At 43.7% G+C, this 58962-nt stretch overlaps 1 protein-coding gene across 2 annotated transcripts; it reads right to left on the minus strand.

Moving 5' to 3' along the window:
- Window positions 1-14445: 14445 nt before the first annotated feature.
- On the minus strand, window positions 14446-30500 carry LOC147904672 (F-box/kelch-repeat protein At1g16250-like). Of its 2 annotated transcripts, none has more exons than XM_087395144.1 (4): window positions 30146-30500; window positions 27114-27342; window positions 19830-20173; window positions 14446-15112 (listed from the first exon to the last, which is right to left on the minus strand). In XM_087395144.1, exons 1-4 carry the CDS (start codon window positions 30464-30466, stop codon window positions 14753-14755), a joined length of 1254 nt encoding a protein of 417 aa, XP_087251270.1. In that variant the 5' UTR covers window positions 30467-30500; the 3' UTR covers window positions 14446-14752. The 2 variants fall into 2 exon arrangements, with proteins under 2 accessions (XP_087251270.1, XP_087251261.1); XM_087395135.1 differs by having other exon boundaries at window positions 14448-15112; window positions 19830-20215.
- Between the last annotated feature and the right edge of the window lie 28462 nt (window positions 30501-58962).

Here is a 58962-nt window from a genome sequence, read left to right on the forward strand (position 1 = left end):
TGCAGATGACACAGCCTTGTATATAGAGGGCACCACAGTGAGCTTGGAGAGATTTTGGGGAGCCTTGGCTATTTATTGTGAGGCCTCCGCTGCACGGATCAACTAGACAAAATCCATCGGTTTCTTCACAGGCTATGAGGAGACACAGGAGATTCGAGAGTGGGGGAGTTCCTTTGACTTCTGCTAGATCCCGCAGGGCAGATAGCGAGATACCTCGGATGCCAGGTGGGTATTGATATTACAGCAGAGCAACAGATCACCCCAGTTCTTGAGAGTGTTTGGCGCAAGCTTCTCTATTGGAGCTCGCCAAATTCTCCCTAGCGGACCGTGTCTTAGTAGCAAACTAGGTCCTTTCTTGCCATGGCCTAGTACATTGCCTCATACTGGTGCTTTCACAGAGGGTGCATTGGACAACCCCGACGCTTGGTTTGGAATCTCCTTTGGACAGGTTTAGACACGGCACAAGGAACGCCGAAGCCTTAGCCACTTGGCAGACGGTGATTATGCCGAAGGCATTGGGAGGCTTCGGTATCATTGATTCGGAGACACAGAGTAGAGCCCTCTTGGGCAAGTTGGTGGTGTGTGGCCTCACCCCTGGTATAGAGCCCTAGAAGCTCCTCTTACAACAACGAGGGCTTCTTAGGCACACCCCACGCACTGCGGGGCAATGGCAGCATTCACACAGATGGATCTTCTCAAAGGCCCCCCTTATGGGGAAGGGTTCCCCCATGACGAGGAGCCTCCATAGGGTATGGCAGAGATTAGTAGGGGGTCTCATCCGTGCTTAGCCCTGTTGCAAAGGAGTTGAACGTTAGCCTCTCATTTGGCACCTGAAGATCAGAGACTAGGATAGACATATGCTAGGATAGCGGACTCACATTGGATGGGCACAGTGGGATAGTGGTCCGTCTTGCTCCTTTAGTAGATGGAGCAGATTACCCATGGAGGTAGAGGTGATGCTTAGAGCCATAGTGCATATGCAAGGGGCAAGGCAACAGATGAAGGAGATTGATCGAGCCATCCTTGAGTCTTGGTGGGAGGGACTCATGTGGATCGACAGCAGTTGGTTGGATCAAATTTTATCAGACTGGGGTCCCTTTGAGGATGATGATTCAGCGAGGGGGCAAGCAACCTGGTTTCTTCTGTGTAGCACCCGGAGGCCTACTTCATGCACTTACTGAGATAGACCTAGAGATGGACGAGAGTTTGGATGGGATTCTTTGGCATATGATCAGAGTTGTGGGCCGCCGATTGGGAAAGGAGTGGCACATTGGTCCTCCCAGCATCCCAGAGCAGGATGCCCCCAGATGGTGCCTCTGGCTTTAGGAAGGAAGGCCTCTAGGGGAGGTACAATGGGATCTGGGAGAGTGCTTTGGGAAGGTAGTGTCTAAGGGAGGTACAGTGGGATCCAGAAGAGTGGCTTTGGCCTTCCAAGATTGGCCTTACTGAGCAGGTGGACAAGGTGCCCTTCTTTTCCTATACCACTCGGTGTTACGCTCAAGTTGAGGTAACATGACCTGAGAAGGGTCAATGGAAACTTTCCTTTAAAGGATCAATGTTTGTATTGTATTTGTTTGGGCTTCACGTAAATGATCAAGAAAGGAATCAAGGTCAAGTCCTTGGTGAGGGTGGCATGGCACAAGACTAGGTGGATCTAAGGCTAAGGGGTCTAAATGCATTAAATGTGGCAAGGGGAAAATGATTTCAATGTTATCCCAAGAGAGGGGTAAATGATGCATTGAGGAGATGCCCTCAAATGTAGACATGTGGCATACTAGATCCATCTAGGGAATTGGGGCTTGGTGGAATCTGCTGTTGGTGAAACTGAAAGGGAAGCAAAGAATGGACACAAAACTCAGAATACTTGCATTACTTGGTTGTAGACTGAAGAAGAGTGAGGTCCTTAAGTAGGCACCTCATACATGCTCAGTGACATCACTGATGACCTCAGAGCTCCACAATCATCTCCTCAATCTGCTCCTAGATTCTCTCAATCATCCTATGTGGCTCTCCACCACCTAACTGTGCTTGTGGGCACCTAACTGTGCCTCTAGCACTCACACATAGAAACATAAGGTGTGCCTGAGGCATACACCTTGAGATATCCCAACAAACCCCCCCTCAAGGAAATGCCTCAGGCTATGTCAAGGATACATCTAGTCTCATAGTTTCTCATGCCATCTCATGGTGGTCAAGGATAAATCTATGGCTAGGTTCTCATGCTAGCAAGGGTTCCCTTGGGTGTAAGGTAAACAAAAAGGGATACAGAAAGACCTTCTAATGGTTATCTCCCCTACATGTACATGCACACAATGTCTGCAGGAGGTACCATGGAGCAAAACATACACATGGCCTACATCATAAGGTGACCAGAGGTGTTTACAAAACACACAAAACACAATAGTTTATTTTCATTCATTTTGGAGGACTATCCAGGCTGAGTACCTTGACATAAAAAGAGAGATCTGGAGCATACATAGAGATGTTTTAAAATGCATAATCTTCAAAGGATGCCTCATCTTGTGGAGGCTCATTAACTGTAAGTGCATTTTTTGTCTTTGCTTTGTCTCTGCAAAACTTCTCATTATGGTTGTTCTTGCCACAGTGCTTGCATGGATTAATTTTGAAGCAGTCCTTTGAAAGGTGATTTGTCTTTCCACAGTGATTGCAAGGGGTATACTTGCCCTTCTGGAATTTTACAGCATAAGCAGAGTCATTGCCTTTCCTGAGCTCCATATGCCTTTCTTCTTCTTGGAGAGCAGAGATAATACCTTCAAGATTAGGATTAGGAAGATTTTTCAGAGTGCTCACTATGTGATCATAATGTTTAGGCATACTCTTAAGTAACACTGCCATAGCATCATCTGGAGTAATAGGAGAGTTGATAGAAGCTAATTGAGTCATAAGACTCCGCATATAGTTGACATGAGCTGCTAAAGTAGTACCACTAGCCATCTTCAATTCAAAGAAAGAGATTTTAAGTGATAGTTTAGAGATGTGAGAGCTAGCACCAAAAATCATGTCAAGCTTCTGCCAAGCTTCCGAAGGAGACTCCAAGTCAGAGATATGGTGAATAAAATCATCTCCTAAAGCAAGAGCAATGATATCGTATGCTTTTTCTTCTCTAGCTGGATCCCTTGCCGGTCGTGTCGGAGTTGAGGTTTCTCCAGCATTGGAGGCCGTAGAAGTAGCGGTAGGAGTAGGTTTGACAAGTCCCCATAAGTTCTCCCTCATCAATGCAAATTTCACCTTCATCTGCCATGTGTGGAAGCCCTTTCCATTGAACTTCTCGAGATTAAATAGGGTAGCCATGAGAGGGTCTAACCCAGATATTGGGCAGTGTCTATCTCTCTTACAAGGCAAAGAATAACTGAAAGACTTCCAAAATATGAGCACTTGATGTAGCAAAGACTAGTGACCAATATTCAATCAATGATGCTTCTTCTTACATGCTTCACAGAGGTGGCTTATAATGAGAACTTTCCAATCAAAACCAGGTCTAGTAATTCAAAGAGAAACTGAAGCCACATTGTACTGATGCTATTGAAAACTTCAAAAACTCAGAAATGCTAGAGTAGCATTTTATGTAGCATCATCTTCAAAAACTTGTCCAAAACTGTCAAAACTAAAAGACTGAACTTGGAGGGCTTGTAGCTCACTCTTCAAAGCAAAGAAAAGAGGGGTTTCTGAGGCAAAAGAGAGCTGGTATACCACAGAAGATCCTCTGGGAAGAAGAGGCGCAAAAACGCGTCAGGTCGCCCTATCTTGCCTCTTCAAAGTCGACTGGTTTTTCTCTGTTTTCTCCTTGAATATGCAGCCATTGCTGCTCAGATTTCAGCACAGGATAGCTCTAGGTATGGACCAGCTTCCCCTGAAAGGAATTAGAGAAGTATGGAGTGTTCTCAGAGAAAACGCAGGAAGAAGGGTCGACGATCTGCTTGAAATGGCGACGAGCAGAGGCGACAATTCGTTGATTCCTTTCAGCCAAGGGTTCGCCCCTTTGAGGTGGATCTCTAGCAGGAAGGGCGTGGAGAATGGCAGAGAAAGGGAGGAGAACAAGCTTAAGCAAATTTTGGGAAGAAGAGGGAGAGATGGTGAAGAAGAAGATGATGATGTGGCAGAAATGGGCTCAAGGGGGATCAAATGGCTCTGATACCATGTTGATGAAATTGAAAGGGAAGCAAAGAATGGACACAAAACTCAAAATACTTGCATTACTTGGTTGTAGAATGAAGAAGAGTGAGGTCCTTAAGTAGGCACCTCATACATGCTCACTGACATCACTGATGACCTCAGAGCTCCACAATCATCTCCTCAATCTGCTCCTAGATTCTCTCAATCATCCTATGTGGCTCTCCACCACCTAACTGTGCTTGTGGGCACCTAACTGTGCCTCTAGCACTCACACATAGAAACATAAGGTGTGCCTGAGGCATACACCTTGAGATATCCCAACATATGCAAGCTGGAGCCTTCACGTATGTGGGCTATTTGAAGAGTTTGCTACCACCGAGGTTGGCTGGGAGGAAATTTACATGTGCCTGATTGAAGGTGTGAGCATATGATTGGCGGAGCATCGAGCTATGCTAAATTCTAGCAAATTGTTTGCATCGTCTGGTTCATGCTATCTAGTAGTTCATCAACATTGGAGACGCGTTGGATATCAGAGTGGCGCACGTGCAGGTTTATGGTTTGTTTCCTTCAAGGCTTCTTGGCATCGTGGGGGCTAGCTATTGCACATGACGTGCACTCCACGAGATGAAGCACCCAGCCTATTTAGATGGTTCGTAACTAGCTGGCGGAACTTTGGTTAATACCAAAGGCTGGAGCGGAACATCATATGGTTGTTGGCGTTCGAATTGTGGGTCAATTATTTTGTAAAGTTCATGCGTTACAATAGTCAAATGGCTTTGCTAGTCGTGGGCTCGGCTATTAGGCCTAGTAGTCTGCGGAGCTATGTGCAATAGACTTAGCTTCAGCTCTTCGTCTCTTTGGAAGCTGACTTACTATTTGCCATACAAGATCGCTGTATGTGGGTTCTCCCCTCGCCTTTGCATAGTATCCATGACTGATGATCCTCATCCCATCATGTCAAGCGTTGTATCTATCAGCTACTCTGATCTTGAGGATAAGAACGCTGACATATCGAAGGAATTGGAGGCAAGATTTGGGCCTGATGGTCTAGGCATCGTTGATGTCTCTGGGGTGGTTGCAGGACAAATTATAAATACAGATTGGGAGTGGCTTACAGGGACTAGTTGATCTCTTCATGTAGCAAAAATATGACCAGGGAGCTTTCTATGTCTTTTAAGTTTTGTTGGGGTATATGCTAGTTTATTTGCCCTCGGTGTTTGAGTTATTTGAGATTGCATATATTTCCCTAGTATAGGGAAAAGAGATTCATCTTGGTTCTCAACTATTTTCAGTTGATGGTTACGCCTGTTTAGACACCTTTTGTGGTTATGAGATTGAAAAGCAGTTTCTAAATACGGTTTTAGGCGGTGTTTTATTTGTTTTAAACATTAAAAAAACACCCCCATCAACCTAAATGGAAGTAGAAGAAGAAGCTTCTAGGGTGGATCCTATAGACCCAGCTGACCCCGCAAGTGTCACGCCCAGCAGGCCATACACTATCTGGTAGAATTCCATTATTGGAGGATGCCTTGCAACAGATTTTAGCACAATAGTTACAAGCAAATGTAGGGCAATCTGAGCTCAGGAAAATGGTTCATAGTATGTCTACTAGACCATCTCGTAAAGAGAAAGGTAAAGTTCCAATGGAGCCTGAATCTAGTGTTCATACGGTCGAGCCTAGGAGGGCTAAGGTGCCTAATATTGCCAATTATAGGCTAGAAAAGTATTATGGTCGGATGTCTGACCGTAGTTCCGATATCATAGAGACCTAGTTACATAAATGGGACGAGGCCTTCGCCATTTGTGAAATCAGGAATGATATGAAGAAAATCCGCGAGGCCACCCATATGTTTAATGAGGCAACGGATCGATGGTGGATAAAACAACAAAAAGATGGAGTGGCATCCACTACTTGGGAGGGGTTTAAAAAAGAATTTAGAAAACACTTCTTACCTCCTAACGAAGCATCCCGAGCTTGGTATCAGTATTGAAATCTTCATCAGAGAAATTTATCAATGGCAGAATACACTGATAAGTTCAGAGAAAGTGTAATGAAAGTTTATGAACCTCTACCTCAATCAATCCAGGTACAAGACTGAATGATCGGATCAAGATGGAAGTTTGGGCTAAGTATGCGAACATGCTAGATGAAGCAATTGCCATAGCCCTAAACTATGAGGATGCAAAAGGGAACAGATAGGGAGTGCCTCACAGCCTAGTGGTCAAGCCAAGCAGGCGAAGCTAGTTGAGACTCCTAAACCAAGTACCACCATTGGAACGAAAAGAAAAGTAACACCAATGGCAGCCCGGGCTTGGTTGAAGTCTTCTTTGAACCCAAAGCAAAGAGAAAAAGCAAGGAGAGAAGGCTTGTGTTTTGGATGCCTTCAGCCTCATCAATGGAAAGATTGTCCACGAAACAAGGATTGTCGGATGGCTAAGATGGTGATCTTAGAATGCGACGTGAAAATGGAGGGAAGTCCCAGAGCAAAACAAATGCAGATTCAGCTAGCAGGATCTTCTCAAAGGTCAGTACCTGTTTTGTTATGTGTCTGTTGCTAAGCTAGTAACTACTGCACTTGATAATGTCCTATCAAAGCCCGCAACAACGGGGTATACAGCCTTTAACGATACGGAGTTAATTAAGATGAAGGGCAAGTAGCTAATCATGACGTCATTGTGTTGTTTGACTCAGCGTCAATGCACAATGTAAGTAACTCCAAGCTTGTAAAGAGGCTGAAATTAAAGACTAGCCCATCTGACTATGCATATACAGTTAGAATGGCAGATGGAAGTTCAACTGAAGTATGGGACCAAAGGGTTACCCAGTTGGAACTTCAAATTCAGGACTATACTGAGAAGCTTAATTTTGAAATGACAAAGCTTGCTCACGCTAACATAGCCCTGGGGAAGGCTTGGCATTCTAGGAAGAATCCAGCCATAGATTGGAAAAAGCACATTTATCAATTCAAGATGAATGATGTGCTGTATGTCTTACGAGGTGAAAAAGATATACCTCAAGGACCATTGGTTTCCGTAATGGAAGTTCGAAAAGCTCAAGAAGAGTTTTTGTTTCTTTGTACAGCATCAGTAGAGCCGATTGATGATCCTTCGGCTAGCACTGATGTTACCCAAAATGGAGAGATGGTCAAGTTGGCTGATCAAATAGCAAAGAAGTTCTCTGATGGTTTTAGGGATGAGTTACCTTATGGGTTACCTCTAGAGCAGAATGTTCAGCATAAGATTGAACTAATCCCAGGGGCAAAACCTGTAAATAGACCTCCCTATAGGTTAAGTTTTACCGAAGAAGCGGAGGTACGAAGACAATTGGAAGAATACCTTAAGCTGGGGCAGATTCAACCTAGTTTCTCACCTTTTGCTTCGCCAATGATATTTAAAAAAAAGAAAGATGATACTTTTCACCTTTGTATAGATTACAGAGCATTGAATAATATCACTATTAAGCATAGGTATCCAATGGCTCGGATCGATGATTTGCTAGATGTGTTACATGGGGCCGTAATTTTCAGTAAGATATATCTTAAATGTGGCTACCATCAGATCTGTATTAGAGCCGAGGATGTGCATAAAACCGCTTTAACCGATGCAAGTGGCATTACGATAAGAGTAGTTCTCCAAGAGGGAAGGCCAATAGCCTTTGAAAGCAAGAAGCTTTCTCCCTCTCAACGAAATTGGCCAACTCATGAATTAGAGTTGTATGCTATTATCCATGCTCTGAAAACATGGAGACATTATTTATATGGATCAGAGTTTTATGTTGATGTTGATCATGATACTCTGAAACATTTTTGTAAACAACCTGACTTGAGAGGCCGCCAAGCTAGATGGGCAGAACTCATGCAGAAGTTCAACTTAATGATTTGGTACCAAAGAGGAAAGGATAATAAAGTTGTTGATGCGTTGTCACGCATTATGCATAATATGAGTTTCACGGTATTAGAGAGTGCGCTAATGGCCGAGATTAGGAAAACTCAAAAGGTGGACGAGTTCGCCCAGAGCCTTTGGCCTAAGGCTCATATATTCAAACCCGGGGAAAAGGATGACCTGGCATCCAGAAAAAGCCAAACTTAAGCAAGATATACCATAAGAGATGGTATGCTGAAAAGAAATGGCAAGGTAGTAGTACCTAATCAGAATGATCTCAAGCAGAGAGTCATTCAACAATGCCATGATAGCCCATGTGCGGAACATCCAGGAGTCGAGAAAACATATGATCTCGTGAAGCAAGATTTCTTTTGGCCAAAAATGAAAAAACATATTCATGAACACGTGACGTTTTTTGTGTCAGGTAAGTAAGGCGGAGCGGGTGAAGCCACCCGGACTTTTATAGCCTTTGGAAATACCACTAGGTAGGTGGGAGAGCATTTCCATGGACTTTATTGTAGGTCTGCCTACGACACAAGGTGAATATGATTCTATCCTTGTGATAGTTGATCGTCTTACCAAGATGGCTCACTTCATTCCAACTAGAGAGTCTGTTAGTGCCCCGCAAGTGGTGGATTTGTTTATTAAACATATATTTCGTTTGCATGGATTACCCAAATCCATAGTGTCAGACAGGGATGTCATATTTACCAGTCATTTTTGGACTGCAATGTTTGAGACACTAAGGACTGAGTTGGGAATGAGTAGTGGGGATCATCTAGAAACGGATGGTCAGACGGAAAGAATCAACCAAAATTTGGAGGATATGCTTAGAGCATATGTGTCATCGAGGCAACATACATGGGACAAGTGGTTGCTATTGTTAGAATTTGCCTACAATGATAGAAAACATTCCTCTACAGGGTTCAATCCGTTTGAGCTGAACTATGGTTATAGACCAGCAAATCCAACTACAGTTGGAATACCTCAGAAAGTGCCTAGTGCTGCGAACTTTGTGGTTCAGATGCGGGAGATGCTAGCACTTGCAAGAGCTAACACCGCCAAGCTATGGATAGAGCTAAGGCGTATGCGGATGAAAACGGATCCATTACAGAATTTAAGGAAGGAGAAAAAGTTTTTCTCAAAGTTCCTTCGCACTCTAAGTCTTTGATTGTAGGAGAGTGTGCTAAGCTATCACCCCGATATTGTGGGTCGTAATTAATTCTAAAAAGAATAGGCAAGGTAGCCTATAAATTAGAACTACCACAGGGTTGTAAGGTACACCCAGTGTTTCATGTTTCTCGCTTAAAGAAATTTTTGCATACAAGTGACTCACTAATCGAGGGTGTTGTTTTGTTTCAGGAGACAGAGGATAATGCAGGACACAAACCAACAAGAATCCTAGACCAAGGAACAATGCAAGTATGCAGCCGGAAGATACCCACGGTGTTGGTTGCATGGCATCGTTTACCTCTATCAGAAGCTACCTGGAAATCCGTATACCAATTCCGGAGAGTATTCCCAAACTCTATCATCGAGGACGCTGATGCTTGAAGAGGGAAGGAATGTTACGCTCAAGTTAAGGTAACATGACCTCGGAAGGGTTAGTTGACATTTTCCTTTAAAGGATCAATGTTTGTATTATATTTGTTTGGGCTTCACGTAAATGATCAAGAAAGGAATCAAGGTCAAGGTCCTTGGTGAGGGTGACATGGCACAAGACTAGGTGGATCTAAGGCTAAGGGGTCTAAATGCATTAAATGTGCCAAGGGGCAAATGACTTCAATGTTATCCCAAGAGAGGGGTAAATGATGCATTGAGGAGATGCCCTCAAATGTAGACATGTGGCATACTAGATCCATCTAGGAAATTGGGGTTTGGTGGAATCTACAAGCTGGAGCCTTCACTTATGTGGGCTATTTGAAGAGTTTGCTACCACCGAGGTTGGCTGGGAGGAAATTTACGTGTACCTGCCCTGCGATTGACTGTTGAGCTGACAACTGAAGAGAGTGATCGTTATACTCGAATTGGCAGGAGGCTTCAGATGGACTCTTCAACATGAACCCCTTCGGAGGAGAGGCTTTGTGCTCATGGGGGTGGTCTATACCTTATTTAAGAGCATGACATGAATTTCCAAGGTTTCTTGTCAACAAGTTCATGGGATGCACTGTCTCTGTGAAATCATCACAAAAGCATTGATAATACTTGCTTTTTCCTGGCCCAGAGGGTGCCCCAAGAGGTCCATTCCAGGTTTTGGATGCGGCTATGGTCCAGTAGGAAGATCTCCTACTTTTTCTAGCTGGCCGCCCACGAAGGCTTGCCCATAGGCCCGTGGTTGGATTAGATCCGGGTGGAGGGGGGTGTCACTATTGCTCAGCTAGTGTTTTGGAGACAATCCCTCACTGTCTTTGGAGCTATTGTAGCACAAAGAGTATCTGGATGGGAGTCCTCAGGATTATGACACGCATGCAGTGGTGCCTTCAGAGGGACTACACCTGAGGGATGGTGACCTAGTTGACTAAGGGAGAGGGAGGTCACGCGTTCCAGATTGATGGGGTCTCTCCAACTTACCGGATACAGGATCAGAGCATTTAGAGGATATAGATCCAGGAGGCGGTCCCTCTTGATAGCCAGGATCCTCATTCCCCTTTGGAGGATAGCGTGTGGAAGGTAGTAGCCTATATCACGGCGTGGAACATTTGGGTTGCTCGCTGTAGTCTGGTGATAGGTGAGCATCCAGTTCCACCCTCGGCTACCTTGGTCGCCATCTAGTAGAATATCATCTACACCCTACGCTCCACCTGGGAGTATGGGAATCCCGAGCTCTAGGGCGACTATCTCGAGACGCGCACGTTTCTGCAAGGCTTGGCCTGCAAGAGTTTTCTACATATTCATTCCGCGAGGGAGTCACTGGTTGTAAAGTCCCCCCACTTGGCTGTTAGCCCCTATACCAAAGATTCCCTAGGCAGTGAGCTGGGTTTCTCTGGAACAGGCTGGTTTTCTTCTTTCAACCTTAATCAATTTTTTCCATACTTAGCACCTTCGGGGCTGCTCTTTTGTATGAAGTTTTTCAAGCATTAATAGAAGGTTTCTTTCTTTGCAAAAAAAAGTCCCTCAAAAGGTGTTGCAATTGGGGGTTGTTTGGATGGACACACGTAGCTCGTGCCCGACTCGTCCTTAGACTAGGGCTCATAAAGGGGTCACCGCATATGACAAAATAGCTTGGGTCAAACTATGTGTCACAATGCACCCAGTGTAGGGATGCATGTGACATTCCCTCTTGCTAAAATTCTAGATGATGGTAGCTGCTGAGGGGCTGAGTGAACCTGCGAAGGGAATGGCATCATGATTACCACCAACTGCTACTCAAAACCTGACCGTCCTCCCGAAGAAATAAGGAATAGCATTCTGGCACATGCACTGATCCGGCACTACTCCAAAAAGTGGAGGAACGAGTGCTCTGCTATAATAGCATGACGGCTCAATAAAAACTCATGAGAACTGGTACAACCGCGAAGATTGGAAGCCAAACTCTTGTGACCAATCATTCCACCACGCTACTACTACTACGAATTCCTGATTAACGGGTGGTATGGCACTCTAATAGGCTCCTAGAAATATGGACTACATGTCGTCTTTGTGAGTTGTTGAGGATTGGCTAGGCTGTTGATGTGGAAGCACAACACTCTGGACGGCTAATGAAACTGGCTATCAACTGTCGTCATGCACCTCCAATACAGAAGATCCACCCACATAGAAATGCTAGTGCTACTCCATGAACTCCTGGGGTGGTGACAAAGCCAATGAGGCTAGACAACCCAAACTGAAACCCCAAAATACTCACATGCACTACTAGAAACAGAGGTATTGTTGTCTACATGACTACGGTGAAGGAAAGCTAGTATACTCCTACCTCCTCTACTGGAGTGATAACTTAGCAGATAATGGACCGCTTGTGGATGAAGAACTATCTACCATTGCAGAAGGTAGTCCACTACAATGTCTCTAGGGTGGAAGACCTCGGAGCAGCTGATGGATTCACACTGGTAGCTGCTGATTGGGAGAGGAACTGTGAGCACGCCGTGAGAAACTGCTGATGTTGTAAAAGCATTTGCTCTCGGTCTCGCCTACGCTGGACCTCCAATGTTGCAAAGTCGGCACGATGTCTGGCCCGGTGCCTCAAGGCATTCGTGTTCCAACACAAGCTGTAAATGGTCCAATGTCGTTGCATTCTTCTTTTCCGCTGATTCTGCTCAAGGAGACGAACCTGCTCCTTGAACACTCACATGAGAGCTGCTATGCTAGATGAGTCCAGATGGAAGATGGTAGACCCATCAACTAATGCGACAAACTGCCATAGAAACAAAAAAAATCCCCCTAACCTTGCCACAAGGTGTAAACGAATAATTCGGGTGAAGACGGGAGCCATCCCAATACGTGATGAAGGAGGGAGGGAGAGGCTAATGTAGTATGGTACTACCACTAGTTCAGGGTAGGGACAGAAATATAGAAACACAAAATATCCCGGACATGCTCCCCCCTCTACTGACCAAGTCTCCATTACTGAGCTTTGCTGCCAAGACTACCTCCAAACTTCTGCAGATCAGAAGGAGCCATGCTACTCTGATACCAATGTGACATGCAGGGCTTGCTGTGCGGAAATAGATGAAATGCAAAAGGACAACTCAAGCATGAGAGACCACAGATCTTCCTATCTATAGTACACTGCTTTATTTATAATGCTGGCATAAATGCCGTAACTACCGTTGTACATGAGTGCCAAATCGGCATATAAAGCTAAGCACAGAAACTTCCCTTATTTGTGACTGCTGTGGAAGCACGAACTATGCTGATGAACAAAAATGCCTGAGCCTCAGTTGTTGTCCCACACACTGGTATACTACCTTCAACCGCGATCTGTAGAGGTGGTTTTACCGCTGCCTCTGGAGCTGGATTCGCACAACACATGGCTAGATCTATGGCTGGAGAAAGGTTGGTACCGAATCCTAAATGAGGGGCAGAGCAACCTCTTAAACAGGCTTGAAATGGCTGATTGGACTACCCAACTGGCAATCTTGGTTGACCGACTTGACTGGTCGGGTCAACCTACTTGACAGGCTAGGTCAACTGACCCAACCTGGTCAGCAACCCATGGTGACAAAGGGCGACCCAGTGCCTCTTAAGTGGGCTACTAGAAGTCCCTCAAAAGGTGCTGCAATTACTTCTGGATGCTGCGATTTGCTAACAAGGCAGTCAGTTGTCACAGCAACCTGGGCTTGACCCTGGTGCATGTGACATACACACAGATCCATCTGCCCCACTCCTTGAGGATATCAATCAGACAGTTCCATGTGCAATCACACCGACTTCACATTGAGAGTGGACACGCTGAGCGCATACCTAGAGAGGGTCACATCTGTACTTTATGTCATCAACAAGAGATCAAGTTGGAGGAGCAGTTCGCTTTTTGATGCCCTATATACCACGAGATCGGAGGTCACTACTGACTCTTCAAGGATGTTTTTGGATCCCTACCTAGATCAGAGATGCATGGCAACCTTCTTTCATAAGGTCACCTGACACAGGGAGCATTTGCTTAGGATACACAGGCGAAAGATCAGGGTGCACAGCCAGACTCCAATCAGAGGATGATCATTGAGTCTTTCCAATTAAGCATCATGGGCTAGTAGGCCCTAGGGAGATGGTGGATCCGACGTCTAGAGTGAGAGACATGGCAGACTCGCCAGCGAGTTGAGGCACAGACCAGACTTGCGAGATTTCCCTCCATGCTCACCAGATCAGAGGCACGGACGATGGGGGTGGCAGTGGCACTTGTCCGATGCAGAGCCATAGCTAGGAGACCACAGCAAACCACACATATTGACTGTCGCCAGCGGTCTATCACTAGCTTTATGCCGCTGCAGCCTCGTACACTGCCGGGCTCCCTCTCTGCTTGACCCCTCCGCCAGCTTCAGGATGATAGTCACAGTGTTGCCACATCACAGCTTCCATCCTCTCCATGGGCTCATAGATTTCTTTTTATGTATTGGCGTTTCTATGATTATGGCTATGTTGTGTTCATCTTGGGTGTTGATGCTGCTTAGAGGTTCCAACCTTCAGCTCATTGTATCAGGTACTTTCAGTCTCATAGACCCTTCGGTCTTTCGAAGACTTTTAATAAAAAACCTCTCTCTCTCTCTCTCTCTCTCTTCCCCCCCTGCGGCTTGTATGAGTTTCTTTCGATTTGTTGTACTCTGTCTTGTGAAACTAATCAGGACTACCAATAGTTCCTACATACTTCACACTCTCTTGTGACCTGTGGCTTCTCACCCTTAAATAAACATTAGTGAACTTACATGTTTTGAAATGTGAACATGGACACTTGTCACATCCTCCTTCATAGTTGAGGTTGACAGGTTTATTTATACTTCACAATATGAAGTAATTTACAAAATTACATTCAATAATGATGAGATCTGTACATCTTCAATATTGTTTTGAGGAATGTAGATTAACGCACATCCCACTAGCATAAACTTATGGCAATAAATCAGATACCCTGAGTACGGTTTTGTGTTTTAAATAAAAGGATCCTCCTTATTCACAGCCATGAAACTTGATGCAGGGACTGAATATGGTGACTTCACACTTTCAAGCCCAGTTGGCCTTTACAGATTAGAAAATGCAGTAGTATACACAATATATGAGCTCCAAATCCGTTCATCTTCCGGTAATATTACAGCCTCAGCACTGCTGAAGCCAACACAGTGCCTTCACTACTTCCCATAGTTGCCGCATATTGCCAAGGCGTAAACTGGTATGCCCCTTGCAGCGAAATTTTACAAAACTCTGTTGTATTAAGTGGCTGCATGAAATGCCGGTTGTACCTTGATATTCGTCTTCCACCAATGATGTAAAGATCACCATTCAGGCTCTCACAAGCAAACCCAACTCGAGAGAATGCACGGCTATATAAATCTCCACCTGAGAGATTACCCACATGGTGCCATCCATTGGAGTCCCTGTCATAGATCATTAGTTTGCTCTGGTAAACAAAAAGTAGCTTCCCACAATATATGGTGTTTGGCCCCGGTACCTGATCAGTGCTTTCAGTTAACAAGCTTGCAAACCACGAAGCCATGTGTGAATTTCCAATGTGCGTACATTTGTCAAATTGCATAAGCAGACCAGCAAAACAATGCAAAAAAGCATGTGGTTCACATGGACATCCAATGAGGCAATGCAACATACAAGTATATACCTTTGTAAGACTAGAATAAGTCCAATCATTTTTGTTGTTCTAAAGACCAAAAATCTACACAGAAAAAAAAAGAGAAAATGAAAGAGAAGAAAAAAAGAGGTAAACAAAAACTTTTATGAAAAACAAAAGGAAAACATACTTAGCAAGCAAAGCAACACTTATGTCGTCATCAGTGTGTTGGAAAGGTCACCTCCCCATCTGTAAGCCCCCAAATGAGGAGAGCGTGGGGGAGGGAAACCTAGGGCAGAAGATGCCCAGAGAAGAAAGAGAGAGGGGGCTGCCACATGGGCAGCACCTCACAAGAGAAGAAAGCTGCAAAGGACGGAACCTGTGGAAGGCGGGGACAGCATGCCCTAGATCTGAACTGGCAGGGCACGATGATGTCAGCAGCGTACAGCTCTGCACGGAACTGGGAGAGGGCCTGGCAGAGGCGCAGTTATGGCAGCATGTGCAGAAGGAAAAGTGGCTGTCAGTGGGCAGGAGGCAGGCCTTTTATAGGCTGGATACTTGCCTTGAATGGAGGGCCAAAGGACCCTGAAAGTGTGGGCCAAAAGCCCTGGGGGGGTGTGCCCTTTTAGGGCTGGACCAGCCACAGACTGGTCGGCCAGTCTGTAACAGGCTGGTCGGTTTTTTACCAGCCCCCTTGGGGCCTATATAAAGAGGCCATTGAGCCTCACTCAAACATCACTTGGAGCAGCAGAAAAGCCCCATCAGAAAGGAGCAGCAGGCAGCTTTTCTTGGGCCTCATCACTGGAGGAGAAGAGAGCATACAGTGGCTGCAGACTTAGCTGAGGGTGCTGCCCACCTAGGCTGGTGCAAAGACAGCAAGGTGGAAGGGATCTAGATGGAAGGTCTACAGAAGCTCGAGGTGGAGCACGCGGACTCGAGTCTAGAGATAGCCAGCAGATAGGAGAAGGACCTTGTGGTAAGATCAGAGGACCACATCATTGGTGGGACTCTGGATCTGTCTCTTTTGTATTGTGTCCATAGTTGTGGACGTAAAAATATATATTTTGGTGGTTTCTCTATCTGGTTGGTTCATTGTCTATTGATGAGTCTGCACATCCATTGAATGCACATAAGTAAAGAAGTTTGTGATTCCACACCCACACCGCACACTGTGTGAGCTCCTGGGCATTACTATAAGTCTTCCGCTGCGTGTACCCTCTGTTGGGTATTTTCTAACATGGTATCAGAGCCCAAGTAGGAGGCTCACAAGTGTGGGAGCCTGAAGGCAGGGGCCTTGCTGAAGGACGACCCTGATTCAGAAGCTCTAGGGAATCGACTTCCACAACTGGAGGATTGTGCCCTTGCGAGAAGGAGGGTGACTCAGGTTCAGTCAGGTGCGTTCAGAGTTCTGGTTTACTGAAATTGAGTTTGGTTGACTTTGCTGTGTGGTATATACAGCAGAGATGTCGACCTCTACAGCCTCTTCAGCCCCTGCTTTCCCTTCCTCCTCCCCCAGTTTTCTCTCTTTCACTATCCCTAATTTTAAAGAGTCTCGGAACCTGGACGGGACTAATTACCCGATCTGGAAAGTGAAGATCTGGAGTCATTTAGTGGCTCGGAAGTTGTGGAAGCTGACCACGGGAGAGGAGTCGAAGCCGGAGGACATGGTGGACAGTAAAGGGGAGGTACTCATGGCAGTAGACAGAGAGGAGCTTGAAGCTTGGGAAGAAAGAGATGCCCATGCCCTGGCAATAATCATAGGGACTACGGCGGACTCCGTTCTTCTGCATATCCAGCTAGCCGAGACGTCAGTAGAGGCGTGGGCCACCCTGAAGGATCTATACGAGACAGACAATACCTCCCCGATTGTGCTTCTTCAGCATCAACTCTACAATCTTGATATGGAAGAAGGAGATACGGTACATAGCCATTTGACGAAGGTCAAGGTGGTGAGGGATCAGCTGGCAACAATTGGTCAGAAGACAGACTCATGCCATCTGGCCTTGATGGTACTGAGGAGATTGCCTCAGAGTTTCAAGAGCTTTGTTACGGCTGTGACAACAGGACAGAGGACCAAACCTCTGACGTTTGAGGAGTTGTGTCCATTACTTCTACAGGAGGAAGCTCGAGAGAAGCTCTATAACGAGGATAAAGATGACAAGGCGATGCTGGTGAAGGATTCCGCTGGCAAAGAAAAGGGCAAGCCTAATGGTGGCAAGTCCAATAAAGACGACTCTAACGACGAGGGGACTTCGAAGAGAAAGCACAAGAAGAAGTGTTTTTATTATGATACGCCCGGACATTTTGCAAAGGACTGCAGAAAGAAAAAGGCGGATCTGAAAAACAAACAGGAGTCTGACTCAGATTCAGAGGGAAAGACCAAAGCAATGTGGTAATCGAAGAGTTGTTCCTGGTGACATCACCGAGTGTTACCAAGGTCACATATGTTGATCCAAAAGTCACAATAAGGATGTCTGACATAGAGATGTGGGTCGACGAGGAGTCAGATGCCTTTGTAAGGGTGAAGGACAGCATGAAGCGCTTGGTACCTTCCAGGTGTGTGGCTGTTGACACTAACACGAGGGTGGATTCCATGAAAGGCCCTGGGGTCTCATGGTCAGATGGATGCTGGAGTTCAGAAGGGGACAGTACAGGATTACACAAACGCTTGGTGGGTGCCTTAATGAGAGTTTGCTTTCAGAGCGAACATTCAAGCAGTACAACAGTCTGGTATGTATCTCATATTCCGCATTTGAGCCTTTATAGCATGCTGTGGAGAGACTCTGCTCTTCATTTGTCTCAGGTGATAAGAGATTGGAAGGAATTGGCCTTCTTCGAAGGCAGAAGGGGAAGTATTGGTGCTTCTTCAAATCTTGGACGAAGATTGCTAGAAGGTGATGGACAAAGAGTACTGAAGCCAGAAGAGTACCTGCTTGAGAACTTAGCGAGAGTTCATGGTCCAGGTTATCTGGAAATATTCATTGGTTGCAGACCTTGCCAAAGGAAGGACGGGTTGAAACAGATCCTCAGAGCATGGTGCCTGGAAGACTCCAGGTTGTTCACTCATTATGAGGGGGACGACTGGAAGATCGTGACAGCTGGATTGCTCGAGTTCAGAGGTGGAAACGTGACTAAAGGAGGTGGTACCAGGAGGTGCTACCAAAGATGGACCTGTGTACCAGGATGGTGTGCGGAAGCGGAACCGGACCTGGTGGAGCAGGAGCCACTGGATGAAAAGCCAGGAAAAGATTTCGATACCGAAAGGTTCCAGAGGACTACAACCAGGGAGTTACTGGAGCATTTTCATCGACGTGTTGGCATTGGGCCAAGATGTGTCGGTGAGAGGGGGTGTTGGAAAGGTCACCTCCCCATCTGTAAGCCCCCAAATGAGGAGAGCGTGGGGGAGGGAGACCTAGGGCAGAAGATGCCCAGAGAAGAAAGAGAGAGGGGGCTGCCACATGGGCAGCACCTCACAAGAGAAGAAAGCTGCAAAGGACGGAACCTGTGGAAGGCGGGGACAGCATGCCCTAGATCTGAACTGGCAGGGCGCGATGACATCAGCAGCATACGGCTCTGCACGGAACTGGGAGAGGGCCTGGCAGAGGCGCAGTTATGGCAGCATGTGCAGAAGGAAAAGTGGCTGTCAGTGGGCAGGAGGCAGGCCTTTTATAGGCTGGATACTTGCCTTGAATGGAGGGCCAAAGGACCCTGAAAGTGTGGGCCAAAAGCCCTGGGGGGTGTGCCCTTTTAGGGCTGGACCAGCCACAGACTGGTCGGCCAGTCTGTAACAGGCTGGTCGGTTTTTTACCAGCCCCCTTGGGGCCTATATAAGGAGGCCATTGAGCCTCACTCAAACATCACTTGGAGCAGCAGAAAAGCCCCATCAGAAAGGAGCAGCAGGTAGCTTTTCTTGGGCCTCATCACTCAAGGAGAAGAGAGCATACAGTGGCTGCAGACTTAGCTGAGGGTGCTGCCCACCTAGGCTGGTGCAAAGACAGCAAGGTGGAAGGGATCTAGACGGAAAGTCTACAGAAGCTCGAGGTGGAGCACGCAGACTCGAGTCTAGAGATAGCCAGCAGATAGGAGAAGGACCTTGTGGTAAGATCAGAGGACCACATCATTGGTGGGACTCTGGATCTGTCTCTTTTGTATTGTGTCCATAGTTGTGGACGGAAATATATATATTTTGGTGGTTTCTCTATCTGGTTGGTTCATTGTCTATTGATGAGTTTGCACACCTATTGTATGCACATAAGTAAAGAAGTCTGTGATTCCACACGCACACCTGGGCATTACTATAAGTCTTCCGCTGCGTGTACCCTCTGTTGGGTATTTTCTAACACAGTGCCCAAGCATAAGCAGCTATACTGGGTTTCTAAAGACCCGCGGAGTCTCTTGGGCAAACCCAGTGCTTACTAAAATACATCAAATAAACAAAAGAGAGAGAAAACAAGAAAGGAAGAAGGTGACTAAAAAAAAAAAAAGCAAGTATGTGCATTATCATAAGGTTTCAAACTTAGCATCATCTCAAGTGGTAAAAATATTCCTAAAAAAACATATGCAAGCTGATTATGAATTTACAAATAGAAAAAAAAAAACTTACCTTGTGTGAATCTAGCCACATCTCAGGGATCAGACTCCAAGTACCAGTTTCAGGATTATAGGCCTCAGCAGAACCCCTCTTTGGTTTGTCGCCATACTGATTCTGCATATTTTCACCTCCTATGACCCAAAACTTACCATCCAATGCCAAACCATAGCAGCTAGACCTCACACAGAGCATACTGGGAGCAGATAGCCACAAATTCTGTTTAGAATCATACATTTCTACAGAGTCCAGAAACTGACTCTTTCCTTGTCCACCTGCTACATACACAAAATCCCCTAGAACTGCTGCTGCAAACCAGCTGCGTGGAGTGTTCATGCTTGCAGCTGTTGACCATTGACCTGTGCATGCATTGTAGAGCTTCACATCTCCAGAGACCACTCCTGTAGTTTAATTGAATAATTAACATCTGCAATGGCCACAGAATTCAAAAAACAAAGCATGTGCTTCATAAGAAGCTTCAAATGTGTGCTTATCAGTTGCTATTTGAAATCAGATAAGAAGATAGACCCCAAGAAAATTTAAAATGCATCTTTTACTTCCACATTTCAGGTCCATATGCCATCCCCATCTCAGGGACACCCTGTAAAATTGGTTGTATACACCTTATGCACAATTGTAATATATATGCTTAAATTATCATAAAACCAGAACAAAAAAGAGAGAGTATACAAAATACTGCTGAATCATTGCAACTATATACTTGCAAGACAATTGCCTGAGACACTGAGAAGAGGAAAAGTGGACGTGCGGTAAGGTAGTAAACAGGTAATGGAGTTGTTCTCCTCACCCCAATCTCAATCCATCCCCCTTCTCTCAATGCGCCTCTCCTGCCTCTTTTCTTTTCAGGATGGGAGGAGCCCCCCTTTTTTCCTAGTTGAGTTGGAAATCTAGTGGTCCTTGTCCAGGTCCTGTAAATTGAAGTTTTGTCCAATCACAAAATAAACAAGGAAAGTCCAAATGGCCCCTCCCGTCCCTTGTGCCATTGATAGTTTAAGGGATTTCGAGAGCCCATCAAATGTTGATCAATCTGTCAGAGAGCATGAGGGCTAACACCGAGATCTTGGATTGGCACAAAGCAACCATGCCAGGCACCATGTCAAAATCATTCATTCTACTGCCTTTTTACATTTCAGCCCAAAACAAGGTGCAGATTCCATGGGTTCTTGCATGTGGCCCGTTGACCTTCAAGGATTCATTGGTTCACCTATAGCTCTTAGTCGGGGTTTTGCACGCTAGATCCTTGAAGGCCACTGCTCATCTCCTCTTGTCCATCTTGCTCAGCCTTCCAATTGAGCTCAACCACGTCAATAGGCACATCCTGAAGGGGGTTTTGAGAGCAATCATCCCAAGGCCCCCACCATCATATGCCCAAGCCAACCTTAGCTCATAGTTTGCCTCTTCCATGCTAGGTCCTTCAAGGCCATGACTCGTCTTCTTGTGGTCCATTTTTCTCAGCCTTCCAATTGTGCTCAACCACATCATTAAGCACATCCCAAGGGGGTCCCCAAGTGAGCTCAACCAGATAATTAAGCACATCCCAAGGGGCCTTTGGAGGGATCATCCCGAGACCCCCACAATCACATGCCCAAGCCATCACTAATCAGAAACCCACTTCATTAGGGTGAGGGTCAATACAGAGTATCATGTTAATTTACCCAAGGCAATCATCATCAGAAAGGCCAGCTGACAACCTATCAGTCAGCCTGTTGCTTGTGAGGGTCTACTAATCTGATGTATTATCTACACAAGGCTCAGTCGCTGGGAGGTAATTGGGGACGTAACGATCCTAAAGACAAAGGGATAATTGCGATGGTTTCCATTCACTCTCAAGGGTGTCAGCCGAGGAAAGCTATGAGATCTTGCTCTAGACCCTCATGAAGGTCAGGTTGGGCCACTATCCAAATTGTGTGCCCCCAGTGAAGTGCATCCTAAAGCTCCTGCATAGTAAAAGGAGTACCCAAGTCTGTTCTCATCTCTAATGTGACTAGGTTGGTCATATGCTTCCAAACTTTGCAATAAGCTTTTGTCTGGATGGGGTGGAAGCTCGTCTGAGAAGACTGCGGAGTAAAATTCTGCAGCAATTTGTCTGACTAAGAGGGGATTGGCCCGACGAACAATGTGGGGGATCCTGAAGCTGCCTGATGCCCTCTCTGCCATCTTTCTGTCCCATGATGGAGAAGAAGTGATTGTTGCATCTTCCTCCAATCTGGGTCCAAAAGGCTTCCCCAACATGTAGCTATACTTCAATCTCTGGTCAAGGAGGTGCTGCTGCTCTTGGTGTGCTACCATAAGCCTATCATGAATCCAAGGATCTGCAAGGTTCCTCTCTTCCTCTCCCTGAAAGAGTCTGCATCTCACTACCTTCTCCTAAAGGACAATTGCGTTTCTCTTCTCTGACGCTGGCTGGTGATAGAGATCGCTAGTGTGCTGAAGAGCCGAGACAAATCCAAGGGGTCCATTTCCAATAGTGAAGTCCTGGCTATGCCAAATATCCACAACCCACTCAGTGAGCTTGGCATCCAAGTACATTGAGTTCGGGATCCTGACTCCAGCAGAGATCCTGTCCATATCAAGTCTCTGATGAGAAGGACAACGGGAAGGTGATAAAAAATACTGGTGCCTACTGAAATGAAAGTACAACCTCGTCTGTCCAATGTCCAGTAATTGATATAGATGGCATAAATAGTCCATGTGAGTCTCCTGTTCGACCAAGAGTATCAAAAGACTCGCCTTGCTCATCAGGAACTTATCCTCAAACCAGCTCTCTCTGCCTCTGATCCTGATAATGAAATCCTCCCATGCTACTTTCTCCGAGAGGACACCGCCTTCCTTTTCCCCCCTTCTATCAACAGGCCAAAAGCCAACACGATCTCTTATGTGCATAGATGTTGAGCAGGCCAATCTGAGATCTAGCTGGAATCAAGACTCCATGTGCAATAACAACAATCTTGACAGTCTTTTCCTCTCACTCTCGATTGACCATGAACTCTGTGCTCAGATGCAAACAGTGTGTGGGTGGGTGGGTGGAAGATGCCCTCTCTTACGCTCCCTTGGGTTGCTTGGTACTCGGAACCTACTCGATGCTCAGGTGCAAAAAAATACGTCAAGAACAAACACGGGGGTTTGTGCTGCGCGGGCAAAACCGTATGAAGATGGGCTGTTGTCGAGCAATTGCAAAAAAAACAATCAACAAGCGAGATCAAACGAATATTGTATTAAAAGAGGCATCGGCCTGCTACAAACAGCCGTAGCTGCAGCAATGCTTGTGCAACAACTGGCGTGTGGCAGTCACACACTCTCTCGCCTCGGCTTTAGGCACCACACAAGCGCGGGAATAGCACGACTTGTTCATGTCTAGCCTACTGCACTCAGACTTAGACAATCTAACAAACAAGGGAGCGAGCTCATTCCAACTCAGACTCCAAACTTCAGTAGCCTAGGACTCTAGAATTACTCGGTTCTGCTGGTAACCACCTTCCGATCTAGGACCTGGTAACCAGCAAGCAAAATTGTTGCCGACGACTGGCTCCATGGCATGGCTGGTGTTGGCTTTTCTTGAGCGCTCGGGGTTGCACCGCTCGGTTTCTCTATGGTAGCTCACAATTACCCTTGCCCGGACTTGACTCGAGTTGGCTGAGTAACTCGAGGCCTACAAACAAGAAGTAAGGAGGCTGAAACAATGATGCATACCCTGCCTCCTAATCCAAGGGCACTGGACCAAAAAATATTCCCTCGTAAGAAATTACCCGTCTTGGCACACTATTTGGTGATGAGTTTGTGCTCCTAGAGGAGAAGGATGTCGATTGGTTCATGCATGACCAAGGTGTTTAAGTTGATCCTGTGATGTGACCTGCTTCTTGCCATGTGTTGGGATCCTACCCAATTCTTCGATGTCCAACTGACAACCTTCATAAAAGACAGAGAGATTGGTGCGAGGTCCTGCCCAATTTGGTATTGGAGGGGGTCGCACCTTGGGCGCAGAAAGTAGAGCCACCTTTGACATAGACCGACGAAAGAGGAAAAAATTCTATCGGAGAAGGGTGTGAGGGCCCACTAGCTGCAAAACATGGGGTGTATGCTCAACCATTTCTAAATATGCAAATTGGACGATTCAAAAATATCCTGATTGCCTCGATACTATATTGAAGCCCTGACCTAATTATGTAGGTCATCAAGAGGGTCTCAACAACCTTTCACGTGCATCTACCTTGCAAGAGCTACAGAATGGTTCGGGGAAGCAAGAATACGAGTAGTTAGGGAGGTTGTTCTGGGCATATCCAACTCCATGTCGTCCTCCTAGGCAATCTCGTGCTAGGTGCTTGAATTTCCTGCAAATGTAACACTACTTACAAAAGCCAATAATCCCACTGTTTACCAGCAAAGGCTCTTTGGAGAGATGTGGTGCAATATGTCACTGAGTACCTACCAAGCCACAAAATAAAGTGGACAGCAAACTTCGAGTGGAGTTTCCGCATCTATTATCCATCCCTGAAGGCAAATGGACACACATAGCTATGGACTTCATCAGTGGATAGAGAATGGCACAGCAACAAAGTGAAGGCCTACCAAGACACGGTATTCAGCATCTCAGGTTGCTTGGTAGTTCATACCGTGCCTCGTAAACCATGCGGATATCCGTGCATACCATGTGTCTGCTCCGCTCTCTACTAGTCGTCTGGATGACTCCAAGGCCAGTCTTGGTAGTCTCCATCGAGGCAAGTTCCAGACTCTGTGGATGAAAGTCACTATCTGAAAGATGGCATCGATCTGTAGGGGAGTCATGGCGAACTCTGCCTGTACTATCTCATGTGGAATTGAGGGCTTACTCCGAATCATCCTGGCCCCCATAGTCACCTATAGCCGCTCAAATTTCCTCCACTCGGTCTTCGGTAAGTCACATCCCCAAAAGGGTGCTGCATACATGGCCGTCGGTCGTACTAGTGTGTCAAAGCGCCAGCTCTTCGTTGGTGGGTCCTAAAAGTGTGCTTGGAAGCACTGTCTCTCTAATCAGGCCAAAGCACCCCGTCCTCATGTGAGTCGTGCCTCGGCTGCGTGTGTCATCATGAAAAGGGGTCCTATGAATACTGTTCCCAGATATGTGTAGGACTGCACTATCTCCACACTGGCTCATCATGATAGGTGAAGCTGAGTCGACAAGTCACTGCAAGTGAGGTATTGAAGACCATAACCTTGGTCTTCCTAAGGTTGACTGTCTCAGCCAGGTTTAAGGAGGAGCTGAAGAACTAGAGACCTTTGACCATGCTTAATACATGCTACAAATCCTTGCTAAGGCATTGGCACTCAGCCTCAGAGACAAGATGCAAGTATGGATCTATGAGGATCAAAGGGGTTTTATAAAAGGAAGGCACATTTTAGAAGCAATACTAAATATGGGAAGGGTTGGAATTGGTAGATGATCAAGGCCAAGACATGTCTTTTTTGAAGGTAAATTTTCAAGGCTTATGACAGAATGGAGTGGGGATCCATCATTGGCTCCTTGCAAGATATGGGAATAGGGCCCAGATTTCAGAAATTTGTGTAATGATTACTTGTAAAAGCAGTTGCAAAGGTAGAAGTAAATGCTTTCACCTCACATCCATTTGCACTGAACAGATTCATAAGGCAGGGTTGCCCCCTCTCCCCGATAGCAGCAGATGCTTTAGGTTGGCCCATTAATGACAAGGTGGATGAACAACTAATTGATAGCATACAAGTAGATAATGACATGTAAACTTCCTCCTCTGAGAACTCCTCCCCCCCATCTGATTCTTTCATTGATTCAAACACCGAGGATGAGAGAGTATCACTGTCTTGCACCTCTTCTTCTTCTGGTTTCGTGGCACCCGGTTGCACTGGGATCTTCTCCTTAGGAGCACAAAAAGACATGTGTCCTGTCTTCCAATAGCTGACTGCATCACTCTTTCTCAACCATGGTCTCTCGAGTATGGCTGGGTAACTCCTACCTGTATCTTCAATGTCCACTACATAAAAATTGACGGTGGTGGTCAACTCATTGACAGTGATGGGCAAATCCTCAATGACTTCTAGGGTGGCGAGGAGTCGACCATCTGCTACCTTGAGTCGAGTGGAGGAACATCTTGTACATTTCAAATTCAATTTCTTCATGATTCGGGGCACCATGATATTACATGCAGCTCCCCCATCAACACACATTTTTGACACGGCGATTATCTATGATGACATCTACTGTATGTGGGTGCCGATCAATTTCTTCAGAGATAGAAGATACCTCTCTTACCTTTCCCTTTTTCTTGTTCCTCCTTGTTGAGAGCCCTTGCTACAGCTCACATCTCACCTTAGGGCTTAATGCTATTAGTTGAGGGAGCGTGATGATCAAAGAACAATGAGCAAGGTTCGGAATGACCGAATAGTCTTCTTGCCCCAAGCCAATGGGAAAATCCAAGGGCGACCACTTACTCCTGTGAGATCTTTTAGTCTTCTCTATTGGTGGGTTTGCCATCTCAACAGCTGAGGGCTTTGTGTGCCACCATTTGCAGACGATACAAACCTCATGCCCCACAATAAACCAGTTTTAATTAGAAATACAATGCATTCCTTGGAAATGTTTTGTTCAGCGTCAGGCTCCAAAATGGATCTTTGGGACCATAAATAAACCACAGATTTTATGGAGGAAAAAGGATGCCAAATCCTCAAGGAAGGGGAGATTTTCAGACTGTAGAGCATTCCAATGGGCTTCTGATGCAGAATGGAAGACAGGTGGGAATGAGTATTGCAGAGGATCAAGGAAAAGATTTAAAAATGGCAAGGTTTCAACTCACAATCGCCAGCGATGGAGTGTGTTGCAGATGCCTTAGAGGTCAAGAAGATCTCCCCACGTGTTTAATGTGGTCAGATGCAATATATGTCCCATCCAATTTAACTATGCTTACCTTTTGTAAGGCGATTTGCCTCACAGAATGCAGGACAAATGCATTGTTCTCAGAGTATAGGAGAAATGGATTGTTCCCAGAAGTACAGTCATTTGGAACGTCTGACTATTTATTTCTGACTTCATTGACGTGGGAGATATCCACCCAGCTATTTTTTGATAGGCGTGACTGTAAACAGTTTTAAAACTTTGACTTTTACTGATATCATAATTTAAAACCCGCAGTCTTCCAGCTCAGCTGAGTTGAAGCTTAACAATACAGGAACGACACTATTTTGATAATCCTGCCAAATATTTTTATATTTAATGTTCACACTGGCATCTGATAATTTTAAATTCTTCGAGATGAAAGAAATGTATAAGCTTACCTGAATTGTACCAATTTGTATCTGCATCAAGTTTGTTATACATCCCTCCCATAAGGAGAAGTGTAGGCCCTACAGCAACACAAGCAAAGCCCTGCCAGCATACATCTTCTGAATATCCAGGGACCGGCGGTAATTCATACCATTTGTTTAATTGTGGATTGAAAGCTTTAAAAGGAGTCCCTCTTGGTATCTCTGCTAGAACATAGAGCCATGCTTCTGCAGATCCAACCTGCGAATATATAGAGAATTCAAGTCATGTTCAAGCCACCAAATCTGTTAGCCATTAAAAATATGTTCAAGCCACCAAATCTGTTGGCCTTCCTCCCCCAATGGAGGGGTCCCATTCCACACACACACACACCATTTGTGCACAGTTTCCTTGCTGTAACCAGAGCTTCTTGCCTCATTTCTAAGTCGCACTCTCTCTCTCTCTCTCTCTCTTGCTGTCTCAAGTTTTATGCTTCCACATGTGCAACGTCTGACAGAAATATCCCATAAATGGGTCTTGCATCCACTATTCAAATCCCTAGAGCTATTCATGAGTTCATCTCTATTGTCTAAGCGAGATCCCTATGTCACTTGCGTCTTCAGTGAGGAACTGCCAATGATGATAGACACAATTTTCCACCTATCAATTGACACGACGTAATCATGGACGTGGACGTGGATGTGGGCATGGGCATGGACATGGGCGTGGACAAGAATGTGAGCCTGGGTGTGGGCGTGGGCATGATCACCTCTCTGATCTCCTTCTTGGTCCAGTGACACAGGAAGATGTAGAGGTGGGGGCATTGGAGGCTCTTGAAAAGCTGGCAGAGCAAGAACTTGAGTATGATGATGAAGACAACACTGTTAGTGAGGGAGACTTTTGGCCTTTTTCATCGTCCAGTAGTCACTCTTCAGATGATGGTGATGATGATGAGGAGGAGGACGAGGAGGAGGATCAGTCCATGATGCGCGTTGACTAGTCGCTATCTACCACATAGTAGCAACGAGCACCATGCATGTATTCCAATTTCAAAGAACATCACATGCAGTTTATACTTTATTATTATGTCTTTACTATTTTGTATTTCACTATTGCATCTGACATTCCAGATTTGTTATTACTTATATGTATTGACTCTTGAGTGTTAAGTTTTAACTTGTTACTTCTCATACCTCAGGAATTGGCCCTCATAGCTCAGAGCACTCTTGAGTGTTAATTTTTAACTTGTTAATTCTCATGCCTTGGGAGTCAGCCCTCAGAGCTCGGGACATTTGAAATCTTGTTAATGCAAGAGGAAAATTTGATCAATGATGGTTGTTAATATGTTTCCCTTGAGTACATACTACATGTCTTGTGAATCTATGATAGTTTTAAGGTCTACTACCCCTTCCTTGAAAATATTTAAAAATCTAACGCCTCTAAAATTTTACAATCTTCAGTCTTTGGTACCTTACATGCCTCTTATGTCACACATCTTACCACTATGGAACGTTGGCTTAGCTCAATTGTTGCCATCTCAGCAGCAGGCTTGTCGACGATCGATGGTTGGCTAGGCATTCTTGTTTCAATGGGTTTCTTAAGCATTATCAACTCTATGCACTTGGCAGCCGTTCTCTTGCCTTTACCTTGAGATTCTACTCCTAGAGACCTCCAGGGCAAGGATTCTTGAAAATGTGCTTCCTATTCTTGACTGCACGGTGCGCCTTCAGTACTCTTCCTAGTGCTCACCGAGATTGAGCTTGTAGTGAGCAAGATTAAGAAATGTGCTGGCAATTCATTTGAGGAAGATAAAGCAATGGCCTTGGTTGCTTTTGCCTTTGCAAATCATGTTGTGATGTCGGTATTCTGAGGTAATTCACTGCTGCACTTATGAGTCTATTGTGCAACACACAAAGATGCAGTTAAAGGCCTTGCCAGCATCCCTTCAATTGCTTTGTAGAGCCAGATACAATGCCATGTAGGCAGAGAAATGGGCTGCCACGGGAGCAGATCTGAGGCAATGTGCAGGGCTCTGACATGGGCAGCATGCAGGCTGCCATGTGAGCTGGTAGACAGCCCAGAATAGAGGCTTGATAGAATATTGAATGCCCCCCCTTGGGGCCCTTTATGTAGGGCTGAAGCCTTGGAAAACCAACCGACCCAGTTTGTAGACTGGCCAACCAGGCTACAGATTGGCCCAACTTTGTTGCAATCTTTTACTGGCCCAAAATAGGCTCCTGACTGCCGCGTTGCCCCATGAGTGGGCCTTCTGCCCACAGTTGAGGGCTTGTACTGCCCTCCAACAACAGCTTGGTAATGCTGCCCACATGGCAGCGCTGCCAATGACTTCAGATTTGCCCCTGTGGCTGCCCATGTGGTATCTCTGAGTTCCTGTGGTGCACCTCCCCCAAGCTCTCTCATGCTCACAGGTTGGGAGACTCCAACAAGCTTGAGTTTTTGGGACATAGGTTTAGTCTATCCAACAAAATAGACCCTCAATGCACGGTGATTTTTCTGAATGGCGTCTTAGAGTCGCCAACAATTGGGTCTTTTAGAGGTTTGCCATCTATGCGTGAAGCTTATTTTCACACGTAGCATTGGAGTGAAGTACTGTAGCTGATGAATCGGCGACATTTCCATATGCGGTGGCACTTGCTTGGATTGCCCAAGTGACCTAACTCTCCGCTACGTGGTACGGTGGCATTTGGCAGTGACCTAGCGTACTTTCACTGGAATCGTGGGCAACAGATTTGACGAGTGAGGTGCGATGCACACATCGTAAAGAACAGCCATCTCCCAATGCATATGCACTTGTGCAAGCCTTGACAATGCTTTCCAAGGTATCTTGGAGGCCTGCATAACCTCTTTGCAACTCTGCATCGTGCATGCGTGTTTAGACACAAGAAGATAGGGGAGCAGGTGAGCACGTTTTTCGCGGGCACTGTTAACCGTTGACCCCTTACCTGGTACTTAGGTGGTTTTGATTAGATTCTTACGATGGTTGTGATTTTGTCTCGAGTGGTGTTTTTCACAAAATAAAAAGACAAAAGGACGGGGGTTCTACCTGTAGCCGTAATCCGTAAAACTCCTGGCTTTCAGATAGGTGTTTCCATGCTGCGCACACAGACCGTAACTTAGGTAGTGCGATTCTTGCCACCCTGGCCAGGCATAATACGGCTACATCGTTAGGCAGCCCAGGTATCAAATTAACCTCCTTCCAATGAGCCCTTTTGCCAAGCCGGTCCTCTGACTTCCGGGTGCTTCCGATCCTTTCATCTTCCTCACTAAACAATATGCTGGAATCCTTCGCTTCTATCGCGGAACACGAGCACCTGTTTCCATCCTGATGTTGTGCATTCCCACTGAGCTCTTCTCTCCGATTCATTGTACTGGATTCTAAAAGAAGTAGACTTGTCGTGTTAGAGACACTCTTTCTCTATTCTTTCCCCGCTTCCTCCTCTCGATCGTGTAGTCATTCAGAAACGAAGATGAGGTTTGACAACATAAGAGCTGGCTTGAAGAGATTGGATAAGTCGACAAGGAAGATGTCTGTTGTGTGCTTGGTCTCTCCTCAAAGAAAATTTGCTGGGCTAAAAGCTTGAGTAGCTCATGAGCGTCCCCTGTTGCTCGCCATTGCGGATTGTCCAAGAGGGCTACGATTCTCCTGAGTGTCTGTCAATCATCTCCTGATTGAGCTAAATCATAGCTTCTGCCACTATGGACTCCTTTCCCACATTCCAATACAAATAAGGATAACTGTTGACATATCTCATAACATAATCTTGTCACATTATGAAAATCTTGATGTTGTTGGAGCTTCAAGATTAAAATGCATAGATGTTTTTGGCCTGCCCTTTGGGGTAGGCTATAGTGAGGACGGTTTGTGGTAGAAAAGAAAAATACTTTTTTTAATTTTTTTAAAAACTAATTTTGTGGTTGGGCCTTCGGATTTGGACATCCACTTATGAAGCGCCAGATGGTGCACGCCTTTGCACATGCAGTTTCGTTGTTTGCTGATGCGATTGGGTGGGTTCCCGTGATGCATGGAATCCAAAGTTCCCCATCCACGTGACACCTCTCCATAGGTTGACCTCTAGCCTCGCTTTGAAGGCATCCACGTGTGAAGCATTTGTTGGCCGACTTGCAGACCTGTATTTGCATGTTCTTCCACGTGTCCCATCTACAGATTTCTGGCCTCGCCTTTTCTTTCACCGACTTCGCTCTCCATTGTTGTTGTGATGTCTGTTGGAGTCTCAGCGATGGAGAAGGGCATGTCCGAAGGCGTGACACTATGTGTTCATGCAGAGATTTGCCTCTCCGTTAACGTCGGAGGTCTTCTGCAAGGTGCGTACTGCGTGATTGGATGATGCATGATCAAGTCATTGTGTCGAGGCCCAAGGACGTCTCCTCCTCTACCGCTTTGCCTCTTGCCAGTTGTTGGAACCTCTTGTGGACGTTCCAACTGTGTGCATGTGTTGTTGTTCTATTGGTGGTGTGTGCTGGAGTGCGGGACAAGCTGAGGGCAACTAGGCCGTCTCCTCATCCATTGCTTTGCCTCTTCGATATTCTTGGAGGTTGTTTTGGACGCTTCATCGTGCGTGTTCCCCGTTGTCTGAAGAGAGAAGTTTTCCTACTGGTTTAGTGTTGCAACCATTTGCATGTGTCGGTCTCCTTGGGTGTTTGTGTGCTGGAGCGCGGGAGAAGCTGCGGGTAGCTGCGAACCATTGGAGGGGCCACGAGGATATGCAACTATTGGCACTCTTGCACCATTGGGTGCTCTCTCGCTCTGGTTCGGGCCCATCTTACACTACTTATATAAACGCATAACTTTTGCTGGTGCACTTTACCTCTTGCCTCCGCTCTGAAATACTGTCTTAAACATTTAATTGCTATCTACTCATGGCTTCCAAAACTGACTTTTGTGGTGAATCGATGGAGACCAGCAGCGAGAATTTTGCTGCTACCCTTCGCATTCCTTCTAGTATTCCTTCTTGAAAAATCTTCTACTTCATTCGTATATCTTCTACTTCCTTCTCGTACTTCTAACTTTGAGGCTTTGGGTCTTCTCATACTTCCTTCTCGTATCAGGAGGCCTTCTATGCACGTCGTCTAGTTTGGGCGATACCTCACAGAGCAAGTCAGACATCCAATACAGTAATGCATTCGTCAACTCTATCCTACTATTAGATAGTTCCTTGTAGTTCCTACAGTGAAAGACGAGGTAGATTCCTCAAATAGTACTGCATGCAGGACGTGTGTATTTCCCCAGGACTTCAAATAAAGACGAAGCCGAACAACTATGAGTGAGTAGCTAAAGGTATGCATGCTACGTTTGCATGTTGATGTTGCACAGAGTGGAAACTTTGGTCATGTATTCGCCTTCTTGTGGTTAGTCTTCGTCGCTTGAAGAGACTTGTATACATTTGTGACTATCTTAAGTGTTGCTATAATAGGGAAGCCTATTGTTGCGAATATGGTCATTGTGAGGGACCCTTGCCGTGGAAAAGCGATCATGAAGGACCAACCCATGGAATTAGGCGAGACATCTTTTGCTGTTGGAGTTTATATGCACGTAGTTGTACTTTCATTAGTTCCATCACTACCGCAGTTGTTTTTTGATCTGTGGAATTGTAATTCACAGCACATGGAGGACAGCCTGCTTATCGTGTACTAGATAGTCACAGTGACAACCCAAATCCAGGCTACGCTACAATACAGCAGTGTGGGATGGGGAAGGCGCCCAAAAAATCATTGAAACGGGTGCTTCAGATTGCTGCAAAGGAAGCATATGAGGACGGTGCATAAGGATTGCAGTCTCTTCCTTTGCTCAGTTTAGAACTTTGTACCTATGAATGCCCAACGATTTCACGTTTGCTTGCTTTGACAACGTTGATGATTTGTAGGTTATTATTTTAAGAACCCACGTCTTTATAGCTACTGTTGTAGCTATCTTAGTTGCTCCTACACTGTTAACATCTGAGTGAATACCTTTGGTGGTTCGGATAAGCAGAATAGAAAAATCAGCACTCTCCCATTTTATAGGATCACGATTTCCCTGTTCTCTTGATAGGATCACGATTTCCCTAGTCTCTGTCATTGTAGTGATTTGCTTAGTGATAATTGATGCCACACTTGGAAGTGACTTAGAGAGAGTTGTGAAATTCAGCATGTTTGCAAAACCATTTTAATGATACTTGCTTTGCACATTCAGCAACCTTTTATGTCAAAGTCTTTTTTTTTTGTTGAAATGTGATGGTTTTCCCAATTTGCATGCATAAATGCACTTGTGCTACACCTTCCTATTAACTTATGTGTGCATTTTGTGAGATAATTTTTGTTGTGACAAAAGTGCGCACATTCCTTATGTATGTTTTTTGTTTTTTATCCAGCAAGCAACCACTCATTCCCAAAGAAAGAAATTGAAGACAATGCTACATCAGATACATTAGTAAAAAAGAGATGCATTGATGCACCACCTTTCAATAGCAAGCACTACAATTTGCATGCAATTGTGCCCTTAGGTCAACCTTCTACTAGCACAACCACTATAAAGGCTGGACTAGGGAACATTTTTGGTGTTGCTGGGACAATCGCGTTTGTGGTAATAAGGTTGACTCCAAAGGCGCAAAGAACGATCTCTTAATCATTACCGATGGCCCCCGCAATGAGGATCGCGCTACAGTAAGTGTTTTGTCATAGTGTCAAATTATGAACATTATGTGACCGTAGAGATTCGCTAAACTCAGCTTTTATGGTAGTTGACCTTTGTCAATGAGCGAAGGAGTGTGCACACACAATTGGTTCAAGAATTCCATGAGAATGGAATTGTTATGCATACGTTGAGAAATGTGTCATACATGCATGCACGTGATTGCCTATGTGTATATGACTTCACTATCCTTGGTGATGTTCCTGAGGGCAATCAAAGGGAGGAGTTGAAACAAGTCTTTATTACTCAAGTATCAGACCTCGGATATGGGAGAAAGATATTACTGGAAACCTTGAGCATCTTTGTATGAATTCATTATAACATAAGCTAACATTTCTTAACTTGTATGCTCGCATGTACATGGCATTCTCCACTTTACTTGCCTCAATGGTGATCTAGTTGAACACCAATGCTACACCTGTGCCGGCACACGAGTTAGTAGGGATCCAACTCGGCCCTATTGTTTCACTTGTGATGCAGGACATAGTGCTATTGTAGTACCATCTCTTAAGGGATGCATCCTTGTGCAGGACGGTTCTAATATAGTTGTGCAAGTTGTTGGAGTAGATGTATACTATTCTTTCACTACAGACTCCTTTCTTGGTCCTATATGCGGACAATGCCACACGTGTTCGCTCTATGCTACTAGAGCTAAAGCCCACTGGATACTTTACCATTAATAGCCCTGGTCATGTCATCTCTTTTGATGTAGAGTGATTAGAGACACACCTTTATTGTGGACTGAATTTTGGTTGGATTGTAATAAAGAGGGAGTGATAACCTCATTTTGGTAGAAAACATAGTGGCAATTTGATATTGACTGTGATCTAACTAGGCTGACACATTTAGTGTGTAGCCACTTTATTTTGGATTATAATAAAGAGGGAATGAAAACCTCATTTTGGTAGTTTCGCATACATTGCTATACTCAATAAATGGTTCATCTACTTGCCTTCCATGCACTTTTCTTGATTACCTTGCATTACAATGCTTTAAGAAGTCCTTCAACTTTCTACTGAAATTTGTTCATATGTTAAACCATTGCCATCATTAAATGGAGGATAGCGAACAAGTCAATGTATATGATTTTCATCGAATACTGCAATTTAAGATGGTGATGAGGATAAACTAATACAACTCATGAAAAAGTTTCCACAACACACCATGATACCCTCACCCATCTATTGGACCGCTTTAAAATGGAATATAAAGTACTTCCAAGGACATTGCAATAATGTATCTAGACATGGACACACTGTCAAAATATACATTGAAAGGAACAATGCAAAAAATCTACATCTAATACAAGCAACCCAAACTAAAAATATCCATTTACATCATGCTCATAAACATGCAAGAACTGAAGAAAGAAAGAGGGATAGCGAATCTAATGAAGAAGCACACATCAAGAAAATAAATGATTCGCCTAGGCATGTGCATGTTTATGTTGTGGTACATTGACATTTTTAAGGAAGTTGAAGACAATGTCGAAGAGCAGCAAATTATTTTTGCAAAAACATAACGTGATATCACTGAGTGAAGATGCAACCAGACCTTGCTTATGCTCTATGTGTATTAATCAAGTATGAAGAGAAAAGGTGCCAACATTTTGTAAGACAAACATGGTCTTATCATCACCAATAAGTTGCGTTGCAACATTGAACCAAATCGAAAGCAAGCTTAGGATTCCATTCTCACAAATAAGAGAGCTATCTTATGAGGGTCTGTTCAACATGAGAGGTAGCATGGTAAATGTGTTTGCAAACACTGATAGAGCTCAACGTGTACTTCTATGATTCACTGGTGATTCGGCAACAGTCATGGTGGCCTTAAAGAGAAAGGTAGAGTATACTCATAGTTACATGAGTAGTGTAGTGCGGCCAATGTTGACAATGTGTGCTCTAAAAGAACTACTAGTCACCATTATACAAAGAAAACAATGTCCAATTAAACCCAGTGTGGATAGAACACATACTACAATTACAACAAAAGCTAACGCAGTAGCACAAAAACAATTCAAACATCCATTGACAGTGAAGATGATGAAGATATAAACATGGACACACTAGCCCACGGAGTCTACACTAGTCAACGAGTTGTCGACTATAAAGACAAAACAATAGTGATTGCATCCTCTGAAGGATTTTCACCACTCAGTATCTTTAAAGATAAATATTGTGAGGAACTAGCATTTCCTTCTATTTTTTATGGGCATTCAAGAAAGTACATGATCCCTAAATGCACTTCATACCAAAGCATAGCCCAATGGGAGCTCACTAACAGTGACAAGAGGTTTGCATTATCAATTGAAAATCTATTTTATAAGATGATGAAAACCATGGTTTGGCAAATACTTTCGTCAACATGGGTACGAATGTGAAAAGCTCAATTGAAAGGACATAGGCTATGTGCAAAAGATGTTGTAGCTGACACAAACATTGAGAATTTGTTGCAATCAAATATTGGATATAAAGATTTTGTGTGTTTAAGAACATTCATGGACTACAAGAATAAGCTTAAGAAAAACGTGTTCGGCATGTTACGACAACTTGGTTCACCAATATTCTTCATAACTTTATTTGCAGCTGAAAGACTATGGACACCTTTAGGAGATTGCTTACAATACTTGAGACACTCACATAATGTTACCCAGCAAGATCAACCAGCTACACAAATCAGAGACCTAATTAGATCTGACCCAGCACAATACTATGTTCACAGATTCCAAGCATTAAAAACACTTTTACTTGAAGATAAAGAATTACTTGGGCACGTAATCGACTACTTCTTTGTGACTCAGTTCCAAAACAGAGGAAGCCAACATGACCACGGATTGTTATGGATTAATAATGCACCATCGCTTCACATTTCAACGCCTGAAGATATTACCAAATTCATTGACACATATATTACAACTGATAATAGCTAACTCAATGTGCAAAATGCTGACATGTAGAAGCACAACCATTGAAAAACATGCTTAAAGAATAGAAAAAGGTCGTGAAGCAGCTATCGGAGATGAGGATGCACTCAACACCCTGCATCCATCCAACGAAACTCGTACCTATAATCCTAAGCGCAGACGAGGCAGTGAATGTGAATGTGAAGGCATTCCTTGATGATGGTCAACTCTGCTCGGGGGACCTTGAGACTCCTCCTTTTTTGTAACCATGTTGTTGGTGTCAAAGGATCAAGAGGACCCTACGAACATGTTCACATGCATGCCTACTGTGAAGATAGCAAGTGCAAAATGAGCTCCCAAGATCACCGATTGAGGTTCTTCATGGGGATTTCCGCACTTGCCTGACCGTAAGTAGGGGGTTGTGGGTCTGTCAGCATCCGATGGAGCTCATTTTGGAAATTGTTATACCTCACCGCTGTGCAATCTCCTCTTGTACCTCTACCACCTGAGTGCATGCCGATGCATGCAACGTGCCTCCGCAGTTCCAGTAGGGAGAGGACGACATGAGCTCGTGAACACCCTACCAGAAGCAAGTTAATCATTGCCACATCACGAATTCCTTTCGTGCATAGTAAGAATGTGCATTGTGATCGCCAATGTGTAGCATCATAATATAGTGTAGATGCTACGAGCAAATATGAATGAACAAATAGCGCAACATCTACTGGAAGAATACTGAGAACATGATAAGATGATCACAAGACTGCGCAACTCTGTATTACTCAAAGCAAGAGCTCATACAACATATGGAAAGAACAGAGAAAGAATGCTAGTAATAGCATGCGTACAAGAACTGACTATCAGTTAGAGACCGTTGAAGACCCGAACCACTTGGAGGACTGAACCGCCAAGTGTTGCGGCTAACCTACCCGCACACACCCCTCGCAATCTCACTGTTGCTAACCCGCATGGTTATGATGTTAGTGAATCAGAAGTTGTTGCTTGATCAGAAGTTCTTGCTCACACTGTTGCAAGTCTGAATTGTATTATTCCTTAGCTACTTGGCTTATTAGGCTAATGAAATCTATGCCCCATTTTGCAAATGTTTGGTCTACTAAGATACCAGTGAGGGGAATCATGTTTGCCTTGTTGGGGATTTTGGCTCTCTGGCAGGGATCACAATGTTTGAAGAACTGGGCCGAATCTTCGAAGAGTGTAGGCCACCAAAGACTAGCTTGCAACACTTTTTGTGCTATGAATTTTGCAGTGAAGTGGCCACCTGCTATGCCTAATGTGCCTCTTCTAGCACATCCATGTACTCATCCTCCCTCACACACCTACTCATAATGCCATCCTTCCCCACATGGTAAAGTTGGCTTGCGATGATCAATTGGTAGGGTGCGGCATCCTTGATGTGCTTACCAGCCCTTTCTTTGTTGAGGGGCCTCTCATCTCGGAGCCCATTTGCAAGAAAGTGGCCTATCTCCATTGCCCTTTGTGGAGTTATATCAATTAGGAACAAAGGGGTAATAGGGAGGTCATCTTCCACTCCAATTGGGGGTTCACCTTTAGGTATTCTCGAGTGGTGCCAAGACATGGGTCTTTCCTTTATGAACCATGACGGTAAAGTTAATTCAAAGAGAATTAGCGTCCATCTGGCTATGTGCCCAATCATACATGGCTTGTTGAGACCAAATATAGTAGGGCTTGGTGTTCCACAAAAAACACAAACTTGTTTACCAAAACAAGAAGTGTCTAAAATTTTTAACTGCATACACCATGGCAAGGCCTTATCGCTGACCTTGGCATCATTTAGTTGCTGGCTAGAAAAGTACACTCCATTCCACTAATTCTCTTTTTTCCTACCTTCCCACAATCATGCCCCTTTTTTTAAATTTCAAATTTTACAATGGGGATGCTTGACCTGAGGGGATGCTACCTTGCCGAAGACTACCTTTTTTTGTTTTGAATAGCTGTGAAGGCCTTACCTTGTATAGTGATATCCTTATTGCCAGCATTAATCTTTGCCTGCTCATCCTCTGATTCCTCATCACTCGCCCCATCTCCTTCCATTGCATCTTCTTTATTGACATATTCCTCAAATTCCTTAGACCATTTTCGAGCCATTTTCCTTCAACCACAACAAGTACTCAATCGATGAGCATAAGCCATCTAGAGCCATTAATAAGGCTAGACATTTCAAATACTAACTTAGTAAAAGCATGTAAATTAACTTTAATTATACTTAAACCCATTGAAGCCTCAAAGATGGTAGCATGGCTAAGATTCACCCAATGACCTACACTTCCATAACATTATAGGAAAAAGATTCGCTCACACATGATAGTTGAGCAAGCTCTTTGGATACCAATCGTCTCTCCTCACAGTTAGATTATTCCTACACCCATAATTATGTTCCCCTGTTAGAGATTACCCTGGTGCCCTCTCTCTCTCTCTCTCTCTCTCTCTCTCTCTCTCTCTCTCTCTGTGCACAATTGTTTGCTATGTATGTATGTATGTAATACATATCACTGTGTGCACAGATGTATGTATGGATGGCCGAATGGATCAAAATAATAAATTTCTCTTGGATCCCATTGATTATGAAGCATCTCGTATGAAGTCTGATGTAAATAACAACATGCAATCAAGAGGCTGGATAAGTGTTGAATCAATTGATGGAAAGGAAATTGACATAGTGACAACAATCTTTACTTTTTAATTTTTTCCTAAATAGTTTTCTAAAATTTTCTTAATCTTTGCCTTTTTCTTTCCCTACTCTCTCTCTCTCTCTCTACTTTTCTAAATTCTTCAAATAAAATTTTAATTATTTACCCCCCTTCTTTTACCTGAGTTTTCCTTATTTTTCTCAAATTTCCTAAAAAATTGTATATTATATTTTCCTTATTTTTTCCCTTCTTTGTTTTCTTTCCTATAACTATTTTTTCCTAACTTAATTTTTTCCTAATAAATCCTCCCCCCCCTCTCTTACTTAATACCTCTTTTTCTAATTTTATCTTCCCTAATTACCCTCTCCCATTTTCCCCTTCCCCTTAATTTTTCCTATTATCCTCTTTTAAATTAAAAAAATTCCCTATTTTTTTCTTTATTCTCGTCCTAATTCCTAAGCTTTTTTCAAAATTCTCCCTTTAATTCCTCCCTATTTTAGCCTCATATTTCGTTTCCAAATTGGTGTGACTATCAACCGACTACCTAACCAATCGTCTCCTGACCCCCTCAACTACTTTCTCTTTCAACTATTTAAACCTTCCCTCCTTGCTTCTCTCCCACACACCGCCTATAGCTACTACTCTTTGCTACTGTGGCTTCTACATAGACTAGGCTTTGTTGATCCCCTCACATCCTCAACTATCGTTCCATATAGTCCCTATTGCAGCTTAGCTTTGGCCAATTGCCTTCCTTCCTTGGCTGTCCCACATCTCATTTCGCCACAATCTACCATGCAAACTGCCCAGTACCTTCCCCCCATGTCCTATACTTTTGCCTCCCACAACTGAGGCTAAGTCCCACTGTCTGCTCCCTAATCGACGACGTCTACTTGGTCAAAACACTACCGATTCGACTCACCTATACCTCATTCCAAACTGTGCTTCTCTGACTGTGCATGACAATCTTAAAAGTTGTCTACAGCACTACTGCACTCCACGACTCTCTCATGCGGTCCTATTATCGATACTAGGCATGCGGTCCTATTATCGATACTAGGCCGCCGTCAACTCTCGCCCCAAGTTCTAACTTCTAAGATGGACCCTCAGGTCCTACACCTCTTCTTTCATTACTCCCTCAATTTTTATTTTATTAAAACACTCTCTCATCTCTCTCTCTCCCCCCCTCTTTTTGTCCCCTCCCTACGTATTCACAGTCTCCTCTCTTTTCCCTTCTTAGTTTTAAACCCCCTTTTTTCTCTTACCCTCCTCTTATATCCTTTCATTATACATCCTCTTGTTTTCACATTTCATTGCTCTATTTCAATCAATTTTTTCACTTTCTCCCTTTTTATTTTTTCATTACTTTTTTCTAGTAAGCTTCATTAAATTTATATTTCCCTTTTTTTTTCTTCTCATTTTATTATCTTTTCATTGTATACGTTTTGCTTATAATTTTTTTCAATTTCCCTTGAAATATAAATAATTGAACCCTAATCTCCCCCTCTTAATATCTCCCTTTATTTCTCCCTCTTTACATTAATTCCCCCTTATCCTCTATTTAGTTCTTTTACCTCATACTCGTTTTTCCCTTCTTAACCACTCGTACATTTTCTTCTTAGACTCTAAAGTTTAACCACCAATCCAATATCTCCCTCTTTTCCAACCACATCTTCTGTGATTTGATGTAAGCGCTCAGCAGTTTAGATGAACTGCCCACCGAGCTCTGAACATCTGTAACACTTATGCTTGTGGCAACGTCACTCATTGGCAATAGGCTATTTAAATCTAGCATGATGGTCACGCTTGTCCACCATGCTGGTTCTTAGAGATCTCAAGAGCTATTATAGCATTGTTTGAGCACTTTTTTGGCACTTTTAGTGCATCCTCAAGATCGCATAAAGGCACTCATATTTAGGATTTAAGAGCTTTCTTTAGATCTATTACTATACCAAAAATCTAGACTATCATGTGTTCAAGGGGTATATTAGAAATCCCTTAGCACCTCAACCACCACTGCGGTGGTTTTAACATGTTTTTAATACTGTGTTAGCATTTTTGTGCACTTTTAAGTACTTTTTGGTCATTTTTAAGCTTTTTTAGAGCATGAACAGAGGCACTCATATTAAGCATTTAGATCTATTTCATCCAAGGGGTATATTAGAAATCCCTTAGCACCCCAACATTCTAATCCCTTAGCACCCTAATAATGGCCCAAGTCAGCCATCTACTCTTGACTATAAAATTTATTGCCCCATACTCTACTTCTCCTACAAAATTTTTATTACAAGAATCCAAGTAGATTCATTATTTGGCAAAAAACTATGAGAAAAGAGTTATGTGTGCACATTATCACAAAATTTGGGAAGAGAATGTTGAGATATTTTTATCAACTTTGGGCTCTACAATTGGCCATTTGCATCCTAAGGTGTAGCCTTGGGACCTTCAATTGGCCATTTGCATCCTAAGATGCATCTGAAATGAGTTCAAACATAAATAGGGCCACCGGTTGAGCTCCACTTTGAAAAGAATACCTCCCTACCATGCAAGCCTTTGAAAGAGGTCGAACATAAACAAAATAGGGCCATCATGCATTGGTGGAGGTCATGATATTCAAGGGGCAAAACAAGCAAACTCTTCCATAAAAATTCTAATTCCTTCATTGATGTCTATATGCTATCTATAGGAAACAACTATATACAAGCCATCTTCATGCATATGGAATAAGTCGGTGATCTTGAGACCTCTAGAGAACTGCTCGAGAAAACAAAGCCTGAACACAATACATGGCATTACAATATATGTGCAATGCAACATTACCACCTTGTAGGAAGAAGAAGATAAAAGAGGGCTGAGGGATGATTTTGGTAATAGCAGGCATGGCAAATACGGGACCAGTGGAGAAATAGGGGATGAGTAGTGGTGAAATAGAGTTCTGTATGGAGATGAGGGTGCTCTTTGATGCCTATGTCTATGTATTACCAACCCCATAATTCCTAGTTGTGAATACTTGCTATTTGACCAATTGGCATGTCCAAATAATCATGATTGGTCTTCAATCAATGAAATTCAATACGGCCTTTGAGGGATCCCCGAAGAGGAAAGCTCCATATTGACAAGCCATATATGTCCTAGTGGCATCATTCACCTATAAAAGCATCATAGTGATAGGTAATTCCATATAAACCACCATGGTGGGTGGAATTAGATCTCAATTTCTCTTTTATGCATGCATCCAAATGATCATGATCTTCCTTCAATCAATCATAATTTGAGCCAAATTAATCATACATGCCTTCACACAAAGGCATCGTTTTCAAATTAATCATGCATGACTTTGCATCATTTCCATGGTTGGGCCATAATTTTGAGCCAAATTTATCACGCATGCCAGCCTGGTGCCATTTTCAAAGAATCACAAGTTGCCTTCAATCAATCAAAATTCAAGCTATAAACTTGCATCCAATGCATGCCAACTAAGTGGATTCATTCCCAATGGTTGGGCCCCCAAATTAGGTCTCAATGACTGGTAATTAATTGCTCATTCTACTTACTCTACATGCAAGTCTGGTGGTGCATGATGCAAGCCTAGTGGTTGTCATCGTGGCTGTAGTTCAAATCATCATTACATTCTTAAATTGATTCTAGCCTAGCACACTCCCTTGCATTCAACCAATCAATCAAAATTTGAGTGTATATTTTCATTTAATGCAGGCTAACCAGGTGATTTTGTAAGTATCTTTATCACTTGTTATCTTGTCAATTGGTGCTTTTTTTTAATGTTTGTTCTTTTTTATAGGAAACCAGTCTTACAAAATCAAATTTGTACTTTTTCTCCTTCCCAAAGTTGAGGTATAGCCTCATTGTTGTGCTCTTACTTGGAGAATTGGTGCTCCATAAAGGTGGATCCAACATATTTTGTAAGTATCTTTATTACTTTTTATCTTCTCAGTTGGTGCATTTTGTTTTATGTATGTTCTTTTTCATAGGTAATTTATCCAAGATAAGACATGATCTCTTTTGTAATGGAGACCCTCAGGGGTTAGCCAAAAAAATACGGAGGAGCACAGGTCAAATCAGGAGATGGATCAAGCCACTACTGGTAATCATCAATTTGAGGTGTAGAGGGATATGCTATCTAAGACAGTTGAGTTGAGTGCTAAACTTTGCATTCTTCTGCACCAACTAGGCCAAGGCTATTATGGAGTGATATTAGTGATTATGAAGACTCAAAGGTAGGTCCTGACGAAGACATTTTGGATGACAATGATAAAAAGAGACTACTTGAAGGGAACACCAAGGAACATTTTTTTAATAGAGAAAGAACACCAAGGAAGGAGACAGTCAATAGAGCGAGCGAGAAAAAGCGAGCAAGCCCAAAAAAGCGAGCGACAATTACTTGAAGTGATTGAAAAATCAAGCAAGCAAAGAAAGAATCAAAGTTTTTTATAAAATAATTGCTTGAAGTATAAAGTATTCAAAAGAGTAGTCTAAAGTTAAGGACTATTGTAACATGACCCCATTTGGGTTTGGCAATTATCTTGGGGGGTCACTCATAAACATGTAACATACCACTTTTGTGCATTGAGGGGTATTTTTTAGTGGGGGGACTTACATGTTGTTTGTGATGAGGGGATTTATAAAATAGCAACTTAATGTAATTTACATATGTAGATATTTTAAAATATAAACACATACATGGGTTCAACCATTTACAAGACAAAATGTAAATTGCAAGAATAGGGGTAATTTTTTATACATGCTTGCTTGCACATGCTTAATGGGTTTATGAAGAGTGATCCCCAGAGTGTAATTAAAAGCTAGAGGATGTTAAATATTGGTTTTTTTTTTGCCAAAATAGAGTGTCTTCTCGCTCCCCATTATGGGAAACCTTGCTTTAAACTTGGTGCAAAAAATTGCACAGAATCTCACAAAATTCATATTTTGATGCACACAAGTTTTTTAGATTGTGCAAAAAGGCATGATATTGATCTAAATCATGCCTTGTCATTTGATTTGATATGTAACATTATGCCATTTATATTTGACAATAAAAAGATGTAGGGATGCTAAAAACTCATCTTTTGGGCCAAAAAAATCATATGTTGACATCTTGCAAAAATACAGGGATGTGAAAATGCCCTATTTTGGGCCAAAACAGGGAGTGCGACATTTTCACATCCTTGTATCTTTTGATTTACAAGTCCAAACAGGGTCATGTTACATATCAAATCAAATGGCAAGGCATACTTTAGATGATTATCATGTCTTTGTGCACCATCTAGTAAATTTAATGCACCAAAATATGAATTTGTGGTTAATTTGTTGCATTGGTTAGATTAGTGGGAGCTAAGAATAAATCATTAGGGAAGAATATTTTTCCAGTAACAAAGAAACATGGGTTTCATTCCAAGAGTGAATAGAGTTAAAAAAGCTAAGCATTTACATATGCATGGAATCTAGACTAATCCATGCAAGGAGTCCTTGGAAACACCCCACCTGTGTGGAAGGTTGCATTGATGGTCTCAATTACTCTAGTGGAAAGAGAGAACTTGATTGCAGTTACTGTAGGGTTTATCTTCAATACAAACAATGAATTGGAAATTGAACATACAAACTATCTCATGGATGATGTGAAATTAGTGTTAGTGGCTCAGAAAGTTATATGCATATTTAACCTTCTAGCATTGAGGAAACATATGGACTTTTGAATAAGTTATTATTTTTTGCTCCTGAAATGGGGGATTTATAAATCTTTTATTGTTTTTTATTGCTTGCTTTTTTTGGATCGCTCGCTTTTTATCGCTCGCCTTTTGGTAATCCTCCCAAGGAACATGTTCCACTATAGGAGACTTTGTTAAAGGGGAATATCAAGATCCCGAAGGGAATTTCTAAGAAGATCAAATATATGGCTAGAGGAGGTGGGCGAGCTAAAAAAAACAAATTCAATTTCTTTAAAGATGTCGACCTTGCCTTATCGCAACAAGACACATATTGGACGTGCTTGTGGTGAAGCAGTCAAGGTAGTGAATATAATTTCTTGGAATCTCAAAGGGTGTTGTGACCAGTTGTGTTGGTGCTATTTGGAGAAGGAACCCATATATTATTCTACTTTAGGAACTAAAGTGTGGAGGTTATGACTCCTTATGGTTTTCCTTTGGTAAGTATGGCTACTCTGTTTTTGCTAATTCTCCCTCTAGGTGGAGGGGTGGGTCTATTGTCTTGTAAAGGAGCCCCCTGAGTGCAAAAGAAGTTTGTAGGGATGCTAAGGGTTGGTACATAGGGGTGGAGATTAGCTACAAAACTCTTAGGCTTAATGTTGCTAGTGTTTATGCTCCAAATTCAGTGTCTAGGATAATGAGGGTTTGGTCGTGTTTGAAGAGTGCTTTGACATGCTGCAACAACTAGACTTTAGGAGGGGACTAGAATGTGAAAAAGAGAGTCAAGGATAGATCTCATGGGGGTTATTTCATGTTAGGGAGTAAAAAGAACGAATGGGATGACTTGGTGCTAACTTGGGCATTGCTAGATCATGTTGAGCTGTGGTCGATTCAAGTATAGAGGGGTATTCTTAGAATAATAGGAGAGTTAATAAATGAGTTTAGAATGGGTCATTAGTGATAGTAGATATTCTGTGTTGGATGAAGGTTAGTGGTTGAGACCCCCTTTTGGGGGTTTATATCTCACCTCTTCGTCTCTATCAAATTATTTGCCAGTGGAGTCATTCTTCTCTATTCCTTATGTAATCAACAGGTCCTATGACATTTCCTTCAAGTTTGATAACCGTCTGGTCAAGAACAAAGAATATTGCAGGTTAATCCAAAAAATGTGGAAAGCTACGGTGGGCAATGAAGAGGATCCTTGCAGATGGTGGGATAGGTCAATCAACCAGAGTGTGATGTGCAATTGACATTATTAAAAAAAGAAAGTATGAGGATGCATAAGATACATTCATACTACTTTGAAGCAGGCTACAAAGGCTTCCCCTGTGATCCAATTGTTGGTATGTTGTTGGACTGAGACATAAGGTGCAATCCAAGCAATAGAACTTCAAAAGGCAGCAATGGCATGGGTCAAGAGCATACAAACCTAGCTATTAGTAAGAGACTGTCCCTCAAGATTATTCTTTCAATCTATCAAAAGGAAACACACTTGAGAAACTGTTGACAAAGTGATAGATAAAGAAGTCAATACTACTATCGAATTCTAGCACATTGATGACATTTTTCGAGAAGGGCTTAGCAACATTGTTGGTGCATTGGGAATCAGTGATGAACTGTGGCATGATAAGATGTAGGGCATGCTTTGTTGGGTGTGGCAACAAGATCTTTGATGGTCAAAGACAATTGCTTTGTGTAGCCCACAGTGGTGACTCCATGCATCGTGGGGATCTTGAAGGGATGCTAAAGGAGACTCCTCTCCTAAACAACTCCTCATCGTTAGAGCTTTGCAAAGCAAGAACCTATCAATTGTGTCATGCAAGTGCCTCCCGAATTGTGACAATGTGATTCCGCAAGAGAGGGGAAGGAGGAGGGACAGATGAAGTGGAGAGAAGGGAGGGAACAAAGTATGGAAGAGAGGGGGAAAGTGAATGGCCTCACCTCATGAACAATGGAGACAAGGAGAGAGCTTGTATTCTCAAAAGGTTGCATTACACAATGAAGACCAAAGTTAAAAGTTTGGTCTTATATATAGTCCACCTTTTTAAGGGAGGTCTCAAAAGGTGTCCCAACCCTATCTCTTGAACCTCTCTCTCTCTTTTTATAAAAGCTTGCTCTTGGGCCCATTCGGTGCCAAGGCATGTTTTCACCTATCCTCTCCCATCCTCTTCTACTAGCAGGTAGGGTACCGAGACGTGGCACCCATGGGTTTAACATAACCCCCTTCTTATTTTGCTAATTCGTCAACCTCTTTGCAGCAATATGGAGGTGATGATTGATTGGATCACTGAATAGCGGTCCAGCTGCCTACTGCCAGCAGGTCGTGATTCGAATGAAGTAAGAGTGGTACTTCGAGAAGTGTGTAGCATGCTTGTCTTCATACATCTAGATATGATGATTGTAGAGGTTGTGGACTCAGAGGTACATGCAGATATCTTTAAACTATGAGGGGCTGATATCAAGATCGAAGACAACGTTGGTAAGGTTGTGGAGCTTGTCATCGATGGAGCGGTTGTGATTTGATAGATCACAAAGTAGAAGAATTATCAGCCATTTGAAGTGGATGGCTGCCATGGTAGCTGGGTCGAGGACGGAGGTGTACATGCCGTTGACAGGTAACAGAGCACTTGATGAGTAGGATCCTTGGGAAAGTTGAACTTTAGAAAGTTATAACATTATGATTTTTTGCGTGTAGCTTATGGAATTGGGACCAATCCCATCGCCTTTCCATTTGCATGTATAGGGGTTGGATGTGGTGTTCTAGTGGGGCACTATAGTAGAACCTCCAAAATTGGTCTTTCTTCAGTAGAAATTTTTGGACCCTTGCCTCTTCCCACTGCTTCTTAGCCTTTTCTTCCAATCTTGTTCTCTCCTCTAGGGATGTAGAGGATTCTCCCTGGTGGGCGAGCTTGAGCTTCTTCTTGGGGGTGGGGAAAAATGTAATATCTTTTGTGGTCTCAACTTCCATCGTTGCATCTTTGTCAACAGCTGGTGGTGATCAGTGTGTTTAACCTGTGTAAGCAACTGCACCACCTTGGCGAGCTTGACCAAATGGGGGTCCAAGATGTGTGTAAAGTTGATGTGACCCTTGTTTTTCTTCCTGTCATACTTGCAGATGGGGGTGAGCACACCATCCATCTTCTTCTTCATGATTAACTTCTCGCTGATCCCACCAAAAGGTTGAAGGCCACGTGTACTAAATCAACATTGAGGTGGTGCACATGGGGGGCACCTTTGTTATCACGAAGAGCACAACCCTTGGTGTTGGTGTCATATATCAAGAAATTTTTTTCAAACTGTTGCATGTTGATGTGGCACAGGAGTTTGTCGGCCATGAAATCTGTCGAGAGAAGATGGGGTTGGACCTCTGGGTGCTGTAAGGCATGGTAGGCCACCGTATTATGGTAGTACAAACTGTACCCCTTGCCCTCATAGTAGTAGCGAAAGTGGATGGCACATCCTCCGATATCCTGGAGCCATTGCTCTCCGAGGGGTGAGTGGGCTAGTGATTTGACAACCTTGAGCTCCCCATGCTCTTTTGCGAGATGGTTAGGCGGAGGGGTTTATGGATGTTTTTGCATCCCCTTGCAGTTACTCATCTTGGATATTAGAGGGAATTCTGATGGACATGTAGGGAGTGGCCTGAGCTTGAGATTGAGGAGTGGGGGTGAGGCCAAGTGCAGTTTCTAGCTCGTGGAAGTCGTTGCCTTCTGAAAAGATAAGGGGTAATCTAGTGATCAGGAAGTCCGTGGAAGAGGATGAATCTGAGCTCATAGAGTTATTTTGAAAGTGAAGTATTTTGGAGGCTACGAAGGCAGTTGGGGGTTAGGGGGCAGGTGTAAATTTTGACAGAGTTTGCTATTGCACCGGTTGGGGGGGTAGGCCTTGGCTTTATAGAAAATGGCTATCCCTCTGACCGGCGGGTTGGCTCATGCCTCTAGGTCAGGGGGATAGGGGTCCATGCCGCTTGGTTGGTGGGATAGTCATCAGGGGGATAGCTTTGTATGTACACGTGGCCGAGGGGATAGATGAGTATGGCGTCAGGTTAGAGGGATACCATCTAGGGCGATGCAAGGATTCTATAGGTCGGTGGGATAGGAGGCTATTCCTTTGGGTTGGGGGATATAGAGCCAAGCCGTTGGCTCGAGGGTTACCTAGGTGTTGATGGGATAACACACTATCCCTCTGACCTAGTTGTTGGACCTGTTTTTGGCATTTTTTGGACCCCCTTTGAATTTTTCAGACTATTAATGGGTCCTACTTGGGCAAAGGAAGGACAACCTATAGTGGGGATGCCCGTTTGATAGGTCCGAGTGAAATGAATTAATGTGAGTTCACCGTGCTCTAATGCAATTAGTCCTAGCCCTATTCAGCTGATGCTGACCTTGATTTGAGTGCAAGCCTGATGATACCCTAGGACTAGTGTGTGGATGGAAATTGTGAGTGGCATGCCTACTATATGGACTCACCTAGACCTGGACTTGAATGCTTTTGCACTTTGCTCTTTGTGCATCAGGGTGATCGTTGGGGAGATTGGTATTGGGAAGTTGCATATTTCATTGACAACTAGGTGAAGCATGCATTGAGCTTGCTAACCGCTTAGTATAGTGTCATAATATAGCGCAGACACTACAGGGAAATACGAATGAACAAGCAACGTAACATCTATAGGAAGAATTCAAAGAACACGATAAAATAATCACAATGGTGCACAACTTTGTATTACTCGGAGCAAGAGCTCATACAACATATGGAAAGAACAGAGAAGGAATGCTAGTAATAGCATGCATACAAGAACTGACTATCAGTTAGAGACCATTGAAGACCTGAGCCACTTGGAGGACTGAATTGCCAACCGTTGCGGCTAACCTACTTGCCACGCACACCCCTCGCAGTCATTGCTGTAACCCGCATGGTTATCCAATAACACATGGCACTCACGGTGGACTATGCGAATCCACAATAGATACCCATCCCCTATGACAGACATCAATATATGCATGTATATCAGTGCAACAATCACTTTGGGAATAGCCTCAGCAAAGGACCAAGTACAATAAAGTCATCACAATCATTCACTAAGTACACATGAAAAGAAGCATCTCTTTCTAAATCTATCCGAAATTGAAGAGGTAAACATCAAACTGTCATCGCTTGCTTATGCCTGTCTGAATGTCCTAGGTTGTCATCGCCTGCTTGTGCAATAGCACACCGCACTCCGAGTGCTCTTCGAATTGCAAGGCCACCCAAAAGCCACCGCTGTGAACTCTACCCTTCATTGGAACTTGAAATGCATTGTATAGGTGCACGAGTTACCCCAATTTTGCTTGGTTTCACATCATTGCATTCATTCAACTCTGTTTGCAACAACTGCTTTGTAGACTTAGCTCCACTCGAACTTGCATCAATAGCCTCCTGCTACCTCTTCCGCAGCCAGAGCTTCAACTAACGATCCTGCTCCATATTCATTAACCACTGCAGAGGATGCAGCTTTGACCAATCCACCAACTGATGCTCAGGCCATTGCTTAGTAGGAAGAATCTCCTACACCCTATGGCAATTACTATATCCAACATTCTTCTTGTGTGGCTGGCCATTGGATTACCATAGCCTCATATGAAGGGGGATTAGGCAACCCAAGAAAAGAAGTGTGCTTATTGTAAAATTTCTCCAAAAACTAATCTGCTTCATTCCACCAAGGAGGGTGAGAAGGCAAAGACATACTAAAGGAATGGGCACACAGATCTAACAAAAAACAAAGAGAATGCCTTTGTCGCTTCAAAATTTGAACTCTTCTACGTGAGCAAGCAATAGCTTCTACAATGTCGAGCCAACTCCTCATATTTTGCATGCCAATCTTCCCCAGCAGGTGCTAACTCCGCAACCACTCCTTTACCCTTATCTGCACTACCACTCCCATTTGCAGAAGTACTAGACCCCATCGGCCCAGAAACCGTTTGTGCCTGAGGACCACATTGCCTCCCTGACCCCGCACTAGCACCCGCATCACCATCAACCTCAGGTCAGCGTTGATGCGGAACTACAACCCGACATGTTTGCGGAACCATTGCATTGTGCTAGAGTGCGAACTACTTATCCCACTCCGCATGGACATCCCCTTGGAGAGCATCAAGGAGTGAACCCATCTGCTCCATATTGACACTGACCGTGCTAGGAAAAGCTCTGCAAGTACTCAGCCAGCACATCAGTAGTACATCAGCATAACAATTCCTCTTGAATACCGGAAACATACTCTGAATGGTAGCCTCTGAATGTGCTTCAGCCACCTGAACTTGTGCTTCTAGGATCGCAACCCGCTCTTCTAGTTGTTGCATCCGTCCATTATGATTCTGTATAGCTTCATTCTCACTTTGCAACTAAAGAACTTCAGACTCCAAGCCCGCAACTCCGGAGAAACGATCCCCGTTGAACATTGTGTTGCAAGTCGAGCTAGCAGTTGCGGACATAACTCCAGCTAAACATGTGTTGGTTTCAATTGCAATGAAAATCAAGCCGAGGGGGTCGGAGAGACCACCCCAGGCTCAAAGACCACTGCAAGAACTTATGCTATCAACACCTGAACTGCCTCCATCACTGCTACCACCACAGTGGAGGTTGTCGTTGTGGTGGCTGATGTGTGTTGAAGCTGCTCCAGCCATCTTTGAGTAAGTGACCCGCTCTTCTAGTTACTGCATCCATGCATTATGATTCCGTAGAGCTTCATTCTCACTTTGCAACTGAAGAACTTCAGACTCCAAGCCCGCAACTCTGGAGGAATCGATTCCCGCTAAACACTGTGTCACAAGTCGAGCTAGCAGCTGCGCACAGAACTATAGCTGAACATGCGTTGGTTTCAATCGCAATGAAAATCTAGCTGAGGGGGTCGAAGAGACCACCCCAGGCTCAAAGACCACTACAAGAACTTCTGCTACTGACACCCGAACTGCCTCCATCACTGCTACCACCATAATGGAGGTTGCCGCTATGGTGGTTGATGTGTGTTGAAGCTGCTCCAGCCATCTCTGAGTAAGGGACCCAACAACCAACAGACTTCCTCCGGAACCACCCATCTTAGTTGTTGACATAGGTGCTACCGACATAGCCACTCGCTCTGCAATTACCGATGGGAGAGGTGGGTGCACCACACTGAGCTATGTTGAGGACACCCCACTACAAAACAAGCTCTCCATCACTCCTGCATGGGAAGGAGTTAGGGGAGCAAGAGAAGAAACTGGTCACTCCTTGTGTGATACGAGGCCTTGTCGTCTCAGCTTCTTAGGCTCTCGACCAAAGGAGCCTTCAGCCTCATCTTGCAGAGGTCCTTCGGGCTCAAGAGTGAGAATCAATGTTGTATTCAGTCGAGGAGCAGTAGAATCAAGTTGCAAAGGAAATAGAACCTCCAAAATCTAACCAATCTTTGAATTAACAGCTTGCTTCTTATCCACCACTGTTGCCACCCTCTATGCCTCTACATGGATGCGCTCCTTCAAAACACCTGCCCAAGGCACTGGTCATTGTTATGCTACCACAATCATCCCTTGAGACCCTGGAGTGATTGTGTAGGTCTTTGCTTGCAAATAAACAGACTCCACAATCTAGCGATAAAGATCCCGAATTTGAACATCTTTACATGCACTGAGCTTGTACTCACCTCGAGTAGGATTGCCAAACTCGGCCATCATCCAGTGGCAAATACAATCGCTGATAAATCAATTGGATGGTAAGCTCCCGATGCTCGCCCAAAAACTCCACAGCCAATCCAAGTGCAAGCTATTGGGTGAATGTTCACCCTCTGCCAATCTATACTACTGAAACTCTGGATTCACAACCTTTGGAGATGTGCGTTGATGGACTAAGAATCAATGTAGACCAATGGAATGAAAGGGTGGAACTGTGCGTGTGCCATCACCATAGCTATGCGAAGTATGGGGAAGCAAAGAGAGCTGAATACAAGAAAATGCAGAAAGATGGAGGAGACCAAGAGAACTGAGAGTGTGATAAGGAATACTAAGCACATAACAGGTACATGCAAAATGACCAAAGATTGCAGTCTAGATTGCCAATACCCCTCCTTGACGATTGGTTGTTGCATGGCGGCTCTGATAGGACCTCTCAAAAGACTGTTGTCATCATGCATCTTACCATCTTGCCACATGTCCTACTGTGATTGCTCAGTCGCCTCCACCTCGACCCAGGAAATCTGCGCCTCATTAGATATCAAAAAGGGGCACTGAAGACTCCCGTCATGATGATGTGGATGCAACCGAAAACCATTAACTAGATGTGGAAGAACATGCCCTTGCAAGTCCACAAGGTAGAATGATGTAGAGCCATAGTTAGGATATATCCAGAATGGTCCCAACCATCGCAGCTTTAGCTTCCTCGGCATCCTCCCTAGAGGAGTGTTGAACCACAGCACCAATTGCCCGTGTTCAAATGATTTTTTTTTCAAATCCAAATCCACCCGTCTCTTCTACCTTGCTTGAACCTCCAAAGTCAAATAGTAGCTCTCCAGCTGCATATCATCCAACTAATCAAGGGAGCTATGTCTAGTCATAGGTCATTTAGATCGACGTGTAGCCAGATATCTGTGTATTCACAAATCTCGTAGATGAGTCCAGCCTAGCTAAATGAGTTTGTAGACAACATGAGTCCAGATCAGGCAGATGTACTCCAACGAGGCATCTAGTCTCACTAGTAGTCAGTCCTCTCCGATGAGTCCCTATATGGTATGCCATCTCATAATGGACAGGAGTCAATAGCTCATAGTCAAGTATCATCATCTAGTGGAGGCCAACGTCATCATCGCCACCATAGATCAACATCATGTTGCGGAGGTGGTGGGACCCTATCTTGATAGCTTGCCTCCATGCCATCTACTACCTGTAACACAAGACAAGCCATTGCCACACCATTAGATATAGAAGTATCCAAACTATTTTGACATTCCTCAAACATTCCATTAAAATATGATATGGATGAGGTACGTGATCTCATCATGGATGATAGAGCTGACAAAGTCATGACTCACATGAGGCAAATAATGAGCATGGTCTTTGACTAAGATATCATGGATCCCTAGCCAAAGTAGCATTCCTAGAAGAAAGATTACATCATAGCCAAACTTATTGAGAAAATCTCTCGAAAGGGCATGAATGCCTATCTCACTGGGGTGGATTTCAAGGAAGGTCATGCTGACATATAACCCAACTCTTGATCTTGAAAATGGGTCGTGGAGGCTTGGATGAAGTGGGCATAATTGATTGCAAGTATGATGTACTATAGAGCCATAAATCTATGCCATCTAGTCTAATCTTGGACAATGCACTATTCTTTAGAGACCTCTAGGTGTCATTCAAGTAGTTTCTTATCACTAATGTAAAGTGAACATGTGTGTGTGTGTGTGTGTGTGTGTGTGTGTGTGTGTGCAAGCGTGTGTACATGGATGTATGAGAGAGAGAGAGAGAGAGAGAGAGAGAGAGAGAGAGAGATGCTTATCATTAAATGCTTGCTAAAAATGTGCATTGATTCTCCTCCCTCGAGTGCATTGGACATTTTAGGTGGTGCCTAGGCTATAGTGTAAGAGAGCAAAGTGGTGTTGTGCATGCCAGCTCATTATTGCCAAGTTCGTGATGGGAGTGGATGAAGTTCCATCCGATCCATGCGATGGTGGGGCCTCCTAGAAAGCAACAAATCACCTGATCAATTCTATGCATGTGAGGTGGTGTGGAATCCACTATGCCTTAGACATTGTCAAACGCCCCAAAGTTTGCTCATGTATGAGGTTGGATCTCATGTCTTCGCACCCGTCATCAAACCATGAGTTCTGGGGCATCTTCCCGTTTGGGATACTGATGTGGATCCGGTTGTACATGTGAGTATTTTGGAGTCGGCATCCCAAACCACTATCAAAACTGTGCTTATGTAGAAGCGTGTTTCCAAAGATTCATTAATCAAAATAAGAAATTTATAACCATAATTGGAAATCAATACCACCACACATGATTTACCTTAAAACTGAAAAATAATTCAAAGATTGGAACACAAAAAAGGCGAGCCCATATGGGGTAGGAATGAGGATCGTAGAGCTCAAGCACTTGGCATATTTCCGTATTCCTATAATGCTAAATCTAAGCACAAAAGTATTCCAGAATTTAGAACAAAACTTCTCAAAATCTTAGGAGAACATAAGTAAGACAATCAAGCAAAAGAGTATGCCATGAGAGTTTAAGGAAGTGGATGTAGGCTTTTTGAGGATTCGACCTAAGAAGACTTAGAAAGGCCTAGGGTAGACAAAATAAGTACCAATCAAAAGAGGATGCCATAAGAGTTGAAAGAAGGAGACATAGGCTCTTTGAGGATTGGACCGAAGAAGAATTACATAAGATTTGGTCAAGATAAAAGAATTTTGCATAGGCCAAAATTCATTACATAACTTGTAAGAAGTTGATCAATGGAGTAAAGTCAATTGGCTCACCTATCTCTGTTGTTGATATACTCTCTCCTCAACTAGAGAGCTGGTGGGAATTACTCATGAATATAGCTAGTCTATGGTAATGAATAAAAATCGACCAAGTATTGATCTAGTACTGGGGGGGGGGGGGGAGAGAGAGAGAGAGAGAGAGAGAGAGAGATGGATAGGGATGAATCAAAAGGGAGGCACTCTTCCTTCTTGCTAGCCCTCACTTCAAAAAGGAATTCAATCCACAATGGTGCCCCCTCCCATGACATGAAGGAGCAAATAAAAGGTCGGCTATCTCTCTACCACTTGATAGACCTAAAATGATTATTGTTTTACTTTTTAAACTAGTTCGTTGTATACGCTTACAAAGCCATCACCATATTTTGGTGCATTCAATTGTGTCAGCTAGATGACAACTCCTTATCCAAAAGCATTTGCTCATTAATAACACCTTCGAAGGTGGCTCGGCCCCTATACAAACTAATGCTAGGATGGCTCTAGTCCCTAATGTGAAAGGTATCCATGTGTGGCAATCGATCTAGGATTGAGGAGCCTAGGACACATAGCTAGCAGCATCAAGATTCAAACTCATAGTTATTTTTGATTAGAAGAGTTAAAGAAATTTGGCCGACAAGGTCTTTTGTCTAGGTAAGTGATGACTTAAGAGGTTGGAGCCTCCCAATAGTGCATACAGGCTTGCCATGTTAGACGTAGGGGATCCACACAAAAGTTTTCTCAGTTGTCTCATAGGTTGTAAATATAGGCATGCCAAATTTGTTGTGAATACAAAAACATTGAGGGTCATTGCTGGCAAAGCAAGAGCAAGAATGGCCAATGAAGCAAGAGGGATCTCTAATTTGACGAGAACAAGCAAATGATACACACTGTGAGAAGGAGCAAAATATAGAAGTTGAATAAGCATTCATGAATACAACTAGTAAAATTGAATGCCCCAAGCATGTTGTCTATGATAAAACATGGACTAGGATGTCTTTGTACATACCCCACAAGGTGGCCAATGTCAAATAATAAGTAATTGGCTTTACAAAAAAGTTAGATGTTTTTTAGATGCTGCAACAACTAGTAAACTATTATTCAATGATTTTTCTTTTGTTTGAATAAGTATTTTTATATGTTTTTTCTTTTTTTACTTTTTTAAAAGCTATTATGATGAAGTAATATAAAAAGAAAGCACCATGACAACTTTCCAAACTTTAACACAATACTCATGAGGTTGTTGTATCCTTTTTCATCTATTGTCTACATTCAAAAGACACGTCGAAATAAAAAGAATGTCATGTTTTCAATGCATTATTTTGCATCTCTTCTTTTACGATTATATCATGCCTTATTCTTAAATTTTAAAAACATGACTACTTGTGCAACATGTATAATATGTCTTTCCTAAATGCCATCATAATTGTAGATTTCAAGTGTGCAATTGAGTAGGCAAATCTACTTTCAAGTTTTCCATCTACAATGTGAATCTTCTTTTTCAAAGTCCTTTCCTTTCTATTTCATAAAATGTATATGGGCTGATGTGGTCATGCCCAACTTATTTAAAACTCCTTTCCTTTCTATTTATTAAAATGTAACATGTTATCGGCGATGCCCAACCAGCTTATTTGTCACCCATGTTTAGAAATAAAATTTATGTCATGAGATATAATGTTACAATTTATTCTTGACTGTATTGCACCTCTCTAATCAAGCCTGTTTACCTCTCCTACCAAACACAATTAATTAATTAATTAATTTTGGTGCACGGAGGCTTAATTTATTTACACTTTAATTAACCTATGTTTTTCTATGGCTTAATTTATATATGCAATAATTAAACTATGTCTCTCCATGGCTTAATTTATTTTATCCATAGACTATGTCCAAAAACTTTCAAGAACCCAAAACCTTCTTTCTTCCCCCTTTAAGGCCTTTAATAAGTGGTGCCCCCCTCCCTAATCTCACACTTCCCTCTTCTTTAATGCCCCTCCCCCCCCCCCCCTTTTATTTAATTCAAGCTCTCTCCTTCCCCCACACTAGACTAATTATTGCCCCCCTCTCCCCTTTATGCTTAAATATTTTGTGACTGCCCGGCTCGACTTCTGAGATTGCTCCTGTCATATGCGCGCGGCTCCTAGAAGAAAAAACTATGCTCAGGCTGAGAGAGGGCTGAAGAGACGATGGTGTAGTATGTCTGAGGCTTTTGAGGAGGTGCCAATGGGTGACAAGACGAGTGAGCCTACCTTGCTGCAATTTGACGGTGTGGACAAAGACCCGAATGGGTGTTCGGTGGCTGTTCCCAAGAGTTCCCGCTCTAACGAGTCTCACGAGAAAGCAAAGGAGTCTCGCTCGTATGCTGAGGCTCTATCTGGTGTCCCTCACGAGAGGTTTTCTCCTCTACCGGAAGCGGAGGTGGCTGCTCTGCTCAAGCAGGAACTTGAGTGGAGAGCCAGGGAAGTTGAGAAGGGGATTTCGGTGATTGACTTGGTCACGACTTGCAAGGGGAGGGGTGCCATTGTTGGGATTTTTTCATTGTTAGGGGCATCTATTCTTTGTTCGCTCTCCCTAATCTCCCTCACCATACGTGCTTTCAAACTCCAATCAGTTGGACATCAATCCTAATTTTGTGATAAAAAATCATGTGCCCTCCTTTATGCGCATCTTCTGCTCTCTCCCTCTGTATCACTCCCCCTCTCTTCGTTAATTATTTGCATTGTTTTGATATTTGATTAACCTATGGCTCTGAGGAATTAATTAGCTTAGCTGGCTGAGAGAAAGAGGAGGCTGGTGAGGAGGAGGTGGGTGAGACAATTGAGGAGGAAGCATCCGACTTAGAAGGGAGGGCTGGGAGCTAGCGTGGGGGGGGGGGGGGAGAGAGAGAGAGAGAGAGAGAGAGGGGAGGGGGGGGGGGGGGGTAAACGAGGAGAGGAGAGGAGAAGGTAGCAAACTGAAAGGCCCATAGAGAAGGATATATAGAGGTAGAGAGGAGCTTCGAGAAGGTTCGAGCAGGTTCTCGATACCTTAATGCATGCGCCTCTGAGCATAGTTAATTCATCTCTTGGCTCGCTAATACAACCTTAGTTCAATTCATCTCGCGCCTCTCTCTCTTAATACAAATAGGTGAATAAAAGTCATTTGGGGACCCTATTTATTATGTGCTCCCCTCCCCCCTTTATGCTTAAATATTTTGCAACCATATACGACTCCCTCCCCAAACTAATTAATAAATATAATTTTTCCAATGTTAAGGGCACCTATTCAAATAGGCGAATAGAAGTCATTAGGGGACACTATTTATTATGTGCTCGTTATGCTTAAATATTTGAGATCATATACCACTCCCTCCCCCAACTAATTAATTAATATGATTTTTTCAATGTTAGGGGCACATATTCAAACAGGCGAATAAAAGTCATTGGGACCCTATTTATTATGTGTTCCTTATGCTTAAATATTTTGGGATCATCTACCACTTCCGCCTC

The sequence above is a fragment of the Dipteris shenzhenensis genome, chromosome 2 (assembly GCF_047967505.1).
Source record: "Dipteris shenzhenensis isolate YYH24624 ecotype China chromosome 2, Dip_SZ_1.0, whole genome shotgun sequence".
NCBI lineage: Eukaryota > Viridiplantae > Streptophyta > Polypodiopsida > Gleicheniales > Dipteridaceae > Dipteris > Dipteris shenzhenensis.

Excerpts from the sequence above, each read along its gene's own strand:
- LOC147904672 (XM_087395135.1), bottom strand. The coding sequence starts at position 30,466 with ATGAATCGGAGAGAAGAGCTCAGTGGGAATGCACAACATCAGGATGGA. Across the intron at positions 20,216-27,113 it reads TACAAATTGGTACAATTCAG|GAGTGGTCTCTGGAGATGTG; the intron begins GTAAGCTTATAC and ends ATTAAACTACAG. Across the intron at positions 15,113-19,829 it reads TGTGGCTAGATTCACACAAG|GTACCGGGGCCAAACACCAT; the intron begins GTAAGTTTTTTT and ends AGCACTGATCAG.